Source organism: Phoca vitulina, unplaced genomic scaffold (assembly GCF_004348235.1).
Source record: "Phoca vitulina isolate PV1807 unplaced genomic scaffold, GSC_HSeal_1.0 scaffold31, whole genome shotgun sequence".
NCBI classification, from domain to species: Eukaryota; Metazoa; Chordata; class Mammalia; order Carnivora; family Phocidae; genus Phoca; species Phoca vitulina.
The window spans coordinates 4,506,012-4,577,351 of record NW_022589734.1 but is presented as its reverse complement, the minus strand read 5'-3'; the positions used below and the strand labels follow the sequence as shown (position 1 = coordinate 4,577,351).

The 71,340-nt window shown below is 48.2% G+C and overlaps 1 protein-coding gene across 3 annotated transcripts; it reads left to right on the top strand.

Moving 5' to 3' along the window:
- Positions 1 to 38,876: 38,876 nt before the first annotated feature.
- PXDC1 (PX domain containing 1) lies at positions 38,877 to 67,416 on the top strand. Of its 3 annotated transcripts, none has more exons than XM_032424881.1 (6): positions 38,877 to 39,749; positions 53,710 to 53,801; positions 54,587 to 54,704; positions 62,205 to 62,316; positions 66,419 to 66,543; positions 66,904 to 67,416. In XM_032424881.1, the coding sequence occupies exons 1-5, from the start codon at positions 39,494 to 39,496 to the stop codon at positions 66,534 to 66,536; spliced, it is 696 nt and encodes a 231-aa protein (XP_032280772.1). In that variant the 5' UTR covers positions 38,877 to 39,493; the 3' UTR covers positions 66,537 to 66,543; positions 66,904 to 67,416. The 3 variants fall into 3 exon arrangements, with proteins under 3 accessions (XP_032280772.1, XP_032280771.1, XP_032280770.1); XM_032424880.1 differs by having other exon boundaries at positions 66,901 to 67,416; XM_032424879.1 differs by having other exon boundaries at positions 66,419 to 67,416.
- The last annotated feature ends 3,924 nt before the right edge of the window (positions 67,417 to 71,340 follow it).

Genomic DNA, 71,340 nt, shown 5'->3' with positions numbered 1-71,340 from the left:
TCCACTGTGCTTTGAAAATGAAGCTCTCACTATGGTAACTGGGTCACTGTGGACATTCTGAGCAACCACAAAGGAGAGACGAGCTAAGCTCTTGTTTCCTTCCAGGAAGTAGAAAGTATTATTTCATGTGTGTTTGGGGAGGATTATTTTAACAATTAATTGAGTTTTATACCTCCCTCACCATGGAAATCCAAACATACAAAAGGAAACACGTTCTCGGTTTTTTTTTTACACACTAAGATGTAGAGATGTATCTGCTTATATGCTCAAAAGAGAGGGAACTTTCACCAGCAATGATAACACACAATGTGTCCCATTGGCCAGGATTAGGACAAATACCTATGTCCTCACCACACAGGGCGCTGGGAAACTGAGGACCTGACTTTTTTCAGCCTCCATAATGCAATGTAGACTCTGCTAAGAAAGAGAAAGAATAGGGGAATAGCTGTTAGGTAGACAACCAGCAGGGTCTGCCTTTGCCACTAGCCTCAGAAATGTTGGATGACTAGTAGGCTCATATTATAAAGTGGGATTACCATTGGATTTCACCCTGTATGAAAACCCCCGTCTTTCAGTACCATATGGGTGGGTGTGCTTTGCTGGGAGGGACTCTCAAGTTCTGCCTGGGCTCAGCAGGAAAGAATGAGACCATCAGTTAGGGAGGTCTGCCATGGGAGTGGGAGAAGAGAGTGTCAGCACATGGGCAGCAATTTGCCATACTCTTTCTGGAAAGTTGTCAGCTTGTTTGATTTCCTTGCCAAGGATTTGAACCAGCCTTTGGAGAGCTGGGCATACTGATGTGGTTCCAGTGGGCACAGCTGTGGACCTGGAGCTTCTGTAATGTCTCACACATACACCACCATGCTGGATTGTTCTCTTCTCCATGTCCAGGTTGTTCTTTGGCACATTTCTCCAGCTGAAATGATTGGATGAAATGATTGGATGAAATGTTATGGATTAGATCCAATGTCTCCTGCTTCAGTGTTCATTTCACCTGTAATGGCCACTCCAGGTGAATTGGCTCTTATCTGGTGCAGTGTAGTTTTTGCTCCTGATATCCAGAGAAACTTGGTTGACATCTCTATATTCCAAGGTAAGGAGTGGCTGACTCATTTGGTCTTTCTTAGAGCATAACTGCAAAGAAAAGTATTAATAGTAAGCACATGCCAACCACAAATATTATCACCGCTAATGATACGTAACATGACAGGGTAAACTTTACAGTTGACAAAACACCTTTGTATAATTGTTATTGCTTTTAAGTTTCAAGAGTGACAACAGTGTGTTAGTCAGTGTGGGTCATCACATTTGATTGAGCCCTTACAACCTTTTAATCACTATGCTCAGTGTTTACGTGCATATATTTATTCATCACTTTAATCCTTGCAAAAATACTCTGAGGGAGGTACTATTGTTTTTCTTTGGTGTCAGATAAGGAAATTGAAGCCCAAGGAATTTAAGTAACTTCCCCAAGGTCATACAACTTGTAAGTGGTAGACCCTGGACTCAAATACCATCTCATTCTAAAATCTAAGCTTGGACCCCTGCTGTTACTATTTCCATTTTAGTATCATTGTTATTTCCATTTGGGAGCTGAGGAAGCTGATGTCTCATGATGATTACCAGTGGTTCATCTGACAGGGTCAGGAGTTAGGATTAGGGTTTAGAGTTAGGGTTAGGTTAGGGTTTGGGTGAGGCTAGGGTCAAGGATTGGGTTAGGGTTAGAAAATTCGGGTAGGGGTAGGGGTAGGGTTGGGGTTAGGTTCAGGATAGGGTTAAGGGTTCAGGTTAGGGTTTAGTGGTTAGGGATTAAGGGCTAAGGTTATGGTTAGGGGTTACTGTTAGGGTTAGCCTTAGGGTTAGCGTCCAGTTAGGGTTTAGAGTTAGAGTTAGGTTTTGGCTTCATTTAGGGTTAATGTAGGGTTAGCATTAGGGTTAGGGTTAGGGTTAGGTTAGCGTTAGGATTAGGGGTAGTGTTTCCCATCCAGCTGGCATAGTGGTGAGCGGCCTCTCCCTCCAAGGTTCTTATTCATTACTTCCAGATGCTAAGACCAATGTCTGCTGCTACCTGGTTGCATGGTCAGTGCTTTTAGAAGTTAAAGATGGGGAAATCATTGTTTGTGTCCTTCATTAGATATGAGCAGCATATATGAGCTTCCCCCACAGAGCTCCTCAGAGCACAGAGGAAAGACAGCATTCTGCAAGGCAGATTGGCCTGGATGAAATCTTGGGGAATTATTTTCCCCCTTGAGCCTGGACTCTCCGTGTGGGAGAAGCAAACTATTTTATAGGATTTCTGGGAATTTTAAGTGTGCTATGTGTATGAATTCTGCCCGTAGGGCCTAGTCTCATAGGCAACCTTCCTTTTCTAGTTCCACCTGTCTGCCTCTGTTTATAGTTTTTTGAGGACTGTCCTTTCTGCATTTTAATCAAAGAATGCTTCAGAAAAGTGTGCCCTGTTCATGGGTTTTTCCACAGAGATTGGATCAGAAGCCCTGCTACTGGCAGTCTTTTGTACCAAATGTATCCATAAAGGCTTTGGGTTTTGTAAAACAAAGATGAATTATATTAGGTGTCCGTGTCTTCGTGTCAAGCAACAAAAGTAAGTCTCAGCCAATAGTTTCACCCGTTTAGAAGCAAAGATGGCCTTATTCGTATCAGAGGGTCTCAAACCCAGGTCTGCCCAGTGAATAAAGACAAAAAGGCTACGTGTCTACAAATGGCTAACAGTAACTCAATATTTATTCATTTTTTCTCTTGAAAGTGGATCCTGAAACTTTCAAATGACAGCTACAATTTAGTCATGCCTTATGCCAGACTGCTGGTGACCTAGTACGTTATCCCTGGTGGCAGCTTCCACACAGCTACGTGTGGGCCCTCCATTGGGTTACTTACATCCTAATGTCATTCCCTTCTGGTTGCTACGTTCTGTGAGGGCAGGTTCCTTATAGACGGGACTGGGACACAGTGGGTGTTTAGTCAATGTCGATGTTGGATGTTGCTGATGGATGGGGGGATGGATGGTCCTAACTTCTTCAAAGTGAAAATACTATAGAAAGGGGACTCCCAGGCTTTAAGACACCAGGCATATAAAAAAATAAATAAATAAATAAGTGACATTTCCCTCTGGGCTTTTTGGCAGAAACTTTCCCTCTCAAATTATTTAAGCACACATGTAAGAAGAAAAACTGGGCAAAGGAAGTGAGCTTGTTGGGTGACATCGGTCCTGGCCATAGTCAGCCCCAGCCAGAGGAGGGACCATCCCCAGGCTCCCGGGCTGGCCACAGTCACGGCGACAAGAGTACCACTTCAGCTTTCTGGGATGAATTCACGCTCATGCCCACAGTCTCCTGTCTTGGGGTTAAGAAGGAAGTGGCACCAGAATTCAAGAAATCTATTTTAGGTTTTTCTTTTTTGACTCTACAAGATGAATAAGCATGAAAAACATTTTTCCTCAATTCTGTAACAGCCTTGGGCAGTGAGTAATAGAAGCATTTCAAAACATACAGACCTCATGGAGAGCTATTGCAGTGTTTTTAGCAATAGTTTGTAGGGCAGAGGAGAGCAACCATCTACAGAGTATCTACCGTACACCAAGCACGATGCAATTATTTCCCTATCCTCAGCAGCCCTGTCAGCCAGGTTTTATCTTCCTTCATGGTAAATGAGATGTCACGTGACCCACCCAAATTTGTAAAAGGAACAGTCAAGATTCCAATCTAGATCTAAAATAACATGGTAGTCTTAAATAAGACATATTCAGGTGAGTTAATAGGAAAGGTAAAATGCTTGATGAATTGGCACATTTGCATCCCTGCCTAAACCATAAATAATAATACAGTAAGCACAAATATTTGTGTTTTGATTTATTGGCTCCGTCTATAGATCATATGTTTTGGGTTGTTTTGTTTTCTGCTCCTGGAAATAGATTTGGGCCAATGCATCTGTAGGCTTTCCTCTGGTTCCTCTTGGAATCACCTGCCATGTTTGGCACACTTTTACCACTCAGCATTTCCCAAACGGGTGCCTTGAAGAACACTTGTCAACCAGGAATTACTAAGTGGGACCCTAAAAAACCTTAGATGCACAAATTTAAATTAAATAAAATTAACAGATTTATTTAACGTAAAACTTTTCAGTTTAGGGGGCCTTTAATCTGCTACCATGTATTATGTATTGTCAAGGGACAGGTAGTATACATCTCCCAAACTTATTTGAGCCCACAATATTTTTTTTCACCACACTTATTAACATCTCCAAAATGAGTATGGAACACAGTTTGGGAAAACTGCGACTAAACGGATTTGTTTTTCATGAGGTCAGTCCTCAGAAGCCATTTCTATGTAAGTACCATGTATACAATTCCAGAAACGACCTTCAGATGAACCGTGGGCTTTTTCTCGGTGCCTAGTGCAAATGTTTTCTACTGGGACTGATAACCCGGACTAAGTCAGCTCCTAAGATTCCCAGACTGGCACTGTCTCCCAAGCTATGGTCACTCCACAAATGCTCAACAGCAATAACTATTCATACAAAGCACTGCAAAGTTTCAGAGTTCTTTTGCCCACACGCCAGAGTTAGTCACTTACCTGTTGGTTTCCATTGACAGCAGGGACCATGTCTCACTTACCTTTCTCGCTCCTTCATTAACTCCCCCAAGTCTGTTGGAATAACCCTTGGTTAGATGCCTGCCCCACTCTCCAGGTAGGCAAGGCATGTCCTTCTGTCTCCACTGACTATCAGTGAAACGAGACACACAAAGGTGGATATCCATGTCAAATTTTGGAAGCAGCACAGCCAGGAATAGAACTGACAACTCAGGATGCTGAATAATAAGATCATTCTCCTAAAGGCATACTGGCAGAGGGCTCCAAACTCTAAACTACCGAATAGTAGTTGTCTAAGGAGGAGAGAAAATTGAGCCTGAGACTTAGACACTGCCCCAATCGGTCTGTAACTCATGAACACAGACACAAAATACCCATGTAGGAGGAACACGCAGCCCTTCTCATCCCACGGGCTCTCTGAACAGACCCAGAGGGCAGTTGCTATAGGGAGGCAGATGTTAACAAGCACAAGAATGAAACAAACTCTTTCACCACTGGATACGTGAGAACAATCAAATACAGAAGAACCATCCTGCCACTGCCCATGGGAAAAGCCATGTGCTTGTCGAAATCATTCCCACTTGGGCAATTATATAGAACTTCCCTCTGCTTTCACATTTTCCAGAACTGTGCCAGGGAGTTATCAGATTGGCCAAAGTTCTACATTGATTGTTCTTATTCCTTTGTCCAAGGGGGAGTAATACAGAAGGTATGAAATATTTTATAGATTTAATTTAGGGGTAATATTCATTCCACGTGTCAGGGTACCCATGAGACCACTGCTGGGGGGAATGAGAGCCATGGGGGCTGGCGTTCTCCCAAGGTCCTTCACCAAAGCTCCCAAGCAGACCCGTATGGAGGGGCAGTGAAGGACTGTCTAATGATCCAGTTACTGTTCCAAAATCCACAATGCAGGAATGGAATTTAACACAAGACCATGGCCCTGGCCAAAACATTATCCATAGAACCAAGATGGTGAAACTCAGAAAAGACTTCCAGAGTCTAAATATTATTTTGATAAAATACTTCCATTTTTCCAAAACCTAGGCTTAGGAGCATTTCCAAGGGAATGTATTTCCCCCACAGGGTGATTTGCTAGAAGCAGGAGAAAACAATGTGATTTCTATGATGACGAGAGAAAGGTCCATCCAGAAGGAAGCATTTTAACATCCCCACTTAGGGAGATAATCCTGAGAAAATTCAGAGGAGAAACTATAGCCTATTTTCATAAATGATCAACAAAGTCCAAATTCGGAATATTTAGTAATAGAACGTATGTCTTGATATTGTCTACAGGAGTGAGGGGGTGTGAACTCATGGAGTCACGGGATACTAGACATAGCACCTTTCGAGCTCTGGGGACCTCCCCTCATACAGAGCTGGCCAGGCTAGGGGCTGCCCTCCTTGCAAAGCTGAATCACATCACCGGGAAGGAAGTGGGTCTCGAGATAATCTAATCCAGAGCTTCCCAGCCTTTTATGAGAAGCAGTAAACTACTGAAGTTAAGAGTGTGGATTCTGGATTCAGATTGTCAGGATGGAATCCTGGCTGGACCATTACCACCTGTGAGTTGAACAAGCTCCTTGACCACTCTGTGATTTGGAAGTAACAATACACAGAAATCATGGAGAACAGGATCTGGCACAGAGCATAGCTCAATAAATGGTAGCTGTTGGCAGTACACCTTGGACCTAGGCCCTTTTGTCCCAGTGCCCCAATCTAGCTCCCTAATCACTTTGGGGTGAGGATGAGCCCCCTTGGAGCCCGTGTCTCTTTCTATAGACCATATTCCAGATAACTGGGAGCCTGAATTTCCTGCCCAAACTGCTTTTCCCACTTTGAGGGCCTATGTGGATCTATTCCCCAGGGTCTGTCCTCCTGGGATCACACCCCCCAGACCCTGAGGGTAAAGTGGCACAGCTGTCGGTGGGGTATGGATGGAGCTTAGAGGCCCCTCGGGTGTTGGGGATGAGAAGAGAAGGGGGGATAGGCCACGGGCCTAGAGTGGGCTTGTCCTGCACTGCTGCATATAACCTTAAAGAGCCCAGAAATTCTGAACTTGAACCTGGTCTTCAGGTAGTTATGAAGGTATATTTGCAAAGGCAGGAGAATAAGAATGTATTTTGTTCAACAGTTAGACCTATGGTATGTGGCTTCCATTTGTATGCTTGCCTGAGGCCCCATGAATATCAGGACAGAACTGCCCTCTACAGTGATTATGGTTTCTTTCATCAACCACCCTACCAAAGATCCTGGATACTATCCTGTTGGACACTAAAGTCCACTTTTTCCCAAGAAGCACATGTATATGGCTTCTTCATTATATTTATGTTTTAAGAGAAGTTTGAACAAAACCTCAAAGGAACAACAACCTGTGGCTGGAGCAGACCACTGGACGTCAGAGTCTGTTCACAAGAAGCTTGCCCAGAGTCAGTGTAGCCTTCGGGGATGGTTACATCATCCCCTCGGAAGCAGGACTTGGCAGATCCCTGCTCGGTGCTCCTCCCTTCACGGGGCTCAGCTACTTCCTCCAAATCAGCTTCTCTCTCTCTCTCTCTTTGACAGAAGCAATTCCACTTCTAGAAACTCATGCTAAGAAAACGGTGTGAAACTGTGAGTCCTAGGACAAGAGTGATGACATCTGCTTTTTAGCTGATGACTTCCTAACCCCAGCGCGGTGCCTGGCCCGTCGTGAGTGCTCGATGCACAGTTACTGCATGTGTGAGGGAAAGACATTTCCTGAGACATTACTTGTAATAGTGAAAATATTGGAAGAAAGCTATTAAATAAAATATTGAACATCTATATGATAGAATACTAAGCAGTCATTAAAATTATGTTTTTAGATAAATTCCAGTGGCATAGGAAAATGCTCACAATAGAATTTTAAATAAAAAATCAAGATATAAAATTATATACCAAATACAAAGTAAAAATCCAATCATGTGTGAAGAAACACACACATACACACATACCAGTTACATCAAGGTGTTAGCGGACTTGTTCTGTGTAGTGGTCCGGTTCTGAGCAATTTTAATATTCCAATTCATCCTTTTTGTTATTTTCAGGTTTTTCTACAATATGTATATGTGCACATACTAACAAAAGTTATTTTTTTTTAAAGATTTTATTTATTTATTTGAGACAGAGAGAATGAGAGCGAGAGAGCACATGAGAGGGGAGAGGGTCAGAGGGAGAAGCAGGCTCCTTGCTGAGCAGGGAGCCCAATGCGGGACTCGATCCAGGGACTCCAGGATCACGACCTGAGCTGAAGGCAGTTGCTTAACCAACTGAGCCACCCAGGCGCCCCAAAAGTTATTTTTTTTAAAGATTTTATTTATTTATTTGAGAGAGAGAATGAGATAGAGAGAGAGAGCATGAGAGGCGGGAGGGTCAGAGGGCGAAGCAGGCTCCCCGCTGAGCACGGTGCCCAATGCGGGACTCGATCCCGGGACTCTAGGATCATGACCTGAGCCGAAGGCAGTGGCTTAACCAACTGAGCCACCCAGGCGCCCCCAAAAGTTATTTTAAAGAGAGAAAATTCCATAGACAAAGTGAAACATGAAAAAGGATGCCAAAGAAAAATTTTGCAATATAGGTTACTATCGTTCATTTATAAACTCTCACACATATCAAAAAGCAAAAGATGAACAGTCCCACAGAAAAATGCATAAAATATATTGTGGCAGAGATTAGCTTTCCACCAAATTCCACTCTCCACACCGCCCCCCGCGGGCCCCCCCCCACCCTCGCAGTCCTGGCTCTGTGTTGGGTTGGTCAGCCCAGCCACACTGTACTTCTCAGTATCCCGAGGAGGTGGGTGTGGTCTTATAGCCAAATTCTCTCCAGCACAGAGTGACATGGAAATGAAGGGCGCCAATTTTATGGCCCCCAAACTCTCCAGGGTAGTTTATACATCAGTAGAATCTCATTTCCAAAACTTAATGTATACTGAGCTATTAACATGAGCTCAGCTCTTTATAGACGTGATGTCATGTAATCTTACCAACAACCCCATGAGGTAAGTTTTAAGAAAAACCTGTTTTTTCCTTCCTATGTAAGGAAAACCCCGGTTCCTCCTACTGTGCCTTTCTGTTCCATGTTTCTCCTGTGTGTTCTCATTACTTTTACATGACGACCACGCTCACACTCACACTCACACCTCTGACCCTTCTGGTCACCAAACGTGTTGGGGGTGTCTTGCCCACACCAAGCCAATTCTCTGTGACACCAGCTGGGTGTCCTACAATTTAATTCCATTATGACACTATCCACTCAGAGACAGTGTCAGATCCCCACAGGTTAAGGGTTCAATCAGTCCTATGGGACTGTCCCCTCACCTTCAGCTGCCAGTCACAAGCCCAGGTAATCACCGATGCTTCTGACCAACCTGTTACAGACTGAGTTTTCATGTCTCCCTCCAACTCAGGATGCCAATAGCAAGCCCAGGCTGTTACCTGGCCATCAGTCAGAGATTCCCATGACCCCCCTCCTTGAGTTTGATTAATTTGCTACAACAGCTCAAAGAACTCAGGGAAACACACTTCCCAGTTTGTTAAACAGTATTTTAAAGGGTACAGATGAACATTCAGATGGAAGCGATGTGTAGGGCCAGGTATGTGGGGCGGGGCAGGCACCCACTCTCCCAGCACGTCTCTGTGTTCCACCTGGAAGCTCTCCAAACCCTGGACTCTTGGATTTCTATGGAAGTTTCTTTAGGTAGGCATCACTGATCATTAACTCCATTTTTAGCTCCTCTCCCTTCTCAAGACAAAATCCCAAGCTTCCTACCAGGGTTTGGTCTTTGCGGTGACCAGCCCCCATCCAAAAGCCCCCCCAGAGTAGCCTCACTAGAACAAAAGTTGTCCCTAATGCTCTTACCATTGAGGAATATTCAAGGGGTTAGGAGCCTTACGTCAGGGATGGAGTCAAAGAGTAAGTATCAGAATAAGAGATGCTCCTGGTGTTCTTATCACTCAGCAAATGACAAGGGTTTCAAGAGCCTTGCATCAGGAGCTGTGGGCAGAGAGCAGTCGATACGTTCTACTATTTCACACAGGTATTATTATTCTCCCCACTTTAGCGATGAGAAAACTGACGCTACAGCCTCAGTTTTCCCTGTGACATGTGGTATGTGTATCTATAGAAATAACCTGAGAAGTTATCTGCTAAAACATCTTAGTGGTCATTTCTTATTTTCAGATTATAAATACCATATATGTGTGTATATATATATGTATATATACACATATATATATATATATATATGTTTTCTCAACAAACATACTTGTATAATTTTTAAAAGTAAAAACCTCTTATAAATAGCATAATCCATTAGAATTTTATGGATAATAGATTGTACAGCTTAAGACATTAGCCAGACAACATTCAGAAGAGTACAAATTATCCTTCCTTTTTGGGGTACACACAGACAATTTCCACTACCAAAATTGTAAACCAAATCTGAAAGCTTCAAAAGGAGGTCTGAAGAGCTAATAATTGCTGGGACTTAAAATTCACCATGACCCTCCTGTGAGACCCTCGGATTCATATCATCTGATAATGAGCATGGCATACTGACCTGGGTCTTCCCATTCAAGACAAATATGCCAACATTAACCTGTGATAAACCAGAGGTCAGCACACTTTTTCGATAAAGAGCCAGATAGTAAATATTTTAGGCTCTTTGGGGTCCTACAGTCTGTTATAACTACCTAGCTGGGCATGACTGTCCCCCAATAAAACTCTATTTACAAAAACCATGGGAGCCATGGTTTATTGAACCCTGTTACAAACCCTTGCTACTCAAAGTGTGGTCCCTGGACTGGCAGCATCAGACCATCTGAGAGCATGTCCGAAAATCCCCAGGCACGGGGATTTTTAGAAGTTCCCAGGTGATTCTAATGTGAGATGAGAATTGCAAATCTATAGACATGGTCATTTGAGCATTTCTAATCATGACTCGATAAGAAAGAACACTGCCCATCAGAAAGGTGAATAAAACATTCAGCAACCCTGGCTCAGCTACTGCGAGGGAAATGCTCATTTGTTTCCACCTTGCCAGGGAGCAGGCTTGCACTCCTAACCCTGGGGATGACACCCGTGAGGACCCCTACCCAAAAGGGAAGCTGCCACCTGCTGATTCATGTTATCTCAAACCAGTTTCCATGTGGCCTTCACAGACCCGGTCACGGGGCATAGCGAGTGCTGGGAGCTGGGCACAGCCACACACAGAGTGAGAATCCAGGCGCCACGATGTAGTTGCAGGAAAACATGGAAATACTTAACATGCATCAATCCAGAAAGGATGGATGACTGTGGAAGTCAGGAAGAATCACGTGACCAGAAAGCCTAACCGTTAATTTCATCATAGAACATATTTATAAAAAGAACAAACATAAAGATGCTGAAAACCAGATGGAATCCTTTTGAAATTTCCTGGGAGGGCAGGGAGAGGGAAGGCATTGAAGCAATCACATCTGTGGGTGGGGGACCACCAAAGGTGAAGCATCTAATTTACTAGAAAATGGGATGCTAATTGTGCAGGAGGTCCCACTGGAGCTGAGGACCTGCTGCCATGCTACGTGGTAGCAGCATCCAGTCCTGCACCTGTGGAACCTGAGAATGGATTTCTGGGAGGCTTAGATGGGGCTGGAATCAGGAATCTCTGCTCCTTCCCTCAAACCTTGCACCCTGATCCCCAAAAAGTACCATGCAAGGTGCAAACAGAATGTGTGGGCCACCTCGGTGGGGGGGCGGGCAGGGTTTGCTGAGGGGGCGTGGGATGCGAGGTGACCGGCAGGCACACACCTGTCGTTTTTGGTGGGGCAGCTCTCATTCCTGCCTTCTCGTCCAAAGACCGTCCGAGCCCTCTGTGGGGGCTCCGGCAGCGGCCCAGCCCAGGAGAACACCCCACAGACAGGGTGGCACAGCGGGAAAACCCGGGGCTCGAATCCGGCACCCGTTGGCCTGGTGATGGCACCTCGTTTGAAGACGCTCTGATCTCTGAGGTCTTCTCCAGCACAGACATCCCTGCAATCAGATGATTGAGTCCCTACAAAGCTTCCTTGAGCACAAAGTCACATCCACAAACTGGACCCTATTTATTTTGGGGAGTTGACTTCGTTCTCTCACACGTCCACAGACTGAATACTTACAATTTGTGGCCACAGTCCCATTGTTAGCCCAAAGTGAGGGCTATGGGTGTTCTCATCTTGGGAGACTGATCTGACCCGCTATTTTCCAAGTCTGAGAAGAGGGTCGCTTGGAGGCTTTGGACAGGAAATCCGTCCCTCCTCTGAAATCAGTTAGCATGGGAAACCTAATATAGAGCAAAAAGGGAGAAAAAAATATACTGTATTTTCCAAGTTGGGACAACTGGCATAAACTGGGGCGGATCTGGACACACCAGAAGTACGGTCACTTCCTGCTGCCACATCACCCTATGTCCTTTGGCAGAATAACAAAATTAAAACATGCCTTTGTTTGGTCAGGACAACGTGTGCACAGCACCCCTGAGACCTTCATGATGTGTGCATTTCTCCTACTGGCCACTACACTCTTCTTTCGACACATCTGCTGGGCGATACAAGAGCTACCCCACCTTGCCTCTCGAGACGACACGTTTATAAAGAGTTCACAGCAGTGTCAGCTGCCACCTCCCGGGGGATGAGCCAGCACTTCTGTTCAGCTCAGGAAATGATTTACAACAGAAGTTCCCTGGGGTAGGCTTCCTGCTGTGTCTTTGTCCTGAAGAGGTTGTACCCCCGACCCATTTAGATGTGTGAAAATGCCCCTTCTCAGAATTTACAAGGTACAGTGGCCCAGATCACCTCACATTATGAAAAGGGTTGAGAAAATGCCCTCATGGATAACATTTTTTTTTAAAGACTTTATTTATTTGACAGAGAGACACAGCGAGAGAGGGAACACAAGACGGGGAGTGGGAGAGGGAGAAGCAGGCTCCCCACCAAGCAGGGAGCCCGACTTGGGGCTCGATCCCAGGACCCGGGGATCATGACCTGAGCCGAAGGCAGACGCTTAACAACTGAGCCACCCAGGTGCCCCATGGATGACTTTTTAAAAAAAGATTTATTTATTTATTTGAGAGAGAGAGCAAGCAAGCAAGGGAAAGGGCAGAGGGAGAGAGAGAATCTCAAGCAGACTCCAAGCTGAGCGTGGAGCCCAACGTGGGGCTCCATCCCACAACCCTGAGATCATGACCTGAGCCGAGATCAGGAGTCAGACGCCCAACTGACTGAGCCACCCAGGAGCCCCATGATGACTTTTTACAGACTCTCTGCTTTGCTGTAGGGAGGCTTGCTCAGCTCTCGGGATGACAGGAAATAGGAGACATTTGTGGGCAGGCGAGGAGTGATCAGCATTAAATAGTTGTCTGTACAACGAAACAGCTAGAGAATGCCCAGGTCACATTCCCGCTGTAGGAATGCTTCCTTGAAGAAACGTTTTTAAAACCGGGGAATTAAAGCCAAAGCTGTATTCGTTATTTGCTTTACGACCTTGATCTCAGTGCCAGATCTCACTAAGCCTCAGTTTTCTCTTCTGTCAAGTTAGAATAAAAATAGTACACGCATCTCTTGGAGAGAAAATCAGATAATGTGCGCACAGCTCCGCTTGCACCATGCAGAGCGCGTTGTCAGGGCTTGGTAAGTGCCAGATGTTATTGCTGCATCACTTAATTACTTCCTCTGGAGAAAGGCCCCTAATGCACGTGACCTGCCCCTGCCTCTCTGCTGTCTGTTCTCCAACCGCCCAACCCCTGCCTGCCCAGAGGAGCAAGAATCCGCAGGCATCCTATCCCATGGGCCCCTATGTCTGATCGTGTGGGACTTAGGGCTCTATGTCCCTCCTCAGTTATAGACTGGCCTCCAGCTCCCTGCATCCATACTTCCCCCAAATGTCCTCAGATACCTCAAAATCAACATATGCCAACCTGCAATCACCACTTTCCCTCCCCCAACCTGCTTCTTCTCCCTTTGGTCTCCTTCAGAGAATGGCACCCCGGCTTCCCATCACCCTGGCAGGACACCAGAATGTCACTCCTCACCCTCCACAGTAGGCACCAGGTCTCCCGGGATCTCACGGTGCAGTCCTCTGCTCTGCTTCTCCCCACAGCCCCTGCCTAGCTGAGGCCCTGGTAGCGAGCCACGTGAGGACCCTGCCCGCCCCCCAACTCCAGGGCCTTCAAGCCTGCCTGCTGTGCCAGAGTTAGATCGCCAAGCTCGCTCGTGTGGAGTTGAGACTGCGCACACCCTAAACCCAAGCCTACCCCACAACCGTGGCAGGGGGTGAGGCTTCCTTCTACAGATGCAGGCTTTGGAGTCCTGCCTCTGTCCCTGTCCCGCTTCCCCCACCCCTGGCAGGTCTCCCCGCGATTGCCCCCTCAATGGGTCTCTTGCTCATGAATCCTTGTCTCAGGGTCTGTTTCTGGGGCACCCGACCTTTGGCAGCCCCCAGCATTTCTGGTCCAACCTATTTTGGTGGCCTCTTCGTTGCTTTTCCAGCTGCAAACATCTCTCCGCTGCATTATTTTTACCCTCTGTCTGCAATAGTGAAGAACATTTGACAATTCCTCCATTATAAATGAGCCAAGGTTAGGGCGCCTGGGTGGCTCAGTTGGTTAAGCGACTGCCTTCAGCTCAGTTCATGATCCTGGAGTCCCGGGATCGAGTCCCACGTCAGGCTCCCTGCTCAGCAGGGAGTCTGCTTCTCCCTCTGACCCTCCTCCTTCTCATGCTCTCTGTCTCTCATTCTCTCTCTCGCAAATAAATAAAATCTTAAAAAAAAAAAAAAAATGAGCCAAGATTCAAATGTTCTAGAATAATGCGTGCCAAAGTGTTCAGGGGCGAGTTGGCATAGAGGCTATAGCTTACACTCAATATACCAATAATCACTGGATCTAGATACCCCCACTACTCTTTCGAGTCTCCTATATATTTGTAATTAATAGAATGGGGAGGAGTTCAAAAGTCTCTACCCTAATCATGAAGGAAATGCAGATCAGAACTGAAATGAGGCACCACCTCACACTGGTTAGGATGGCCACAACCCCAAAACCAGGAAACACATGTCGGCGAGGATGTGGGGAAATTGGAACCCTTGTGCTGCTGGTGGGAACGTGAGATGCTGCAGCCACTGGGGGACATGGTTTGATGGTTGCTCAAAAAATTAAGCGTAGAATTATCATCTGATCCAGCACCTCCACTCCTGAGTGTATATCCAAAAGAATGGGGAGCAGGGTCCGGAGCAGACATGTGTACCCCCACGTTCACAGCAGCATCATTCACAAGGCTAAAACATGGCAACGGCCCAGGTGTCCACTGACGGAAGAATGGGAAATGAAATGTGGTCTAGATACCATGGAATATTACTCCGCCTTAAAAAGGAAGGAAAGTCTGACAGAGGCTACAGCACGGATGAGCTTTGAGGACATTACGCTGCATGAAATAAGCCAGTCACAAAACGTTTGACATTGTATGAGTCCGCTTGTCTGCGGTCCCTGGAGCCATCAGATTCATAGAGATAGAAAGTAGAGGGTGGCTGCCAGGGGCTGGGGGCGGGGGACGGGGAGTCCTCATGTACCGGGGTCAGAGTTTCAGTCTGACAGGATGCAAAGCGCTCTGGAGGTGGATATGGTGAGGGCTGCACATGAAATGAATTTATGTAAGGCTACTGAACTGTACACTTAAAAATGGTTAAGATAGTATGGGGTGGGGCCTGGGGGGCTCAGTCAGTTGAGCCACCCTACTCTTGGTTTCAGCTTAGGTCATGATCTCAGGGTCATGAGATCGAGCCCTGAGTCGGGCTCCACGATCAGCAGGAAGTCTGCCTGAGATTCTCTCTCTCCCTCTCCCTCTGCCCCTTCTCCTCCCTCTGCCTTCTTTAAAAAAAAAAAAAAAGGTTAAGATCGTAAATTTTATGTTATGTATATTTTATCATGATGAAATATTGGAAAACAAAGTCTCTTATATGCTCACAACCCGTTCCTGAGTTGTCTCCAGCCCAAGTCCTCAGCGCCGTTCCCACCCTACCCACCGACCTCACCCCCGAAGTTTATGGATTTCTAAGCCCTTCTGCGAAGTGCCCCTTACTTTTTCCGCTCTGGGAAAATCCAGCTTCCCTGAAACGCTCCGCCTTCCATTTCTCACCTGCTGATCCCACCCACGCTCCAGGGCCTCTTGGGAGGATGTCCTCCAGGAAGCTTCTGCGGCCATCACCCAGCCCTAGGTTCCTGCTGCTCGGAGCTGTGCAGTCTCTTTTCCCACCGCCTGCAGTCCCTTCAGGGTCGGCCACCACCCTGATGAGCATGGCTTCTGCTCGGCACTCAGCGCCTGCTGTGGGAGTGAGGAGTGCCCTGCCCGGGCGGGGGGCAGGAAAGGGCACATTCGTTCATCTTCAATCACTGTGCGGAGCCCCTGGATTCTAATGGAATCCAATTCCATTTCTAATGGAAGTGGGTAGGGAGTAAAGGCAACTGCCTGATGTGTAGTCAGGCCTGAAGTGTCCCACCATGTTCCAGAAGGCCATAGTGATTTTGTTAAAACACTGCAGGGCTTTCAGACTTGTTGATAATCCGCTGGAGGCCATACCCTCCAGAGACCCCTTCTGCACTCTGGCCTCCCTGGTCCCTCCCCCAGCACCCCTAGATCTCCCCATCATCTAATGGGTAACCCCCAGCACAGCAGAGAGCCTCTGGAAACTCCTCAAGAAGGGCCCCATCTGATCCTCGGATGCCCATACCTTGCCTGTGATTATATATTTCGTGGTTAAAATTCCATTTGTGGGGGCGCCTGGGTGGCTCAGTTGGTTAAGCGACTGCCTTCGGCTCAGGTCATGATCCTGGAGTCACTGGATCGAGTCCCGCATCAGGCTCCCTGCTCGGCAGGGAGTCTGCTTCTCCCTCTGACCCTCCCCACTCTCATGTGCTCTCTCTCATTCTCTCTCTCTCAAATAAATAAATAAAATCTTTAAAAAAAAAAAAAATAAAAAAAAAAAATAAAATAAAATTCCATTTGTGTTGATAGCTTCAGGTAAGAATAAACAAAAGAAGAGAATATAAGGACTGCCAGGACACCCACAAGTCCAGAACACGCTGGCCTGAGCCTCTCAGGACCCCTTCACGGCAATTTGGCCCCGGGTGCTGGCAGATGAGTTTCCGGAGCTCGAGCACGCCACGAGGAGGGTATGACGGCCCTGGCAAGAAGTAAAAGTGGGAGGCAGCCTCCTGGGCACAAAAGTGCTCTTGGCTCTAAGACCACGGGGAATGAATCGCACATGGCTTTGGAAAGATTTCTGCCAAGCGCCCACCTGGGACAGCTCTGACAAGGACCGTCTGGAATCAGTGTTGGGAGGAGCTCCCCAGCCCGGCCAAAGGGCAGACTGCTGTCCTGTCTTGAGCCAACCCTGCGGAGAGTCCACCTAGAACACATGCAGCATTTTTTCAGGTAATATCCAAGTGGAAGTTTTCTTTTTTTTTTTTTCCAGCAACCCAGAAATGATGCATACTTAGCATTTTAAGAAGGAGATCATCGCTGTTTACCTTCAAATACAGACACCCTGAGTAACTTCAGGCTGGTTCGGACATGCAGGATTTGAAGCAGAGAACAGTAAAGGTTTCAGGATTAATTAGGACAAGGAATCAGTGCAATTTTTCAGGTGCCGCGATATGGCCTTTCATGTTAATTGCTACACAGCTAAGGGGGTTGGGGGGCTGGGAGCTATTGCTGGTGTGAGTGGAATGACAAGTGTGCCCAGTGATCAATGCCACAGCCCACGGGAGGATGCATTCCCAGGTCTTCTATTGCTCATCCAGACCTCAGTTTGCTCAACAGGGCAGGACTGTGGGCGTTCATAGCTGTGGAAAGTCTGAGAGAGAAAGTACCCTTGGATGAATGAGGAATAAGCCACGCACATACACACACACACACACACACCCTGCCAGACTTTGAGAGGTTCATGCCTTGGTGTCGTATAAAAATAACAAATTAATGTGAAGATGGTTTGAGAAGTAGACATGGATTTCAGCTATGAGTGAGGGAATGAAAGTTGAAATTACTTACTGTAGGCTGAACTGGGTTCCCTTAAACACATACTGCTTTTCTGGGTAAAGAAGGGGCTATATTTTCATCTCGAGCAGGCGGCTTCGGATGAGATGAGCTTACGCTTTGGCAGGCGGACAGTCTATCAGCATTTAGCCGTGCGTGTATCTACACATCCTTGCTGATTTCATCTCATTTTGTTTTCTTAGAAGGAACTTCAAGCTGCTGCATGAAAACGACATGTTAGTGGTGGGAAAGAGCAACAAACCAAAAAAAGCCGTTTTCTCGCCTAGCTTTCAGTAGTGGAGACAGGTCCTATGGGTGTCTGAAAACTGTTTCTTCCTGCTTTGCTGGCAATCGGCGCTATTGATCTATGTATTTGGAGGAGAAAAGCACTGACTTGAAAGGCTCCCTCCTGAATCCTGCTGTTGAATGGAACAGCACATGGCGAGAAGCGGAATGCGGTTGAGAGGAGGGGCCCCGGGCATTCCCTGCCCCTCACACGGGCCACCCCACAGGCCCTCGACCAGAAACTTCACCACCAGCTGCTTCACACTAAGAAGGCAGCATCACATTGAGAAGGAAAGAGCCCCTTGCAAGTACTGCTCCGTGGCCTGGATGCATCTTCCAGGTGGTTTGTATGGACCACACAGAAGGCCCTCTGACAGGGACCCTGGGGGTGGGGGGCGCTGTTTAACACGCAGCTCTGTATTGTCCTTGGTGGTTCTTGGGGACACTTGGGCAACTTTCGATTTTCTCCTTAGAGTTTCTTGGCCATTTCAAAGTCCTGACTACTATCTCCATCCACATTCAAAGGACAATGTGCTTGCCTGGGACACAGAGCTGGCCAGACGGCGGGCCCAAGAGCTCGGGGACACGCTGCTCGAACAGCTAGCCATTCCGCCCAGGTCTGTCACCTCACCTAATGCCCCTCCTGCCCCTGGCCACACATTTCCTCCTGCCATTCCTCTCTCTTCAACAATATTCTAGCTAGTATCTTGAGTTTTGTGGTCCCCTGAGCAAGAAAGTTCTGTGTCTCTAACTCAGCCAAGCCACACATGAGCTTAAAGCTTCTCTCCAGTTCCTTCCTGTGCTCCCCACCTCCTTTAGAGGCCTCATCAGGGTCGGGAGCACAGCTCAAAGCCATGTTATCCATTCCGGGGCCCCCACATCTGGTTAGTGTCAACTTCTGACACCAATCCCTTTTCCATGTTTCCTATCCCGGCCCCTTTCCCAACAGCCCCCTACCAGCTCTCTCTGCCCCCAGCCAGAGACTGCCCCTGATAATGCTGCTTACAAACGACTAAAGAATGTCCGCCAACAATGCCTCCCACATGCTAAGACCAGGTGTCCACCAGGATAAGTCTACTCCTCACATACATGTGCCTGTGTTTGCACACACATGCATACACCACTCACACCCAGCATATCCCCCCACCCAACACACATCCAACACATTCACCCAATACACACACACTCAACACGTTCACTCAAAACACACATAATTAACACATTCACACCCAACACGCTCACCTAATACACACACCCTGAACACACATACTCAACCCTCACCCAACACACTTACCCAATGTACCTACATCCAACACCCTCATACTCAAGATACACCCAACACACTCACGTAACACATATACCCTGAACACACATACCCAACACTCACCCAACACACTCACCCCACATCCTACCTAACACACACACTTCTAACACATTCATCCAACATACCTACCCAACACATACATACACCCAACACCCCACCCAACACAAATACACACATGTAACACACGCATCTAATACACACACATCCACCATGCACACACCACACATACACACACAAACACACACACTTAAAACCTCCTGTTAGCTCTTCATAATACCCAGAGTGAAATGTCCGGCCTGGCTTGCAAAGCTTCCCACAGTTAACCCCCCTACTTATCTAGCTTTTCTCCCACTGGACCCCTGCTCCAGAGATGACACATTTAGGGACAATTTGGAATAAACTCATCACTTGCAGTGGAAAAAAATTTTCAATGGAATATTTTGTGGTTGTTTACCTGTTCTGTAGACAACAACAAAAGCTACATACGTATATATACACTTCTGCACATATACACACATGTAGAAATGCGAAATATATAACATGTAATATATATGTGTATATGAAGAAGGAGAAATTGTCCAAATGCTGGTCTTTGTCGTTTTAAGTCATTTTAAGTTTTGGAGTGGAGGCAGTGGTGAGGTTCTGTAGGATTCAGATGCTGATCCACCAGCTCACTGCTGGTGCCCATCACATCTCTTACCACAACTAGCTGTAATCCCACGTTTGCTTATCTGTCCCCAGGTGGATGGGTTTTCCGCAGATGGGGCCGGGGGCGGGGTGAGGGGGGAGGACGCATCTTCTTCATCAGTGTGTTCTCAGTGCCCAGCAGGGCACAAGCCAGTGGGGATCCCCTGCGATCTCTTATAATGAAAGAGGATCTGGAGAGCACTTTCATACTGGGTTGCAGGGAGCATGGCAAGGGTGGTGCTCAGTGATGTGGGTGTGAGCCTCCATGAGACTGCATTTGCAAATTTGTTAACTTTAAAAGGTAAGTTTCCAAAATCCTTCAGGCAAAGTGGTTTTTTGGGGATGTAGGGTCTCCTTAAGCCAATCCATCCCACTGTAGACTCTTTGAAGACACTGAGGCAGGGGCAGGTCTAGTGGATATGGCTAGGATCCTATAATGGCAAATCACATCCGAGAAAGACCTACTTGCCCCAAATATTTTTCCCCTACTAAGCTTGTCATAGTGTCCGATTCATTCCTTCGCTTTGCAACTACGGTTCTCAACCCCCGCTACACATTTGAATCACCTGAGGCACTCAGTCCTGACACTGGAAGCTCCCACCAAAGGTTCTGGTTGATGGTCTGGGGTGGGCGATCAGGATGGAGAACCTCGCTAACGTACTAGGGCCACAGAGCTTTGTTTCTCAGCTCCCGACCAGTGTTATACCGTGTGGGGTTCCTACTGTTGAAGGTGCTAACGGCACCTGCTTCGACTTTCATTTTAAAAATAATTCATGAGGGCCGCCTGGGTGGCTCAGTCGGTTGAGGGACAGGCTCTTGATTTTGGCTCAGGGTCCTGAGATGGAGCCCCACGTTGGGCTCCATGCTGAGCGCAGAGTCTGCTTGAGATTCTCTCTCCCTCTGCTCCTCCACCCTGCTCAGGCTCTCTGTGTCTAAATAAATAAATCAGATCTTTAAAAAAAATAATAATAATAAATAAAGCAATTATTCAGAGATTTTTCCCTTTCCCACCTAACAACTTGCATTTTTAAGTCTTCGGGGAGTGAGCCCACCTGGTGGAGCATGGAAGCAGTATTCAGATTTTGTCACTCTGTTTGCTGAGGACAGCTAGCCATGCTGGTGCTTGTGACGGCCACCAGATTTTACATTATTCTTCATCTTAGTTTGATATTGTTAAATTCATGCCCATGATGGGCCGTTGGTTAAATAAAGCATTTGAAATACTGACTTTTAAATACAAGTATATGAAGAAAATAATATTTCATAATCATTATGACATAATCATTCCTTAAATAAGGCTCAAAAATTCTACCAGTCACATTCATTGAATCAAAATTCTTAAAGGACATCAGTCTCTGGTATCTCAAAACCATTGTCCAATAGAGAAAATACAGGAACTATTTTACCCAATTGCTTTTCCATTTATGAAAAAAAAACTTAACAAAAGAAACCCCCTTGAGGCACCTGAGTGGCTCAGTCAGTTAAGTGTCTGCCTTCGGCTCAGGTCATGATCTCAGGGTCCTGGGATCAAGTCCCACATGGGGCTCCCTGCTCAGTGGGGAGTCTTCTTCTCCCTCTGCCTCTCGTGTTCTCTTTCTCTCTCTCAAATAAATAAATAAAAATCTAAAAAAAAAAAGAAACATCCTCTCTTTTATCATTTTGAAACAAAATATGAAAATGATTTTAAAAAAAAGTTTATGTTCTACTTTTGATGTCCATAACATGACTAACTTTCAAGCTGCATTTTAATATTTGTTGTTTGCCCAAACCAAATACAATATAACAGGTCATTTTAAAAATTAAGTCTGTCAGAGTGCCTGGGTGGCTCAGTTGGTTGGGTGTCCAACTCTTGATTTCCGCTCAGGTCATGATTTCAGGGTCGTGAAATGGAGCCCTACAATGGGCTCCACGCTGAGCGTGGAATCTGCTTGAGATTCTCTCTCTCTTCCCCCTCTGCCCCACCCCCGCTTGTAAAAAAAAAAAAATTGTCAACAAATTGTGCTTTCTCATATAAAATGAAAGCATATTAAATAGCACAAGCCACTCATTAAGTGAGAAAAATAAAATGCACCTTATAAATTGTGAGCATTACTATTACATTAGAAATACTTTATGACAACCTTTGATATCAGATTGATCTAAAATAAGATAATAAATGAGAATAGCTTTTAGTCAAAGTCATGCAAAAATAATAAAATTAATTTTCTTATTTTTGAAAGAGTTCTTCAGATTATACATTATAAGAAAGAGGTGCAGGGCGCCTGGGTGGCTCAGTCAGTTAAGTGTCCTCTCCTGATTTCGGCTCAACTCATGATCTCAGGGTTGTGGGATCGGGCCCCTGAGTCTGGCTCCTGTTTAAGATTCTCTTTCTCCCTCTGCCCCTCCCTACCCCTCCCCCTCCTCCCCCCCAAAATAAAAAAAAAGAAAAGAAAAAGAAGGGGTTGCATGAGTGAAAAACTTTGGGGAAATGGCATCTTTTCTCCAACTTGATTATTAAAATCATCCTGGAGCTTGTCGAATAAAAAGACTTCTGGTCCCCATCCCCAGACCCACGAATCAACTTTCAAGAGATGCTGGGGCCCCTCTATTTTATACGCACCCCAGATGATTCTGATGATGAGCCTAGTGTAGGAAACACCCATCTTGTCAGAAAGCAGTTTCTCGAGGCAAAAAGAAGCCAGAAAAGCAAAGGCGTCAGCTGGCAGAACACAATTGGCAGAAGGCGTCCAGATCTGCACATGGTCCTGCCCTGGAAGATCTGAGAAAGCTGGAGCGAAGGCAGGAAGACATTGAAGAGATAGATCCAGGATTTGGTGAGGATTAAAGCTGCAGGTTATTGCAAAGCCAGCAGATCCAATTACTTGTCTCAGAACTGTCTCTTACCGTGGGACCTCGGGAAAGTCTCTTGCCTCATGTTCCTCGCCTGGATGATGAAGATTAAAAAAACAAAAACAAAAACAAAAAAAACCAACCTCCTAGGATTGTGGCAAGGGTTAAAAGAAATTATCCAGGCAAGGCATTTGGCCCCAAAGCAGCCCCAACCTAAGTAGAGAAGCCAAAGAGAGGCTGGGGAATGACTTTGAAGAATGATTTTGACTGTCTTTGACCTGTCTCAGCAAAATTATTATTATATTTTTTGAAACTGTAACTTGTCCATTGTCCTATTCTTTTAGGGGTGGACAGTCTATTCATAATCAGTCTGGGACCCCATGCCATTTCATTCAATAGTTGAACGCTGTCTCCAAGCCTGGAAATGATTCTTCAGGGCAATCGAGTTAGAGCATCTTGGTGAAGGAGGTTAAACAATGCTGTGTTTTGAAAGTAGTTTCTGCAAGGTTCTCCCGGTGAAGATGAAGGTTCTGGAAAGGGAGTTTTACAACGCCCACCTCCGCTGAACAAGCAAAGTAGCTAGGCTGGGAGGTGGGGGCTGCGTATGCTGAGATCTTTGATATATTTCTCACCACAAAGCATTCTTTTATTTAACATCTTTCAGAGATGAAAATGTAATTGTTAGCTAGGCTTACAAATTGGCGGTCCTATTCTAAAGCCTGCAGACTAACTCACTGGAAGCATACGGGCTGGTAATGAGATTAGAGACTCAGCTCTCAGATCCCACAGACTAAAATACATATTCAGGAAGCCGGAGATGGGGTCCCGGAGTGGACCAAAAATATGTTATGCAAATACAATGTGTCTGTATTAGTTTGGGAAGTAATGAAAAAATAGAAAGTTATCTTGAGACCTTTCTTTTCCTCAAAGAAAAGCTGTGGCGGGTTCAGAATTGCTCCCTCCCTGCCCCCCCCGACCCCCCCACCAAGAGGAAGTTTCATCTCTGGGCCCTGGCTGGCTCTGCAGAGCATGGATGGGTAGCTCTGGGAAGGCACATGCAGATGAAGCCCCACCTGGCTGCTGACAGGCACAGGACCTGAAGCAGTAAAGTGAAAAACTGAGGGTTGCTGAAAGGGAGGTGGGTGGGGGGATGGGGTAACTGGATGATGGGCATTAAGGAGGGCACATCTTTTACACAACTGAGTGTCATACACAGCTGATGAATCATTGAACACTACATCAGAAACTAGTGATGTACTATATGTTGGCTAATTGAATTTAAATAAAATAAATAAATAAATAATAAAAATCTTTAAAAAAGAAGGTGGCTGTGTAGGTATAGAATATTCTGGAAGGAAGCTCAATTCAAGTGATAATGGTTGCTTAAGGTGGGAGAAATTTGGGGATGGGGGGGTCAGGGAAGAGAGAGGGAATTACTTTCCATGTGTTCCCTTTTTCACTGCTTAATTTTCTTTTTTTTTTTTTTTTTTTAAAGATTTTATTTATTTATTTGAGACAGAGAGAATGAGAGAGAGAGAGCACATGAGATGGGGGAGGGTCAGAGGGAGAAGCAGGCTCCCTGCCGAGCAGGGAGCCCGATGCGGGACTCGATCCAGGGACTCCAGGATCATGACCTGAGCCGAAGGCAGTCGCTTAACCAACTGAGCCACCCAGGCGCCCAGCACTGCTTAATTTTCTTACCATTGCATGTATTAACTTTGTTTTACACTTTTTGCATCAACTTTTTAAAAATAATTTTTAGAAAGAATTATTAAAGATGATGAAGGATTATCCTTTGCTTGACAGGAAATCAAGCAAAGGATATCATATGGTTCCTGACAATAAAACCTAGACAGTGTCTGACTTTGGTAGTTCTTAAAAATGATTATTAGTTGAGAGGTGCCTGGGTGGCTCAATTGGTTAAGCAGCTGCCTTTGGCTCGGGTTATGATCTCAGGGTCCTGGGATCGAGCCCCGCCACCAGCGGCAGGCTCCCTCCTCAGCAGGGATTCTGCTTCTTCCTTTCCCTCTGCCCTTCCCTCCCACTGCTTGTGCTCTCTCTCGCTCTCTCTCAAATAAATAAATAAAATCTTTTTAAAAAAAAAAGCAGGGTAAAGAATGAAGTGATTATTTTCATCTTTATCCCTTGCAGCTGGGCATGGTTACTCTCGATCCATTGTTAGAATTCATTGTGTGTTCATATCTCTCCCTTCCTTTCAGACACAACGCTCTTAACTGCTACAAATTATTAGCATATTTCATCAAAAATTCTTACAGCAGAAGTATGCCACATGGTGATAATTCTTTTCATCAGAAGAATGAAATGGGAAGTTTGGGACATTGCTATTCATTAAGTTACATATCCATAGCTTCTCTCGTTGATGAGCTTTTCCCCTAGTCCATAGGCTAAGGAAATTCAGGACAAGAAATATGTATGTGAATGTGATAAAGAGAAAATGAGAACATCAGAAACTAGTGATGTACTATATGTTGGCTAATTGAATTTAAATAAAATAAATAAATAAATTTTTTTATTTATTTAAATAATAAATTTAATTTTATTTATTTAATTTATTATTAAAAATAAATTTTATTTATTTAAATAAAAAATTTAATTTGTCAATTAAATTGACAAATCTAATGTGCTGTTTTAAATTTACTAGAGAGGTCTAACCCAGGGGCCTCCTCTCAAAATGTAAACTCAATCTGTACGTGAGCTCATTACCACAGAGCATGTGTCCCTTAAAATAAGTGAGAAAATTGGTGCAGAAGTAAACGGTCTGATGGCTGGGGGAATGTAGAAAAAAAAAAAATCCCAATACTTATTTTCCAGGTAGCAGTCTATAGAAGGTAGAGAAAGCAGAGCTACCTACCTACTAAATTCAAAATAGCATCCTAAAGAGCTCACATGGACTAGAGTCAGGGAGGAGGCAGGTATTGCTCACGTTATGGCACAGATTTCTTCTTCCTGAAAATTAAACAGTGGTGGAATTAAAAATTGATATATGAACTTATCAGAGGTACCAGATGATCAGCTTCTGGAAAATCAACTTTCTTTTCTCTCAGTCCCCAAGAGCCGGTAATTCATGATCTCCTAGGCTAACAAATGTCAATTGAAAAAGTATAAATGAAAACCCTGACCACCTGGTGACTCCTCAGGGCCCAGAGGAATTGTTGATCTTTCATAAAGAAGCAGCCAAAAATACAGAAGAGTTCCACACACACATATTGGTGCTCTTCTCACTTGCTTTTCCACCTGGCAATAAAAAATCTGTGGAATGAAGGAATGAATGAGTGGTAAAAGGATGGGAATGTGGGCCAAGAGGGACTTTCACAGGGAGAGGAGAGGGTTGGGTGAATATATTTTAAGAAATTAAATTGGAAGAGTGAAAGGAGTTTATACATGTAAAAAAAAAAAAAAATAAGTGGTTAATTGGGTAAATAGTCATAGGTTTTGAACCTGGATTTATAACCAGCAAACTGAAAAACAAACAAGCAAACAAAAAAACCTCCTCTTAAGATCACCAATAAAGTGAGAGAGACACTTAGAAGTTTCATTTCCTTAGGAAGTGTGCTCCTTCATACCACATCCACATAGAAACTTATTCTTAAGGATTTTCCACCATTTTATTGTTCCACTGAAGAACCCAGGAGACCACCACGTACTGGATCAGGAGGACCCTCCCTCTTTTCCCTCTCTCCTGCTCACTACCCCCACTAAAAGAATTAGGTATTAATCCTTTCTTTGATATAAGGGTTCCGGGAAGTGCCTCCCATCTCGGAACCAGTTCAGAGGAGAAGTCCAGCTATTAAGGAATAAACCTTGCAGGCAGGAGGTGTTTGAGCTTGCAAGAAGACAGGGCAAGCTTCCTATACAATAGAATATCTAATTTTGGATAGTTTGGAATATGCATAAATATTTTTACCCACCTTATTAAAATGCTTTTAGTTCTATATTTGTATGTGACAGTTAAATGGTATAAAAAATGGCCTGAATAATACACTTAGTCCTATTTGCCTTCCTGAAGCTCCTCACTGGAACAGGGTATTACCAGATTCAGAGTCATTTTTCCCTGGACAATCACCCTTATACCTCATGAACCGAAATGAACGGCCAGAGCAAGAGGGAAGTGAAATAATTCGGATATGCTCCGCTTCTACCTAATATTCTTAGCTATTAATATCATTCTTTTATTCGTGGTGTTGGAAGCCACTTCAAACCCTTTTCGGAATGAAATAGTTATAATAAATAATGGAACAATATGTGTGTGGCTGCATTCAAGGAATAATCACATTGCTTCAACGTGGGACTTAAAATCATTGGAATTAATTTGAAAACACTCTCCTCAACTCCATTTTCCCTCAGTTCGAAAAACACTGACGACATGTCAAAACCCGTTTCCTGGAAGTGACCAAAAGCAGCCAAATTAATCACCAAGAGCTATTACCATTGAATATAAAATTATAGAAAGGCCTCTGAAGATTAGACCGTGCTTACATTTCAGGAGGGTGTGGTTCTGGGTGTGAAATGTGTGGTTAACCTGCAACCCTTGGTTGTTTGCCCCAAGCATGCCCACACAGCAACCCCCGGGGGGCCAGCTGGTGCACCAGCAAACCAGGAAAACAATCTCGCTTACTATTACGCTGTTATCTGCTGACACTGAACTTGGAGATTTAGGAGTATAATCAGAATCAAAGGAGATGCCAGTCTGCTGAACTTGAAAATAGGTTATTAACAAAAAGCAAAACCTACCAGAGTAGTCTGCAATTGCTTAGCTTCTAAACTACAGCTGTAGCCCAAAATTGGTCTTCAGAGCTAGCCTTGGTTCTTTGGAATGTATGTAATTTAGGGGGCTGGTGGCGGATAGTCCCTCCCGCATATACTTCCCACACATACATGCTCTTCTCGCTTGGAAGTTTAATATAAGTGTTATAACAACTTCACAAAAATTTAAGTAAGGAGGAAGCAAACATTCCAGAAGCTATTCTTAGCTCCTTTTCAATCATTGGCCTGAATTGGAGGTTTTTTTGGAAAGCAGTGCTCTGCCCATCTCTTTAAAAATTTATTTACTTGTTTTTTCAGTCTTATGACTTCTGCTCTGGGCGAACTGAAGCCAGGTCATTTTGAATGTTTGAGTTAAAGAGCCCTTGGGAAAAGAAACTTCCATTATTTTCCTGTCTGGGTAAGTGCCAGAACAATCCATTGTAAAACTAATACAAATGTACTTACTTCTATAAAAGTCAACTCCTTGAACCAAGACACTGGCATGTGCTGTGTTGCTCTGAGCTTTTTTCTGATTTCAGTTCACTGAGCCCTTTATGCCTGGGCAGAATTTAAGCCCCATTGGTGAGGTCTTCACAGTCATGGGATAACGTATAGGAGAAATTTGACAATTAGCTGAAATACCTGGACTGGGCAGACAATTAAGTAATTTGGACTGCTACTTGAAAGTACATATTCTGGCCAGATGGAGAGAAGGAGAGAAGGGTAAAAGTAGAGGCTTTCATCAATATGGCCATACCTGCATTGAACAAATCTGGGCATGAAAAGATGAATATGCACAAAAGCCAAAAGGAAAATCAGCATGTGATTATTTGCTTTTGAAAGGAAGGTCACCTGAGACTCTTTAAAGCTCTCTTGATTTGCACCAAGATGTCTTCAAACATTATCTTGATGTAAATTTTCCCCCATTTCTTAGACTAATCCTCAAGAAGCTAGAACTGTTGTGTCGCGAAGGCAAAGAGAAATAAACAAGGGTTTCCCACCCCAGAATGATGCTCTTGAGATTCCGAAAGGAAGGCCACAGAGGGGCAGGAAATAAGAGATTATGCCCTGGAAGGGAAGGAGAGGAGGACTCTAAGTCGCCTGGGGTGTATGGCAGGGAACATGGCGGCAGGAGTGCTCTTGGCCACGGGTGGGAAAAAAATTGGGAGTGGAGAGGACCACCTGGCAGGCAGCAACAGGCTACTGCCTGGAAGCCAAGTCACACCTGCAGAGGTGAGTGGCAAGGAGTTGTTCTACCTGTCCTCATCGGGCCAGGACCCTCATGGACCCCTGCAGGCCCACTGCCAATGGACAGAATGCCCATCTCTCCACACATCTGCTGAGCCCCAGAATTGCTTCATATTTCCTCCCTTGAATGGCATGAACCATATAATTCCCCCCAACAGAGAGTGGGTTCTTGTTACTCAGCCATGCTCTGGGGACAAATTCAAGGCCCTGTATGTGGGTGAGGCTGAGTAGAAAAATATCACCCCCATTACAAACGCCTGCTCATTCTAATCAAATTTATGGAAATTGAGTCAATCTAATCTTTTTAGAAGATCTCTTCTTCTTGAGTAGGAGCCCTTGCTCACCTCACCTACATGGCTCATGGCTGATGTGTTAGATTGAAAAGGCACTAAATGGACAAGGTGTTGGGTAGACAGATATGAGCACATATCAAATGGAGTAAACTTGACCCAACTCTTTCCCCATAATTTCCTGAATGAGCCTAAAGTGCCCCAATCTCCTTTTCATTCACTCATAGAAGAAAATGTTTACCCAGTACCAATCTAGAGTCTCTCTGTTATGTCATTCAACTAATGCAGGTGCATTCAGGGCAATATTTCTACCCTCAGAAGCTTTAATAATTGTACAATCAACATTCACTACAGTGAAATGATCATTAAAGTCCCTTTTAGCTAGCAGGTGAAATGATTCTATTAAAGTCTGTTGAATATCTAACTTGGGGAACTTGGGTATAAAATGCAATATTCTGGACTTAATTTGGGGGGAGGATTCTTGTGTCCTACGGTGATGGTGGTGTAGGACACCCAACAAGCCTGGGTGTCTCGGGACTAAGGAGCCTTGAAATATGGCTGTCCCCACTCTCTTCATCACCTCATGCATAACTGTAAGTTACACACAAGATGCCGGATTGTTTGTGCTTTTTCCTTGACTTTTAACTCAGCGAATAGGAACTACTCTGGGACTAATTTTAATGTGCTTGATAAAAATCCTTGCCCACTGATGCTTATACACAATCTGAGCCTTAATATCACTTTAAGAATATCAGCAGAAATAAATGGTTTCTCAAGGCAAGAAAACAGGACTTTCCCCTCTCTTCTTGTTAATTTATGACTTACTGATTTGAAATCACATTTAGATTATCTGGGTACTATAAAGGAGTAGAAATGAAAATATATTCTCCCTCTCCGATTTTTTCTTGTGAAAATTTTCAAATATTCAAAAAAGTTGAAAGAATAAAATAGTGTAATAAAGGACTGCAATCCTTTACTCGGATTCAATAATTATTAACATTTTGCTGTATTCACTTCATCTATCCATCCATTTATGTATTTATTGTGGAGCCAACTGAAAGCTAATTTTTAACATTATGTCACATCATTACTAAGGACTATGGCATGCAGAGCCTAAAAACAAGGATATTTTCATTACAAAATACCATTATTACACTTACGAGAATAAACAAAAATTCTGGAATACCATTTAATATCCTGTGCATAGTCTTTTTCCAATGGTCTAACACTTATTCTTTATGCTCATTATAGAGATTTGTTTTGATGTACCAGAGGTGACCTTATCAACACTCAGTTCACGCTGTTGGCAGAAAGCGTGGCTTATGAGACTGTTCTAATACCCAAATTCTCATTTGTGGTAAACATACTCCAAACTCAATTACCTGAAGGCATCTTTTATTTGACAATGAAGTCAGCCTGGTGGGATCACTGATAATCCATGTTGGTTATCTGTCTGTATGTACAGACATTAAGCAATTACTACATGCTGCTTTGAAATTCTCCCAGACCCAAGTCACCACGGCCCCGCCCGAGGGTAGACAACCCCAGGGTCTTGACCGTTCTTTTGTTCACACAGTAAAGCAGCTTCTGGGCTACAGGCAATTTTAGCGGCAGATCCTCCTTGCCCTACAACCATGTAGAGCTGGAATGCTCCGGAGACATCACAGTTATGAGGATTAACCAGATCCAGACAAGAAATCTGTCCTGTTGATTGAGAGCATATCCATGCGCTTTGAAAAAAAAAAAGTACCAACTGAGCATCAGATAGTAGGATGGACCTTCTCTCATGTACAAAATGCCCGCACTCTGTCCCTGGCCAGAGTCAGAACCTTAGCCATCCATAGCTCTCACAAGTTTTACCTGCCAGGGAGGGGACAGATCATGTGGTGTGCTCTGAAGAAAAAGAAAACACCAGAAGGGGCTAGTGATGGGCGGAAGCCTCATGGTTTTTTGGTAGGGTGGCCGGGGCGGGCCCCTCGGATAAGGGGGTAGATTTGGGTAGAGACCAGGGAGGGAGGGAGCCCTCGGGGAGGACATGGGCAGCTTCATGCCCAGGCAGCAGTAACTGAAGGACTGAAGTGGTCTGCCTGGCTTATCTGTGGGGGAGCAGACTGAGGGAGGGGGAGAATGGCAGGGGATAAGCTGCAGGGCTGGGGGGTAGGGGTCTGGGGGCATAGGGTGATGCCGCATGTCCTGTAGGGGGCTTGGAGGACAGGCTGCATTTTGGAGTTTAACTCTGAGATTGGAAGCCATTTACAATCCACATTTGGTAACCGAATAAGGTTCTGTGGCCTGTGTATCTGTGTAACAAATCTCCTTTGCTCCTTTTTCTCTTCTACCATATTTTTTTAGGCTTTCAGTTGTAATTCATGCATTTTTTATTGTATATATAATTTGGCAAGTCATCTTAAATCTTTCGTGGACTCAAACAATACATATCTATATCTCTATATTATCTACCTAAACAGTAAAGATTTTAAAATTATATTACCTGTTTGGGGCTAACATTGCTGGTTAATATGAGCAGTGATGTTGGCTCAAAACGGTAAGAACAAAGTTCAGGCACGGAAATTTTATTTCTATTCAGAATACAGAATCCTAGTAGTAACCATGATCCTTTATTTAATCTAGCCATTCAAAGAGGCCTGACATCTGTCCTAATATAATAGATAGCCCTCATATAAATATTATGGGCAGTAACTGTATCTCAGGCTACAATGTCCATCCATTAATATTCCCACTTTGATCTTGAAACTTTCCTTATGTTTCCTGTATAGTTTCCACAAACTGGCTTACTAATTCTGCTCAGGGTAGCCTATAGAAAACAGCTTGAGTGGATGTTTCAATGAGCTAATAAATGTGAAAACAGCATTTATCTTCAAACCAGAAAATCATGTTAAATCATCTCATATATTCATGCATTTGTACCATTGGGTAAAACAGAGTGGGTCGGAGGAAGAGGTACAAATATTTTGCCTGTCCACAGGCTATTTGCTGAATCACCTCACACAGGTTATCATCTAAGAATATTTACTGAATGCCAGTAACTAAAAAGTGTGAACTCCATCAGGCTTTACTAATGGGATTATTTAGTGCTGTGACTAACGCTGATAGCCCCCCCCCCTTTTTTTTTCAAGATTTTGTTTATTTATTTGAGAGAGAGACAGAGAGAGCAGGAGCCCGGGGCGGGGGTGCAGAGGGAGAAGGAGAGGGACAAGCAGACAAGCAGGCTCCCCGCTGAGCACAGAATCCAACTCAGGACTCAATCCCAGGACCCTGAGATCATGACCTGAGCCAAAAGCAGATGCTTAACCGAAACACTCAGGTGCCCTAAAAGCTGATAGTCTTAAACAGTCTTGGGTTTTCACTGATTTTTCAGTGTCCTGCTCAAAAATGGCAACTTTAGGCAAGCACCTTGGCAGTAGCGACGGAAATAAATCTCCGATGGGAGAGGTACCCTCCCTATACCAGAAGGTAAAGAGACATCCTTACCTCCAGAGAGAGGGAATTCAGGGCTGAGAAGACTGTATAAAGAACACTTATTACGTTTTACTAATTTACTGCCCAGCCCAAATTCTGTTTAGAATGTCTTGCTGATTATGGGGCGCCTGGGTGGCTCAGGCAGTTAAGCATCTGACTTCAGTTCAGGTCATGATCCCGGGGTCCTGGGATTGAGCTCGGGTTTTGTGTTCAGCAGGGAGTCTGCTTCTCCCTCTCCCTCTGCCCCGCCCCCCCACTCGTGAGCACTCTCTCTCTCTCCCTCTCTCAAATAAATAAATCTTAAAAAAAAAAAAATTCTTACTAATTAAAGCTCCCAAAGTTAAGTTTTCTTTGTCTTGTCAATTCCTCACAGATTTATTGTCTCTTTGTTTAAAAACAGAATTTTATTATTGGGCCTCCATGCACATTTAATAAAACGTCGGGGGTTTTTCTTCTGCTAATTTGCTCATGTAATTTTAATTCTTAGTCCAGCTGGAAGACCTCAAAAGAGAGAGGGAGAATTTTTTCCTTCACCACTATACTAATAAGATTAAGATCCCTTGGGGGTAACAAGGGTGAGAGGGACTATATGGATAAAAAGACAGATTCAGAGAGATTTGAGGCCTGAGCAAGCCTCCCAGTACTCATCTGCAGTCTGACCTTCCTTCGTAGTCAGGAAACGGATACACTAGGAGCACAGCTAGCTGAGTGTCTGCAGTGACAAAGAAGAGGTGACCACGTACGCAGTACAAGAAAGAATCTGCTTAGATGAACTTCAACTTTTAAATGACCTTCAATTTACTGAAGTTATGCCTGATTGCTGCATGAAATCTGGAAAACATAAAAGTGCACACAAGAAAATAAAATCCCATTCCTGAGAGATTGTCATCATGAACAATTTGGTCTGTCCCTTTTTAAAATGGTTCGATGCCCGGGGTTTGATGATACATGATGACACTTCCCAAATGTCTAATTGTCAGAAATCAAGGGATGGCATTTTGGTGGGAAGAACGGTGTTGGCTCTCTGGCTCGTTCAGTCATTCCACAGGTATTGAGTGAGCATTCCTCAGGTGCCAGGCCCTGTGCTGGGCGTTGGGTACGCAAATATGAACGAGACAGTTATACTTCGTCCCTGTCCCCAGGGAGATTACATTCTCTCCAGGAAAACATGACTAACATTTAGTTACGATTAGGAATCAAGGCAGGCATTATGAAATGGTACAACGGTGTCTCCTGACATTTCCTAGACTCACTTTGTCTGGTTTATGCTAGAATTAGGCTTGCTACCCGGAGGGGCCTGCGGACGGTGAACACTGGCGTCTCCTGGGCAGTTGTCAGAGATGCAGACTCTCAGGCCCATCCAGACCTAATGAATCAAGATCTGCTTCTCAACAAACTCCCCGGGGATTCATAGGCACATTAGGGTTTGAGAAGCACTGGTTGAAAGGGTGAGTGGGAATCAGCAGGCCAAGGCAGGTGGTGGAGGGCATGGGGAAGTCCTGTCGGGCCCGTGAGTGGGCGCTGGGTAGAGGCGCCTGGCACTTGGAGATGGTGAAGGCAGGCCAATGCGGATGGACCAAGGCCAGACAGAGGCTGGTGGGATGAGCAAGGGAGACCCTCAGTTTGGGGCTAGCTATGGGTTGGCACCACTTTAGATCCTCTTGGAGCCTTCAGTTTCCTCATCGGCCAAGGGACCCTTATCCTCCCCACCCCCTGTCGCTGGGGGCTGTTGGGAGGATCAGATCAGTTAATGTACTGCAAATGTTCAGAGCTGTAGGCCCTCCCACTGCTCTTCTTTTGAAGAAAAACAGAGAAGAGCTATGGTCTGCAGGATGCTCCCCGAATTTCCTTACCGTGTCTGGAACTGGGGAGGTGAAACTGAAAAGTAAATCCTGGTGCTGATGTGAACAGTTTATCAAAGGCATCCCAAGCAGCAGTGACGAAAAAAGACTCTTTAGCTGTGATTTTGCATACTGGTGGATGTCGAGTGTTAGGAGGGGGGGTTAGACATGGTGGAACCTGTGGGGTTAGGGCTGCCCTGGGGCCAGGACTGCCTCCCCCATCCCCATCTCACTTTCTGGCGTGAGCCCCCAGCTTCCTATGGTGTTGTTGGATGCAGAAGGAGTGTGACACAGAGGGCCACCCAGAGAAGTGGCTACCAACCTCTGCACAGTTTTTCTGTTAATGGTGAGGTCTAGAAAGGATAGAACTTAAAACAAAGCAAAACAAAACAACAACAACAACAAGCCAAAACAAAGCAAATGCAGAAGAGAAACAGAGAGGTACCTGGGTGACTCAGTCGGTTAAGCGTCTGCCTTCGGCTCAGGTCATGATCCCAAGGTTCCGGGATTGAGTCCGGAGTCCGGCTCCCTACTCAGCTGGGAGGAGCTTCTCCCTCTCCTTCTGCCCCTCCCCCCTGCTTGTGTGCGCGCTCTCTCTCTCTCTCTCTCTCAAATATATAAAATCTTAAGAAAAAAAAAGAGAAACAGAGAAACAAACATCACTTCAAAAGTAAAGGCCTTGAATTTTATTGACTCTTATTAATCGGATGGACGTATCGGGTTTCCCAGGCTCTCACCTACACCACGGCTCTCCCTCTCTTGTACCTGTGTAACTCTGCACCAGGCTGGGAAGATGCGCAGGTGAACCCAAGAGCTCCTCTTTGTTCTCTGTTTCACATTCTATCACGTCAGCACAGGCCCTGAGCGGGCTACTCAGCTTCATTTACAGCCTGAAACCGCTCCTCCTCCTCTGTGTCTGGTCCTCACATTTATAACCCACAGGCCCGCAAAGGCGTCCACGACACACTTTCTGCCATCTACCACGTTATTTGTCCTTGTGGCAGACATGGGCTTTTCAAAGTTCTTGTTTACAATTCCTAATTCACAGAAAGGAAAGTCCAGGACAAGAAAGTTCAAGTGAGCAGTTTGAGATTCAACAGCTGGAGTCCGTCAGGGGCTGGGCAGGACCAGGAGTCAGAAGTTTTGGTACTTGTTTCCGAGATTTTTTTCATCATCATCATTAGATAATATTTAAGTAACAGAGAAATACTAAGAAGGAAATCTCGGGGCGCCTGGGTGGCTCAGTCGGTTAAGCATCTACGTTTGGCTCAGGTCATGATCTCAGGGTCCTGGCATCGAGTCCTGGGTTGGGCTCCCTGCTCAGTGGGGAATCTGCTTCCCCCTCTCCCTTTGCCCACCCCCCCACCTCGCTCGTGCTCTCTCTCACTCTCAAATAAATAAATAAATAAAATCTTTTTTTTTTTTTTAAAGAAGGAAATTTTATTAGCGATTATTCCCACCACCCAGAAGTGAGCACTCGGGAGCACTCTGGCTATGGACTTCCAGCCTCCCACAGCACCCATGTCCTTTTTAAAAATTACACAGTTTGCACATTCATGTAATTCAGAAATGTATATAAGAACATTATAGATAAATGTTCTTGACACCCTCGCATCTGGACTCATTCATCACCCCAAAGGTTACCTTTATGAATTTGGCAGGTATATTTCCAAATTTAGTACTGTTTTGTTATATATATATCTTTATTCCTATGCTATACCCATCAGTCATCTTGTTTCTGAGATCTATCCATACTTTTATAACTGATCCATTTTTCACAGCTATATAGTATTCTGTTGTGTTACTAATTTATTCACCCCACTTTTGATGAACATTGAAGTTCTTTCCAATGTCTTACTGTGACAAACACTACAATGATGAGTGTCTTGGTACCTTTCTGTCGGTGCTTATGTGGAAATGCTTCTCTAGGATTGAATCCTAGCAGTTGTTGGGTGACAAGTCATTCACATTTTCAATTTTAACAACCACTGCTAAACTGCTTTCCAAAGAGCCTGCTCCAACTGATGCACCCAAAAATCTGTCCATAATCCTGCAAAAATTCTTGTTGCTGTCAGACTTGCCCAAGTATAATTTTCAAAAGTTAAATGTGACTGTCAAATGTTTCTACAAATATGGCATGAACATGTGTCAGAAATTTTATTCCCCTCATTAATTAATGTGAAAATTTGTAAGATGACAAAGCTGACTCAACGACCATTTGGAGAAAAAGGTTTATATCATCCTTAAAATATATTAAAATAAGATTGCTAGACTAGATATAAAAATGGTTAATGTCCTACAGGGCAATAAATGATAAACTGTGAAGTTATCTCTGGGGCAAAAATTATTTGCATCTCCATCAAGCACAAATCTACACGTTAATATATAACCCTACAGAGTCTTACCCTTTCATTAATAGTAAATAGCAACATCAAACAACGGTACATTCTCCTAGAAAATTAAGTAATCCTTGGGCTTTAAAATAATGCCCGGTAACTTTGAAAGGACATACATTGAGAGGGGGTGAACATCCTCTTGGCCTTCTTTTCAGATTTAGGATAATTTTTCCTAATAGATTTTTAGAAATCTGTATCAATGCAATGGATGAAAAATAGTTCATTGTGTTTTAACCTGAATTTCTGTAATTATTTGTGGCTTTGGGGCAGTTGTTATTTCTACTTGGGCATCTGGTTTTCTCTCCTTCTGGGTCTCTTCAAACAAACACCACTGATAGGAAAATACTTTCTTCTCTTTGGTGACCAGGAATGCCTGGCACAGACTGAGGGGCAGTTTCACAAAGTTAGGTCTCCTTGGCAATGGGGGACCCCAGACCTGATTGTTCCTAGGAAAGATGTTACAGAATGTGTAAAAGCACCTTAATTCTGGCCTTTAAAGTCCTAGCGATGGCTGTTGAGCCCAGTGGCCCGGAGAGCTAAAGGATGTGTGTCCTGGGAGGGTGGCTGCGAGGGAGGCCTCAATGGGGCTTTGTTGAGGAAGGTGGAACGCAGCCCTGCATGGCTCCTTGAGCCTCTGCCCTCAGGCCCCTCAGTACACAGGGCAGACTCCCACGGTCAGCCTATCAGTCGCACCACACTTACTGACTGCCACCACGATGGGGGCAGGGCATGCCAAATTGCCGAAAAGTCCTTCTTCTCCCAGTTTACACAGCAAACGGGGACCAAAACCAGCACAGGGAGATAAAGATAAACCTAGATGGTGAACGGTGAAGATAGAATACCTCAAGTCGCTGGAGCAGTCTGAATAAAACCTGGTGGCGGTGATGGGAAGCGGAGGGAGGGGGAATGGGGGGAGGTGGGAAGGGGGACATATCTCAGGCTGGATTGAGTCAAGTGACCAGCAACCTGCCCTCAACCTCTAACGTTTCTGTGCCCTAGGTGGGCTCTCTGTGCTTTCTAGAACTCTGCAAGGCGCTGAAGGGGGCCTAGCCCTGGCTCTCCCACCCCTGCCTAGGGCGATGTGAGGTCACAGGAGACACTTCTGAAACTTCCAATTCTTAAATTATCGCTTGAAATTATCTTCCAATTAGGAACAGCCTAAAAAATAGGCTGTGAATCACGGCTGCTATAAATCCCAGTTTCCAAGGTGGGCAGTTTCCCCAGTTCGACTTCCGAAATCCCAGACTCACAAAGGGCCCCAGCTCACTCCGGGGGGGCTCTTTCCCAGGAGACTCCTTTCCCACCAAGGTTTGTCCCACTTCCTGGCAGGGGGAGGAGGAGGGGAAGCCCCTCTCCTGTTGGAGGGCCACCGCTTGTTCGGCTGGCCAAGTCCTAATGGACGCCCGTTCCCTGTCTGTGTGTCCCGCCGCGTCCCGGTCTGTCTGCAGCGGGTGTCCGGGCTGTGTGTGGCACGACTGGAATGCGCGGGGGGGGGGACGCGGGGCGGGGAGTGGACACCGGGCGGAGAGGGGACGCTGAGCGCGGGGCGAACGCGGGGCGAGCGGACCTCGGTGCCCAGCCCATGCCCCCGGCCCAAGCCGGGGTGGGTGGGCGACGGTGCAGAGACTAGGGCGAGAGCAACTGTCCCGACGCCCGGCGCGTCCGGACCCCGCCGCACCGCAGCCTCCCTCGCGCTCCGCCCAGCCCCGGTCCCCGGCCCCGACCCCCGTGCAGTTTCCTTCGCTGTCGCCGGCGGGGCAGGGCGCGCAGCCCCCAGGCCGAGGGTTGCGGAGGAGCGAGAAACGGAAGAGAAGAAAGTCTGCCCCGAGAACCCCGGGAGCGCAGGCCCGCCCCGCCCTCCCTTCCCAGCTCCTCGTCCAGTCACGGGCCGGCGGCTCTGGGGCCGGGAGGGGAAGGAAGCGGCGGGGGCGGTCTGGGTCCGGGCGGGGGGCGCGGAGGCGGGGCGCGCGGAGGCGGGGCCCGGCGCTCGGGTTTCGGGCCGGCTCCCGGCGGCCGGGGGTGCCGGCGGCCCCAGCAGCGCGGGCTTCGCGTGGGCGGCGCGGGGCGCGGCGGGCCAGGCCACCCCCTCCGCTCGCAGCCCGCGGCGCGTCCGCTCACCCGGAGGAGGGAGGAAGGCGGCGGCGGTGGCGGCCTCGACGTCGACGACCGCGCCGCCCGCGATGGGAAGTGCCTTATAAAGACGCAGCTCGGCCCGGCCCGACCGACTTGTCGCCGCGCTTCCCCGCGAGTGCGCGCGGAGGCCGGAGGCGGACCCCGGACAGACCCGGGTCACGACGGACTCCGGTCCTTGACAGCCGCCAGACGGACCCCGGCTCCGGACAGACCTCGGACGGACCGCGGCTCCCGGCGGACTCCGGCCGGATCCCGGCCCCGGGCAGACCGCAGGCAGACCCCGGCCGGGGCCCGGCTCCCGGCTCCCGACAGACCTCGGACGGACCCTGACCCCGGAGAGACCCCGGTCCCGGGCAGACCGCAGGCACACGGCGGCGGCCCGATCCCGGCCCCGGAGACGTCGGACGCACCCCGGCCCGGGACAGATCCCGGCCCGATCCCGGCTCCCGGCAGACCTCAGGCAGACCCCCGGCCCGGCGAGCGGGCCGGAGAGCGGGCGGGGGCCGAAGGCGCCCCCGGAGGCGGGGGCATGCGCGGCCCGCGGCATGGCCTCGGCGGTGTTTGAGGGCACCTCGCTTGTGAACATGTTCGTGCGTGGCTGCTGGGTGAACGGCATCCGCAGGCTCATCGTCAGCCGGCGCGGCGACGAGGAGGAGTTCTTCGAGATCCGCACCGAGTGGTCGGACCGCAGCGTGCTCTACCTGCACCGCAGCTTCGCGGACCTCGGCCGCCTGTGGCAGCGCCTCCGCGACGCCTTCCCCGAGGACCGGCCGGAGCTAGCGCGCGTGCCGCTGCGGCAAGGTTCGGGGGCCGCGGGCACCGGGGGGGGGGGGGGGAGGACGGGGGGGCGCCTCGGATGGAGTCTTACGGGGAGATGTGGTTGCGAGGTCGTTTTACAGTGCAATGCAGGCTGGAGGGGCAGTTACTGAAGCCGAGATTGCGGCTTTCCCCTCCGTCCCTGGCACGAGACGGGGGACGCTTAGATCTGCGCCCCCAAATGAAGGGCGCCCAGGGCGGCAGTGGTCGGAGGACGAGGAGCCAGCTCTTGGAGCCCTGAGGCCCTCCAGGCGGAGATGGGCAAGACGGGCGCCCCGACTGTCCCCAAGGACGAGTCACTGACCAGTACAGCGACCAGTGTCGGGGTGACCCCCAGGTCTCTCAACCCAGCCCCTGCTCCGGAGTGGCGGCCTCCCTCCCTCCTCACCCTCGGGAGGGCCGGCTGTGACCCCTGCCCCGCCCCGAAAGCGACAGGAGAGGGCTGGTGAAATGTTTGGGAAGAGTTAACAACAGTGTCCGATTGGGGTCGCGTCTTGTCTGGCAGCCTCCCCCCTCGGAGTGCTCCGCTGGAAGGGGCTGCGCCTGTGGTCTCCCGCGACAGAGGAGCCCGAGTCCGAGGTGCCACGCAGCCTTCTGTCACTCGTCCGGAGGGGCCTCCCTGCTGCCGACGGCAGGGGACAGAGCCCAGGTCCCCACCCCTGGGTGGGACTGCACTGGGGTTTGATGAACTGCGGCCCGTCTCCTCCCTGGCCCTGTGACTGCGCAGGCTCATGGGGACTCGAGTTCTCAAAGAACTGCTGTGGCTTCCCATTTCCTACTCCAGGCTGACGCCCATCCCACCGGCTGCTCTTTGGAGGCCAGGAGGAGAGGCGGCTGGAAGAGGGAAGGAAGCGCGTGAGAGAGGCTGAAGTTGAGCCCAGAAGGGGGAGGGGCGGGAGAAGGCTGGGGGAGAAGGGGCCCGGGAAGTCTGTAGGGCTCTGAGCAGTCCTTCCCCCCCCCACTCGCTGTGACCACCTGCAGCTCGGAAAAAATGGTCACACTTCACCTAGAGGCCTTCCTTTCCACAATCTTCTAAACAGACCTGGTGGCACCTTTGGGGGGCATCTGCTGAAGTCCAGGGTGGTGCAAACAAGTCTCCTTAGCTGCTGGTCTGCCTGAGGTCTGAAGATAACCTCTACTTCCTCCTGCTGATCCTCCGCCCCAGTGTGTGAATTATATGGATAATTAGCTCAGTTCTCATGACACATCCTCTGGCAGACACATCATTTGGAAAGGCTCCCAAAGCCAGCGAGTTTGAAGGCCCTGAGTGAGATGGTCTGCCTTTCACGCTTCTTGTTGCTCCCCAGATTCTCACATTTATTGCCATTCCAGAGATAGTTGAGTGTCATTTCAAGCATGGCAGCAGTTTTCCTTGGCTTTGCTATTTGGGTGTGTATGTTGTAGTTTTTAAACAAATGAATGCCCAAATCAGGAAAGCTTGCATGAAGGAACAATGGTTAATTCAGTGACTTACATCGTTTCTGGAACAAGGCTGGCCATTAACAAATTAGAGCCCCTGAGGGCTGGCCGAGGCATGTGCCCTTCCCTGTCCTTGCCAGGTCTCACTCCGGTCAGGTGCCACAGCTCAGCTGGGACCCCAGGCGGGCAGATGGGCTGGAATTGGGCTCCTCCCCTGTAACAGAGTAATAGTCCTACTTTTTTTTTTTCTTTTTGGTGAGGATTAAAATGCATAGTAGAGTGTCTCGTAATAGTAAGTAAGCCCTCCATCCATACTAGTTGTTACTGTTAGCCTCAGCATCAGCGGCTCCAGGCAAGGGTTGTAGCCAGTGGGGAAGCTCTGGGATCTGGTAGTGAAATAGACTTGCCTGGAGCAGAAGGGTGGTGAGTGTGAGACGCCCGACCTGCCTTGCACACACCCTGACTCCGACCCGCCTGTGCTCATGGCTCATGCTAGTTGTGCTGGCTCAGTTCTGGGTTCCTGAAGTGTAGTCACAGAGAGTGTCTCTGAAGAGAGAGTGAAGACAGGTTTAGGAAGAGAGGGATTAGCAGGGAGAAAAGAAGATTCGGAGGGACAGGAGAGCTGCTCAAGTATCTGAAGGAGGGAGAAACTAGTTCTGGGTGTTAGCCGTGCTGCTGGTGGAGAGGGGGGGTGGGGAGGTGCTGAGGATGAGGACCAGTGATTGGGTGGAAAGGGCTTTATACTGGAACTGTTGGCCCCCTTTGCCTGGGCTGGAGTCCTGTTCAGCGGAGACCTCTGTGAGGGCTGGGCCAGCACCCCCTGGAGGGGAGGAGATGGGGGACGTGGGGCCAGAGGAAGGGATGACCTTAATTCTTTGTCCCGGTCCTTGATTCTCTGCATGGAGGCAAGCTGGTGCTGCCCCAGGGCACCCCTTGAGTTTTGTTGTGGAATCCCAGGGGAAGCCCTTTTCCTTTCTTAGATTCTTTTAAGTCCAGGGAAATTGTTCACTGAATCAAATACATAATAGTAACGTAAGAGAAGATTCTACCTGACTTCCATGCGGATTTATTATCTGAATAAAAAGATTGTCTGGATATACAAACTGTAAATATAAAAGGCAAGCGGATGCATGTGTTGTATGGGAAATGTCAGGTTTCCTCAGTGTAATTCCCCATCAGATTCCCTCGCTTGAAATTTATTGAAATCCTCCTGGGCTGGGTTAGATTTGTGCCCTCTACTTTTATTAACAAGCTTTGTGAGCAGGTCTGGGTTTCGGAGCTCGTGCTGCAACAAGCTGGTAGCTCTTATAAATGTCTGACTGAACACCCTCACGGGGCATGAAAGCCTGAGCCCCCACTGGCATTTTTGGGGTTTTTTTAAAATTTAATTTAATTTTATTATATTATGTTAATCACCAGACATTACATCATTAGTTTTTGATGCAGTGTTCCACGCTTCCTTGTTTGCATATAACACCCAGTGCTCCATGCAGAACGTGCCCTCCTTAATGCCCATCACCAGGCTAACCTGTCCCCCCAACCCCTCCTCTCTAGAACCCTCAGTTTGTTTCTTGGAGTCCATAGTCTCTCATGGTTCATCTCCCCCTCCGATTTTAAAGGGTTGCTGAGCCCTTTTTCTTAGTCCCTCAAGTCTTGCAGTGGGGGAGGGTGTTTATGTGGAGAGAATGTGCTTTTCTTTCCCTTTGGCACACACACTGTGGTGTTAGGCTCGGGGACCATCTGTGGCCTTGAATGTTTCACAGTGACGCACGTCTAAAGGTGCTTTGGGCCCTGCATGAGTGGGGGGACCTCGCTCACTCACTTACCTTCCTGGCCTTCTCTTGGGCAAGGCTGACCTCAGGACTCGCCTGCTTCTGTCCTCCTCCATCCTTTTCTCTTAGAGTCCTGGCTTCCCACCTCACCCTCTTCTTCCTCTGGATCTGAGGTACTCACCCATCCTTTCTGGTGCCCCAACCCAAAGAGATGGAGATAGCTGCTTCCTGTGGATATTATCTCTGAGTGACCAAGGGGTTCCTTTTGGTTTTTCTACACCCTACACCAGTGGGGCTAAGTCTTGAACCAGAATTCCCTCTGCATAATACTTACGTGGTCTGGGTTTCCTGACGTGGTCAGGGTCTCCTGCCTGTTCCGTCTCTTACATCTGAGAAGGTTTACACATTAAAACATAAACATGCAGACTCTCTGACTGACTGACTGGGGCACTTTGACTATTTTGATTTTTTTTTTTTTAATAGCACCAATTTCAGGCCTTGTGAAGTCTGAGCCATCCTGGTCACCACTCCAGCAAGAGATCCTATTTCCCAAGTAGTCAGGTGATCTTTGATTCTTGATTACTGTGAAATCCAACATTTTGGTTTCATATTCATTCTTGCAGTGAGTATCTGCTGGGTGCTTGCTATGTACCAGGCATCGTTCTAGGTGGTAGAGACACGGCAGTGATCAAAAGAGACCCCCAAAAATTCCTGCCCTCATGATTCTCATATTGTGGTTGAGAGAAATCCAAACATAAACAAAGATAAATAAATCATATGTTAGATAGTGATAAACATTCAGAAGGAAAAAAGGAAGCAAGGAAAGGGGCTATGACTTCTAGGGGGAGGAGTTAACTTTCAGATGAGGTTCTCCAGAAAGTCTCAAAGGAAGTGACCTTTGAGTCCAGACCTGCAGGAAGGAAGGGAACAAGCCACTTTGTCAATACCTAGGGAAGCAAGCATTCTAGGCAGCACAAGAGCAAGAGCAAAGGCCCTGAGGCCAGCATAGGACTGGTGGCTTCCAGGAGGGAGGAGGAGGAGGCCATCATGGCTGGAGCGGGGAGAAGGATGTGGAGAGTAGGTGATCAGGGAGGAGGGAGTGGGCAGATCTGAGCTGCTGTGCTGAGAAAGACTGGAGGGGGACGCGGCAGAGGCAGTGAGATGGGGGACAGGTGCTAGGCTGTGGGCCAGGTGCAGCAGAGCAGGTGCGAGAAGTGGTCAAACACTGATGTGTCTGGCAGGGAGAGGCAGGAGATTTCCTGAGGGTCCCGATGTGGGAGTAAAGGAGGGTCAGGGCCTGCTACAGCTTTCAGCCTGAGAAGTGGAACTTGCCGTTCACTGGGGGGGTGGAGGAGCCTGCAGGAGGGCTGGTGGAGGGCCCCAGCTTGAATGTGGTATTTTAGCATTTTCTCCAAGTAAGGTCGGGTCATTGAGGGCCTGGGTGTGGTGCTAGCGTCCAGGTCCATGTTCACCTTTATCACCAAGGACATTAATCTACCTGCATACACGTAAATGGTGTGGTCTTAGATTTGAGATTCTGAGGACCGGAGTTAAGGCATCCAGGAGAGAACCAGAAAGGGCTGGATGCAGATTTGCTTGCCCAGCTCCCACAGCCCAGACCATGCTCCCAGGCCCTGAGCCTGCCCACTTATTCTCACATGGACTGCAGGGGAGAAGCTCTGTTCCTGCCTGCTGGGTGTGGCTCTGCCCTTTGCCTCCGACACTGCTCCCCATCCCCCAGCCCCTGCATTGCTTCACTTTAGGGCATCCTGCCCCTTCGGACAGGGGTAGCTTTCACTTCCCACGGGGATTTGGGGATTTCTGATTCACAGATGTATTTTTGAAGCTCTTCTAGATCCGTGGTGCGTGCGCTTTTCCCAGGCCCCGGGGGCAGCATGCCGTCCCAGTCCAACAACCCCCTGTCCGCCCCCACTTAGCCTGCTCTCCTCTCTCTGCCTTCTGTTTTATCTTGCTTCCCCAATGTGCACCGGGCTTTGTTGCCATTTCCTTTCCTGGTGCTCCGGGGCCCTCTCCTTTTTCTGCAAGTGGCCATAAGGCTGAATTGGTTCTTGGTCCTGTGATCTCATCCCATCAGATCTCGGACTGTGCCGGGGGACCCCAGGTGACCCGACCTCACCTCTCAGCTAGAGAAGGAGCCAGCCAGAAACTGACACAGGTGGTTAGGTGGCTTGCTTCTAGGTCACGGTTACTTTCCACCAAATTCCGGGGGAGAAACTTGGCCTGCTTCTCGAGCCTCCTGGTGGCCTCCTGGCTGCCCTCGGGCTGGCCTGCAGGGACACGGGTCCCCTTCCCTTCTAAAACAAGTCTGGGCCTCATGTGTCTCTGCTGTTTCTACAAACACTTTTCCAAAAGGCGAAGGATGTTCCTGTGTGGTGAAGAGTCAAGGAGAGGGTAGATCTGAATGCCAGTGGAAGGTGACAGCACCTCGCAAGTGAAATAATGGGGATTTGATCAGTTTGCCACTTCTCAGCGAAGCTCAGCATGGAGTGCGGTGGGATTCGGGACAGGGAGGACAGGCTGGTAGTGAGTATGAGCCCCACATGCATTTGCCCCGTGTGGCCTCACGGTAGACTCCGCTGCCCTGGGCCCCCTCGTGCCGTCCTGGGGAGGGAGTGCGGAAATAGTAAACTGAGGAGCGCGTCTGGACCGGTGGTTGGTGTTGCTGGTCCCCTGAAGTCCCTTTTTATTGGTATTTGTGTTCACTTTTACTTTCTTGGGTGACACTAGGTATCCACTGGACACTTTTGGTTGTCATCACTACAAAATAGTCCCCATGTCCTGGAACAGGCTGAGAAGCTCCCAGGATGACCTGATCTGCATCCTCTCCTTGAGGGGCGGGGGTGGGGGGGCGACGCAGGGCAGAGGGGCTGTACACCATTCTCTGCTGGCCGGACTGTGGCCTCTCTTCAGTGATAACAGCACAGACCCACGTGCTGGATGATGTGATTCTCCGGACAGACACCTCCAGGCTGCCCTCCTCACCCGCCCCCCCAAATCGAGTCATGACCGTGAACGGAGCCACCTAGCTCTGTGGCTAATTTATACTGGCAAGCTTTCGTATTTGTTGTAAGAACAAAACATCTTAATCACGCTTTGCCGATACGTAACTTAGAATCAGCAGGAAAAATCTGATGAGCAGTAATTGGACAGAGGGTAGAGAGGGAGGAGGGAAGGAATAACATGTGATTAAAACTTTTACATAGAGTATCTTAATCCCAGCAGAAGCCCATCCTGCTTCCTGCGGGAGAAAATCCTCCAGGCCCTGCAAGACTGGGGACTCACCTGGGGACACCGGGGCCAGGTGGGAGGGGTCAGGGTCGTAGTGACTCCCCTGGGGATATCTCACGGTCCCCGTGTGGGAGGCTCAGGCTGAGTGGTGGAAGGCTCTGGAAGCACACAGAGGCCTGCTCTGTCCTCTGCTACTGTGCAGTGACTTCAGGCCGTCGCTTAGCTCCCCAAGTCCCGGGTGCCTGATTGATGAAATCGCATGATGATATCCCAGCAGGGCTGCTGGAGGGCCCAAGCGCTGACAGCCACAGAACCGGGCTGGACACCTGAGACCTGAGAGCTGCGGGCTTTGGACTCAGCACGGGTCCCTAGAGCTTCTGCGCTTTGCTCTCGGACACACAGCATCCTCACCAAGAGTCGTCCAGATGGGCGAGTGTGGGTCTAGCGCCCCACCTGCTGCTCCTGACCGCATCCTCTCCCCGGGGAACCCCCCCACCCCATCCTCGGGTCCCTAGGAGGCAGGAATGGTGACAGCCCCTGCCCAGGTTAAAAGAGGGAGCCCACAAAGGGGGCCACTACCGTTACATACCTCAGTGGGACCCCTGCAGACGAGGCCTGTGGCTTTGCCGATCCAGAAACTAGAATTTGGTGCTTGGCAGGGGTCAGGTTTGGGGACTGTGCTCCAGGGGGCAATTTCACAAGGCAGAGATTACTGTGGAAGCTTAGGGTGACTATATATATATTACTCGAAGAAATACAACTGCCATGTGGGTAGAGTTCCTGTGAGCAGAGCCTACATGGGAAGCCAAGACTCCCCAGTGCCCACTGTGGGTAAACCCCTTAATGTAGTTTGTCAGGCCTCCTTAGGGCCTCCACACTTCCTGACGCCACTCCCTGCTCCTCTCCTCCCTCCCTGGGCCCCTGTATCTGCTCACCCTTCAGACCTCTGACCCTGGCGAGGGTGGTCCCCCTGCTGTGAGTCTTCCTGGCCCCCCAGGTGACACCCTGCTCTTTGTGGTCAGTGTTTGCCCTGGCTAGCAGGAAAGCTCTTGGGGAGCCCGGGGTCCATCTGTCTTTCCAGCCCCGTCCCCCCCACCACGCGATAGGGTGCCCAGCACCGAGTGGGAGCCACTGGGTAGTTTAGGATGAGTGGGTGAATGCGTGCTTCCTGTTTTGCAAGCCTAGCAGGCGATGGTGTGCCCTAAATACCTTTGATGTTCCAGGACAACTAGCTGCGGGAGTGGCTTCTGAAATGCATTAAGTGGGAAGTTCAGTAAGGGAATTGTGCTTTTATTGGGAGAGGATAATGAAGAGGCGCAGGAAAGGAGGGAGTGGGGAAGGGCAGTATGTTGGAGTCTGGCACTCTTTCTCTCCTGCTGATTAAAGAACACATCATTCAAGGGGGCACCTCCTAGGTGCAGGAAGAAGCAGAGAAAGGAGGATCTTCTCCTCTGAGCCCCTTCTTGGATCCTCTGGGAAGTGCTGTTTCTTCTCTGCCTCTTCTATGTCTTCCTGCTCTTTTCTCTGCCCTGCTTTTCATTCTCGGAAAGATGCAGAGGAGAAATTAATACCCAGCAGCTCCCACCTGTTACAGCTGGGTGTGAGCATCGCCAAAGTGGGCAACCTAATGCAGGGAGGGTAGGAGGGTGAACCTCGCCGGGAGCGAGGGGGAAACGGGCTTTCTGTCCTTCCAGAAATGCTACGTGACACCCCACACATGGAACGGGGAGACCTGCCTAGAGTAGAGGAACCACGGGCTCCCTGGGAGTTAGGACTCCCACTGGGACACTTAAGTGTGCACTGAAGAACCAGCTCCCTTATGCTCTCAAGAACATCATTTCTTACTTTCCACTTCTTGAATGTCGGCTACCTATTTAGAAAACAGTACTTAGGAAATCAGCATTGATAATTTCCCTAGAAGATTTAAAATATTTTGCTTCTAAAATTCTTATTACGGGCCACCTTTAAAGAATACCTATTTCTTATGCATGCAAGATGACCCTGCATTCCTCGCCTCACTGGAGCCATCTGCCTTGCTGTACGGTGTGCTGATGGACACATTTATTAAATGGAGAAGGAAATCTTTAAACCTAATTTATTATTTGACTCAATTTGAAAGTTCGCTTTACAGAAAATTTCCCTAGGGCACTATTGTGTGAGTCTCCTCTAAGAGATGTGTTCTTGGGGGTAATGGGCACTTCTTAATGTGCTTTGAAAAGGACATTCTTCCTTACCAATTGATCCAAGAGGCACCTTGTCTTTATTTCAGGAATGATGGCAGAAGGCACTCAGGTTAGATTCCGACCTCCAGAGTCCAGCCGTGGAGGAAGCCTGGCACAGTTACCAGAGGTGTTCATCCCAAAGCCTCCACTTACTGAAAATGTGGGACTTTGGACCCAGGGTTTCTGAGGTTAGGAAACTGGTTTATTTAAGTTTGTTCTCACTGATAAGTCTTTGTGCTGACTCTAGCATGTTCAGTTTCGGTTCCAAGAATAAGTCAGGTGTTTGTGTTTGCATAAAGAAGCTAATCCTGGGGGCACCTGGGTGGCTCAGTAAGTTAAGCATCTGCCTTCAGCTCAGGTCATGATCCCAGGGTCCTGGGATTGAGTCCCATGTCTGGCTCCCTGCTCAGCAGGGAGTCTGCTTCTCCCTCTCCTTCTGCCGCTCCCCCTGCTTGAGCTCCCTCTCTCTGTCAAATAAATAAATAATCTTTAAAAAGAAAATAAAAAAGCTAATTCTGAAAATGACAGAATCACATTTTAGTTTCTCAATTTTCAATGCTAAAGGTAGTTTAGAAAGAAAGGGCGGGCACCCTGGCTGCTCTAGGCTGATTTTTGGCCCCCAAATATATTTAAATCAGCACACCGTAATTGGTATGTAATCATGTGTTATCTGTCTTTCGGATTCAAATCTTTACTTGTTTGAGGCTAATCTGGTTAAAATTTCCACATCACAAACTGGGTAGAGTGAAATTTTACAAATGGAGGTTATATTAGTGATTATGCTTTATCAGAAATTAGAAAAATTTCCAGGGGCTGTGAAGTCTTCTGAGTCTACGTCTACGCTAAACCCAGTTGGTTCCACAGAGTGCTAGCACTCCCTGCTGGCTACTTCTGGAATGACAGCCTCATAACCAATAGATGCGCTAGTTTTTCTGTTCAACTGTGCAGCATCACAACCATTTGCCAGCCTACAGTTTTTGTTATTACCATCACAGATAGGAAAACGGAGTCAGACAAGATCCCCACACAATTCTCATTCCATCCGCAATATTTGGAACATAAAAGCCGAAAGTATTTCGATTATTGTATTTAAGCCTATTTTTGAAAATAAGTTTTAAAAGTATTATTTACTGTAAACAGTTCCTATTTGGAGAAGCTTTACCAGCCATTAAAAACCAAAGTTGTTGGGTCACAAAGGAAAAAGACAGCAGGTAGGGTAGAAGGAAACCCCAGTACGTATAATCTGTTTGGGGTAGCAGTCCTTCGTGAGCTCGGTTCTTGCCACCTGCCCCTGAAAAGTAATACAATGTCCCACGTGCATGTTCTGTTCGCAACTTCACCTTTCAGCGCTGTCACGTTTTGAGAATTTATAATCATTTCGGGTCTTGCCGTAGGTGTCTAAATTTTCCACCCATTATGAAACCGAGAAGTCTGAAGGAAGGAACCCCTGTGCGTATGAAATTTTAAAATGAAGATTTAGTTCATATTTGCACTGTGGCCGTTGTGGGTTTGTCTTTCTTAAAAATATTTTCCTAACACATGTAAGGTAGCCATCTTTTGATGGGAGGCACTTTTAAAACCATTGAGAAGGGTGATGTCCGGGGCCCCAGAGTGAAGGGAAAGCCTAGGCTGCGGGGAGCCACTTGGAGGGTAGTGATTCTTTCATGCCCGTGTGTGGGGTGTTGGGGGGCTAGCTGCGCTCTGAGCTCTGGTTGGTGGTGGGCTGAGGTATCTGTTGCTGTTAGGCGGGTTTCACAGCGTTCAGCTGGATCCATCATTTCCTGAATCCCTCTGCCTTTGATTAGCTGAGGCCCCTGCTGGGGAAGAGGCCAGTGCTGGTTGTCGCCCGGTGGATGCCTTTCCTTAGAGAAAGGAGGACAGCATCATAAGGAAGCTGATCCACATTGTCAGCTTGATTGTCACCCGGGAAGCCAGGATGGAGAAGCAAATGATAAAGTATGACCCAGCTAAAAAGCAGTCACCTGTCATTTCTGTTCTTGCAGCGAGGGATTCCGGCATCTTCCTTTGCCTGGTTAAATTTCCAGAGCCTCCTTTTGTTTGGGGGCATGTTTACATTTCCAAGGAGTACCATCTGGCTGGCATTCAGGAACATAAAGACAGGTCAAAGGAAGCGGTATGGTTCTGCACACTTCCACAAATAAAATCAAGCCGGCATGGCTGATGACTGACACACGATGCCACTTGGCTGTCAGGCCTGTGACCTCGAGCTGGTTGGAGCAGGTTCTGGTGGGGGGCTGGCTGAGCATGGTGCTGAGAAGCACGAGTTAGGGTTACTGTCCTACGGGGCAAGATGGAGCACACCCGCGGAAATCACTAATGCTCGACTTCCGTGCCCTCTTCTGCAACTTTAATCAATCAACAAACAGCCAGTAAACATCAAAACCCCTGCATGAGTCGGGCCCTGTGCTGGCTGCCAATAACAGTGAGAGGAACAGAGGCACCTGCTCCCCTCAGGTTTGCACACGGTGGGCTTGGGGAGACCCGCGGGCCCAGGAGCAGTCACAATGCTGAGCAGTGAATACTGCAGAGGTCAGGAAAGTTCTCTGGGAGACCAGAGGCAGCTCGAGTTCCCTCTTCGGATGTGCGGAAGGCTTCACAGAACAGATAGCATGCGCCCAGCCCTTAAGGGATGGGTGCGACGCTCCCACCCGTGAGCCTGGAGGGGTGGGGAGGGCAGGGGGTTGTTTGGGTACTGTGGACCTTTGAGGCTGGCAGAAGGGTATGGGGAGTCTCAGGGCACAGAGCTGGTTATAAGGTGGGCTGGGGTCGATCAGGGAGGGTACTTCTAGCCTTTTTATACTTCGTTCTGGAAAATAGAATACCCTACCAGGAAGATAGGGCTGCCAGATAAAATACAGAACACCAAGTTAAGTTTGCATTTCAGATAAACGGTGAATAATTTTTTAGTAGAAGTCTATCTGTACTATTGCATTATTCACTGCTTATCTGAAATTCATATTTAACTTGGTGTCCTGTTTTATTTGCTAAATCAAGCCATCCTAAAAAAAAAAAGATCAATATAGAGCAGAATGTATTTATCTGACTATATATATTGAGGTTATAAACCCAACTGTGGGCTGAACATTAGTTAAATCAAAGATGTACCCAAAAATATGTCACTAAGGCAAAAATGCAAGAATTATAAATCTACTAACTTAAGATTGTTCAATTATGATTTATATCCTATAAAATGGGTATACATATGCTGCATGCATTGATCATCTAAGAGGCTAATCTTCCTCCAGATGTACCTACAGAATATAAAAGTACAACCACCGTGTCATCAACTTGATTCATTTAAAACTTGTATTCTAGAGGTAATGAAAGTTGAACTTGAATAATAGTTTTGTTCATCCTAGAATAAAGAAGCGTTCGGTGGGGACGATTTATTTAATTGTCCTCTCTTTAAAAACAATTTTCCAGAGGGTTTTGCATTGGGCATCTTTCCTGTGTAGACTCCCTTGTAGCAAGCAGAAGATGAAAGCATTTTTGTGCAAAGCATGCACGCACGCGTGTGTGTGTGTGTGTGTGTGTGTGTGTGTGTGTGTGTGTGTGTATTTCCAAGCAAGGAATTCAGGGCCTGGGGAAGAAGCATCCTGAGCATCTGGCACTCTTTCCTTTCTTTTCTCTGCTCTCCAGTATGTGCAGGGGGGTGTGGTGGGGCCTGGTAACCCAAGGAAGAGGGGAGAAGGTAGAGAAGGCCCGGTCCCTTTCTCCGGTGACTGCTGGGGTGTGTGCCTGGGCCATGTGGACAGAGGCCCCAGGTTGCTCAGCAGGTGAGCCACGGCCCAGCCAGCCGCCTTGGGCTCCTGCCCCCTGACCAGCTGCTGGCTGGCCACCTGGCCCGCGGACAGGCCCAGACAAGCCCCTCTGACACCCGAGGCGGTCTGTGCTTTTAGGAAGTTGGGAGACCATTCCTGGCCTTGGCCGGGACTCAGGCTGCTTGAAGGATCCCCCCGCGACAACGCGGGCGTTCAGACGTGTCCTCGCCCTGTGTTTGGGGCTGCCCCTGGTTCCAGGGACTGTGTTCAATCATGTAGTTTAGGAAATTAACTCGATGACTTCTGTAGGCTCAGTCGATGAATTGCCTAAAAACCAAGCCTTTCTCCTGCAAAACCAAACCAAGCCAGAACTGAGAACCTTAGACTCAGCAACTGATCATAGTTCTGGGATGACCCCAGCGCCTGGTTTGGTCGTGGCTCGTGGGGACCGTCATGCTGGGTGGCATGAAGTATGGACAAGAGGCCAGTGTCCTGGGGAATGTCATTCCCGCATCCCTAGGACGCTGATGTGTAGAAACCGAAACGAGGAGACCCGGGTTCTTTCCTGCTCACGGGAGACGGAAGCACACCCAGGGCTCCAGGCCACCAGCTGTCGTAGTTTGCAAACAAAAGTCTCTCCTTCCCAACAGCCACTCGGGGCCCCTGTTATGTGTAACGAGGGTAGATGTTCAGATTCCTGAAATACTGTGAGTCATACCCACTTTGGTTCTTTTTCTGGGTGAAGATCTGACTTTCCCCCTTCCAAACCCAAGCATTTAAATGACTTGTCTAAAAATGGGCTCCATTTACATATGCTCTGTGGTGAGGTGAGCTGAGGCTAGCTGAGCAAGCCCTTCCACCGTGTGGGTGTGGGCCACCTCCCCAGCTTGTCCAGGCTGTTCACGGGGCTGGCCCAGACTGTTCCATTCAGAGGGGACTTTGATCCCTGGCTTACACCTGCCTTCCCCACTCATTCCACTGTCCCCAGCCTGCCAGACTTCTCCTTTTGTGTGTGGGGGGGCATCATCCACCCTAGCACACATGTAAATCATTCACTGGGTCACTGAAACTTAAAATGAGGTTGAGAGGGGCGCCTGGGTGGCTCAGTCGTTAAGCGTCTGCCTTCGGCTCAGGTCATGGTCCCAGGGTCCTGGGATCGAGCCCCGCATCGGGCTCTCTGCTCAGCGGGAAGTCTGCTTCTCCCTCTCCCACTCCCCCTGCTTGTGTTCCCTCTCTCGCTGTGTCTCTCTCTGTCACATAAATAAATAAAATCTTTAAAAAATAAAAAAAAATTTAAAAAAATGAGGTTGAGAGCAGGGCTTTCAGAGTAGGGCTGAATAAATACTCCCAGACATCTTAGGTGGAGGGGGAACACTGGGCCGTGGCCTCCTTGTCATGGGGATATCTGTTGTTCTATATTTAGTTTAGGAGCACATTTCCTGGTCTGGGTTTTGTTTTTGTTTTTGTTTTTTTGACTTTAGGCTTTCTGTCTCAATTCTAGGACTGGTGGCCATAAAGGATGCCCACGATATAGAGACCAGGCTTAATGAGGTGGAGAAGTTGCTAAAGACCATCATAAGCATGCCGTGCAAAGTAAGTACGATCTGCTCAGGGCTGGGGGTGGGAGCTCGGAACACATCCTGCCAGCTTCCAGATAACCAATGCACTTGCTCACTTACTTGCTTGCTCCCTCCCTGGACGTATCAGGCCACGGGGAGGGGCAGATACAACCAGGGGAAAGGAAGACTTTTGTGGGCTCTTTCAGCTCCATTGTTTTCTCCTTGGTAAGAAGTGGAAGTAAGGGGCCAAGGAGGTGCTGAGTAGGAAGAGACATGGTCCATTCACTGCCATGGTCTTTGCTTTCTTGCCTCCGCTTTGAAAGCCCACCGGTCTTGCAGAGGGTGTTTTGGAAGAGGGTGTATGGGAGCCAAGGAGAGTGTTAGCATCCACATTGGCAGATGGCCTTTAAATGAAGTTGGCAAGCTTTGTGTGGAGTGGTGGTTAAGACCCTGGGTGGACTTGGGGCCCACTTCACTCCCGTGGGGTCCATTTCCTCCTCTGCAAATGGGGAAAGTCAGTACACTCACAGTTTATCAAATGGTGAAGGGACAAGTGTGGAAAACCCTGGCATATACCAAGGGCTCAGAAAATCTCACCGTTGCTTCCGTTCACCCCATCCTGTCCGTCCCTGGGGCCTTGCATTTTTGCCACGTGGCAACATTAGTAAGTGAAACGTGGGCCATGACTGCAGCCTCATCAGTGTGGCCCCCCGAGCCACACTGTCCTGCCGAGCATCTGAACAGTGCAGGGGCGTTCGTCTCACACGAGGTCACCTCCAGGGAGGATTCAAGTTTAGTCATTAACGCACTTATTCTCAGTATTCCAGGTCAGAAGTTGTGCTCACCTTCTTTGAAAGATCTCCTTTGGATCAGGTGTTAAAAAATGACAACGTACATAAAATTCAACCCAGCTTTCAGAGTCCGGTGAAAATATCAGGTAAGAGCTACAGGGAAGGCATGGGGAGCGCAGGTCCTGCCGTGGATGGCCGTGGTTTTCCGGAAGCCCACCCAGTTCACTGGGCACACCTTCTACCCTTGGGATCCAGAAAGAGGATCCAAAAGAATGATAAGAGTGGATGGAGGCTGTTACCTGATTTTCATGAAACAGTGTTTTCCACCCACCGACCTACAGTTTACACTTCTCCAATAGCCAAAGGGAGTAACTCGGTATATCAATTGGAACTTTCTTAAGAAACAGTGTCATGATGAACACATTAATGAGGCATTGGGAAGTGAACGACTGCAATCAGGAGTCTAGCCTGCTGAAATAAGATCGTTCACATAATGTGGCAGTGAATTTGGTTTTAGGGCACCCAGGACAGAAAGGGGAGCACACAGTTTAGATGTCAATAGCGTTGACACCCGACCACGCCTTCGAGCACCAAAGAGGCAAATGTCAGCAGCAGTAAGAGCGAATGTCAGCTGAGAGGAGCTGCCAGCCGGCTCACCTATGGGGTGAATGGAAGGGGGGGGTGCGGAATGCTGGGACTTCTCCCTGTTTGGTAGCTTTCTGGATCTGGGTTGCACGTGTTGTTAGAGCACTAGACTTTTATTTTTGCATTACTGTTTTGGTGAAGGCTACTGTGCATTTGTGGGGAAGAGAGCTCCATCCCAGAGTCTTAGACACGGGGCTCCCCCAGGCAATGGACAGTCAGCTTGGTTGGGCCAAAGAGGTGGCATGTGAGTGGGGTCATGCAGGAGTGTGGCCGGTGGAAAGGGAGGAAAGGCAGCTGTAAGAGGAGATAGAGCTTGGCGCAAGGGGAGATCCTGCAGAAGATATTGATCTGAAGGAAGGAGAGGAAGAGGGATTCTGCGTCCAGCATTCTGTTTCCAAATGGAGGAGGGAGGAGAGCAGAAGGAGCAACGCAGGAGGAAGGCCCCAGAAGTTGATGAAGAACAGTCAGGAGATGAGAGTGCATCTGAGCCCAGAGCTGTCTCCCAAGAAGGCATTGGGGGTTCACAGTGATGGGGAGACAGAGGACAAATTGGGATGGTGGTGGCGGATGTCTTTGGTAGAAAAGTGTCCTTCCTGAGCTGTGTGCCACAGCAGGGATGAGATTCCTAATTGTGTGTGGGGGATGGGTGGAGAGGGTGGGCAAGTTCGGGGACCTGAATGGAAATTGCATTAGGACATGGCTGTGTGTGTGCAGGATGGCTGGCAGGCCTAGGTTTGTTGGGATCTGCTACTTTTGATGTCTATCCAGCATAGCTTCCTGTGTGTTCTTAGGAAGAAGAGCAGGGGTGTTTGGGCATCCCTCCTTAACTGGTATCCAGAACCTTCTTCATAGGAGAAATGGCAGTCATTTATCCTGCTTGGGTGTCTATGGACCCCAGTCTTAAAGGGCACAGCGAGGGCTCTGGGACACCAATTGTCACTCCTGGTGGGTTTTATGTGCTGTCACCTAGAGCCTGGGCAAGTCTCTCTTCTTTTGTCTCGAGCAGAAGAGTCCCAGCACTGTGTCTCCGTTTTGCTTTCTTTCTTTCTGTTTTGAGCCAATAGGAGAGCAAAGAGCACCAGAACTCTTTCAGGGCCAGGAGCTGGACACTTGCTTCCTGTTGACCCCGAAGGCCCCAAGCACGAGAGGGACAGACTCGGGCTGCGTGGAGTTGCTTCTCATTAATTCCTGGAGGGCAGCAACCTGGGAACACTCCCAGCCCTCTGTCTGCTGTCCTATTTTTACCTGTGACAGAGATAAACGCATGACCCACGTTTATCCTAAAGGGCTGAAAATAATGAGGTGAAATTTAACAGGGATAATTGTAGTCTCCCATGTGAGGCTTTACCCCCATTCTCTGGGTCTTTTTGTGAGGACTGAGGACAGGTTTTAGCTTGCAGGGACACTGCTGTGGGGGGGGGGGGGTAACTGCAGTGATTGGCTCAGTACAGACCACTTTCAAACAACCAGAGCTCCGCCCAACAATGGAGTCTGGAAATATCTATTGCAAGTCTGTTTCGGAAAGCCTCATGCCTCCCTGCAAAGGCCAGGGGGCCTGTCAGAGGCATCCCTCGCAGGGTTGGCAGGCTGGGAGAAGCCTCTCCCACCCTTCCAGAGCTAAGATTCTGTCTCCTGGGGCCTTCATCCTGTTCATCTGCTCCGATCGATTGGGCACCAAGTCTGGGGCTTCTCCCGTGGAAGCGTCCCAACCTCCCCATCTCTGCTCCAGGACTAGCCAGCCCTCAGTCTGTCTGAGCAAGTGTTTCTCACCGTAAATTAGTGTGTAGATATGCAGACGATAACCGGGTGTCCCCCCGGGATGTGAGATATGCTTTCGTTATTCCCTGAGTGAGGAAAGAAATATATTAAGACAATGAACTACGGTAAATTCAAAAATACTTTTCAATGACACCTTTATTTACAGTAGCACTAACATCCCTTTGAAGAACTAGTCTACACATGGGCGAGCCGTGTTCTTCAGTCTTGTTCTCCTATGTGGGTGTTTGTGGCTTCGGGGCCCCCCAGGCTCGAAGCTTCAGGCTCTGGGCAGCATGACCACACCTGGGAATATCCACAGGTCTCTCTCTCTCTCTCTCTCTCTCTCAGCCTCCCCTGCCCCAGGACAGACCCTGAATACTGAGGTCAGTCATCCTGGAACTCTGACTTCCTGGGCTCGTTCATTTTCTCAAAACCTTACACTTACGATGAAGGCCAAGTGCCTAGTCCTTCCAGCATGCCGGAGTCTGGCTCACTCTAGCTTTTTGGTGCTGTCACCATAGAACCCTTTGGTCCAGACCCTCAGCCTCCCCTCGGTGGGGCTTTGCTCTGCTGTGGGCTCCCATCTTCCCTCTGTTCGCACAAACCCCACCCATCCATCCTGTCCTGCTAAATTCCACTCATTCCTGACTGTCTCTGCCCTGTGGCTCACCCCACCCTTCCTCCTCCTTTCCTCTCCAATTTCTTAATGCCTTGTATACTGTTGATGTGGCACGTAGGGAGGTGGCACCATGGGGGACAGGCGCTGACCTAGGCTGTCTGGGGCTTTTCTTTACGGCCAGGCGTGCACAGAGGCTCGAGCACACAGCCGTGGAGATGGCTTAGGGGCTGGGGCTCCGCTAGATGGCGCCAGGCGCTAGCCACGTCCCGGGGCCGCAGCAGGGCAGTGGGAGACACGGTGGCCTCCTCGGGGATGCTTTGGGCCAGTACAGCTTTAAACAGTCTTCCTCCCACGTGAATCTAAATGTTTTTGGAATCAGAAAAGCTTAAATAGAGTTTTCTACATGGTGGTTGTGTGTGTGCTTAAAAGGAAGCATAAACCCCACCCGTGATCTGGCTACTTGGACTAATCTCCATAAGCCGCAAAAATCTAATTATTCAGGTTTGGGGGGCGGGGGCCTGGAAATGAATTCTAATTTTGTATTTCATTAACCAAGCATCTGTACAATCTCAACCTTAATTTTCGCCGTACAAGGTTAGTCCAGTTCGCCAGTTAATAAAAAGACGGTGCTTTGGGTTTTGTTTGATTGCTGGACTCCACTGAAAATATAATGGGAGAGAGGATTTGGATGGAGAGAAGCTACACCGTGAATGCTTTCAGGACTGAGCTAATGTCCGCAGAAAAAGAAGAACATAGGAATTACCGAACTGGAGGAATGATGGCCTATGGGGCAGATGAGAACATGGCTACAGCCAAAAAAATAAGACAAATCATCACCGGGTACACACCACAGTCATACTGTTGACCCTTGAACAGCGCAGGGGTTAAGGGCTCTGACCCCCTGCACAGTTGAAAATCCATGTATAACTTTGACACCCCCAAAACTGTTGACGTCAAGCCTTACTGATAACATTATCAGTTGATTAACATATACTTTGCATGTTATATGTATTAAATATTCTTACACAAGTAAGCTAGAGAAAAGAAAATGTTATTAAGAAAACCTAAGGAAGAGAAAATACATTTATAGTACTGTACTGTATTTTTCCAACAAAACAAAATAAACCACATGTTAAGTGGACCCATGCATTTCAAACCTGTGTTGTTCAAGGTCAACGGTAATTGTTGCAAGAAATATCCATTGGTGGATGCTAAGATGAGTGGGAAAAATTTGAGGAGAAACAGAATTTGCACAGTCTCAACGCATCTCCCCCAAGATATTTATTCACTGCAAAGAAAGAGTGAACCTGGCAGAAACTTCTTATGCAAGTGATCCTGATGGACAGCCCAGGAACAAGGCCTGTTGCCATCACACCCCCTGACAGGATGCAGGGAGGGGAGGCGGGGTCACTCTGCAGGATTCCTGCCTGGAAAGCTCCACATCAGTCAGAGCATGAAAGCATCAGACAAACTGAGGGACCATCGATAAAATAACTCACCAGCCCCTCCCAAAGTGTTACTTTCATGGGAGATGAGGAGAGACGGAGGTAATGTGAGAGGCTGCACAAAACTAGGACACAGCAACACAAGGATCCCCAGCAGAGGATCCTGGGCTGGGTCTGGAACAGAAGAAAGGGACATTGGTGGAAAAGCCGGGGACACTCCAGTAAGGGAGGTGTCTAGTTAAGTCCAGCTCTCATCATTGCACCATAGTTACGCGAAATGTTAACATCAGGAGAAGCTGGTGAAGGATACGTGAGAACTCTATACTGTTTTTGTAACTTTTCTGTAACTTAAAATTAGCTCAAAATAGAAAATTAAGAAATGGCAAAGCAGAACTCTTCATGTGAAAAAAATACGAACGCAGAAAAGTCGCTTGAAAGTGAACTGTTTCATGGAATCAGTCACGTATGGGATTAAAGTAATTACACTGGCCAGTGCTTTTTGCTATTGGGACTAAGCCGACTTCTAAGATGTTCACATTTTATGCATGTTTGGAGATGGGCTTCAGATGTGAGCACTGTTCTGTAATCATAACACTTTCTTTGGTTCTGTTTATTTGCATGACACAACAGATATGAAGACATTAGCAGTAATGATAGTCACCACTACCACTTACCCAGGCCCCCACATTTATTAGATTCTTTATAAACATCGTCTCATTTCTTCTACACCTGTGCTTTAAGGATGGGTACCAGTATGCCCATTTTACAGATGAAGAAAGTGAGCAGGCAGTGACCTGCTCCCCAGGCATGAGTAGCAGAACTGGAGTTTACAGCTTGCTTTGCAAACCATTAAACCACATGACTGTGTACAGAGATTTCTTTGCAGGGGGAGTTAAGGAGTGATTTGTTACAAATCTGTTTTGTGGGGGCTGGTAAGGACTTCATTTCTTTAGAGCTCCAAATTTCACATTTAAGAAAGATTAGGAAGTTCGAAAGTTCCTCTGCAAGGTCACTCTTCGTCACAGTCAGAAATGTTTTGTTGCACTGACATGTTTTGTTGCTTTCACTTTAGGATTTCCCCCTCTAAACTCCCTTAGCAGAGGGGTGGCAGAAAGGGCTGGGGGCTGTCAGCTGGCTGAGGTTGGATGTGCTTCTGAGACAGACACATTTGAGTCAGAGTTAGTGAAAAGCAATAAAGAAAGTGGATCTGTGCTGCGTACATTTTGATTTGAGAGGCGAGGGAATCTTAATCTTTCTTGTTACAATGTAGTCCTCTTCAGAGTCTCACTCAGACTTGGGTAAACATCTTCTGGCAGGTAGAAATGTCGATCCCGGAGGTTCCAAGCACTAACTTTTCACAGGATCTTGGTGCTCCTTCTCATGACTTCAGGCTCTCCATGCTTGTCCTTGCACAGGGAGGGCATGTGGGCTTCAACCCAGAGGGGCGGGGTGGGCAGGGAACGGCAGGGAAGGGCAATGTGCTGATGTCACGCAGAGTGTGACTAAGGGGGCTGGTGTTTCAAAAGACCAAAGAACCATGAGCTGTCACTTCTGCAGAAAGTCAAGGGGAGATGGTAGCAATTACTTGGCAAATCTGATTGATGAAGTGTCGTTTTATTCCTGTGGGGCTGAGGAGGAAATCTTCTCTTTTTCTTTGTTCGTTTTTGTGTTGTTTCCCTAATTCTCTTCGCATGGAGAGAAATTCAAAGAACTGAGAACCAGGTATCTGGAAAGATTAAAAAGAAATAGGAAGTTACAGTTATGAGAAAAGCAAATCCATGCATGGGAATAAAAAAAATTCTAAATTATGATGAGATGTAAGAAAGAACATAAAAGAAAACAATCCCCCAAACGACTGTGGCAGATGCCCAGGGAGACCGCGGACAGTGAGGAATGTTTTTGTTACCTGTGCTGGGCCAGTAGGAGAGGAAAGCTATTTCGAGCTGTGTGTTTCTGTGTGTGAGGCTCTGAATGGGAAGATGATAAACCTTTGGATTTGAGAATGCCCCAGAAATTCAGTCGATTTTAAGCATGTTTTTTTCAGATGAGGTAAGGAGAGGACCTGAGTTGAGGACAGACAAGGGCCGTGAACTTGGCGCTTAGCTGACTAAGAGCTGAGGTTAGGGGCTCAGGCAGCCTCCCAGAGGGCTGGAGAACTCCAACACCAAGGAGAACTGGCAGTGGCCACCAGATCAGTTCTTGGAGCGTATGTAATCTACCGAAGTGACAGAAACACATTCCCCGGGGAAATGTAAATAAAAGCTACACCAGATATGAGAAGTCAGTCAAGCCACATTGACTCTCTATACTTAAATGGACCAGATGGCCTGATGGAACCCAGTCGTTCCTGGGAGTTTAGAGTTGAAGGGATCCTTGGAGATCATCCAGTACTATTCTGAAATTCTCCAGCTGTGGATACTGAGTCCCAAGACCCTGGAGCTCATGGCTGGGCTGAGCTTCGGTGTCCAGGCGCCCAGCCTGGGCTGTGTCAGCTGATGCACATCCAGGCATGCCTGTCCTCTCCTCTCCCAGTGCTGGGTAAGCACCAGGCCTCCAACCTCGGAGGCTCACCCCATAAGGCCAACGTAGACTACTTTGTTGGCCTTTTTAAATTACCAAAATTTGTGTGTAGAGGTAAAAAAAATCAATTTGTGTAGAGAACTAACATAAAGGAAAAAAATGAAGTTGCCCATTTGGTTTAAAATGCATACTGATCTCAGCTGACCCTCACAGCGACCCAGGGCAATAGACAGCATCATCCCCATCTCAGGCACAGGGAAGATGGGGTACCTGTGCAAAGCCTCATGGCGGTGTGATGGACCCAGACCCAAACCCAGACCGATAGACGTGAGCTCAGTACTCTCTCTACCCCAGCTTTAAACCAATGGGGAAGGCTTTTGGGGAGGGTGCTGGTACAATTCAGAGCATCTTTCTGGAAGGAGGGATGTGCCCCTTGGCTTGCACAGGGTCCTCAGGTGTGGTTTCTGTGGAGGTTGGCATCGGCTCCTGTCTGTGTGGCAGAGTTCCAGGATGGGTCTCTGGGGCGTAGAGCATTCTCTTGGAGTGTGGGGGAGAATTTGGGGCAGTAGATGGAGAGGAAAGTAGGGAGATTGATATAAGCCCAAAACTTCAAAATCTGGCCCCTCCTGCATATTTATTTCATTGCTTTCATTTTTCAGAAATCATGAGATCCAATGGATTTTGCTTAGCAAATACGGAAACCATCGTTATTGACCACAGTATACCAAACGGAAAAGACCAACACCTGGGTGTGGATCCGACAGAGCATTTGTAAGTAGACTGATTTGAATATAGTTTTATAGAAGGGATCCCTGAACCGTCAGCTGGTGCCAGAGGCTGGGGTTCACGGCCCATAGAGGAAGCAGATGTGGCCAGAGACGTTGAGCCATCCTACCTGTATTTGGATACTTATTTAAAGTGTTTGCCTTTTCTAGAGGCAGTGAGAGCTTGTTTCATAAACCTTGTGGGGACAAAGTTCCTTTGACCAAGGTGCTGGCTGTGAGGGGGCATCGAGGGCCAGCCTTCAGGGTCCGGTCTGTGCTGGGCCCTGAGGAGGTATGGTGGCCATAAGCCTCCTCGCCCCAAGGGCCTGGTCTCCTGGGATGGGGAGACGTGTCACCTGTATGGTGTCACATCACAGGTCTGGAGGTTCTCCGGACTCTGAGGTGACCTCTCTAGGGCTCATGGGCTGGAGCCTAGCCCTGCTGGGCCGCTGAGGGGAGGGAGGATGTGTCTGATGAGTGAAGATGGGACAGCCAAAGACACCACCGCCTTCCGTGTCCCTCCTTCTCTAATAGCAGAACTTTTAAGCATGGTAAGTGGTAAGTGCTCTAGGAAAGCCCGACACCTGGGGTCCCCTCGAGGCACAGCCTCCTTCATCCCTGGTGCATTTCTGGGTCATGTCCTTGGGACTTACTGGGAGGCAGCTTGAGGGGACATCTCAACTTGGCTTCTGTTGACTGTCAAGGTCAACCCTACGGCTCCCCCTGGTTATGTGAGCTTCAGGCAGTCATTTCACCTCTCCTGGCTTCTCTTCTCTTCAGAGTGGGGCCCCTGAGGCCCTCCCAGGGTCACTGTCAAGGTCTCAGATGGTAAATGGGAGCCCCCCTGGCCCAGGAGTCCTCACAGGCAGTGCTGGGTGCTCAGAGTCTCCCTGTGGGCCCGTGAGCAGTGTGCTCCGGGATCCAGGGGCCTTGGGGTCCCACATCCTACCCCACCCACTGAGCTGCAAATAAACACGCACTAGGACAGACTCCTGTGCGGAGACACACCCAGGCCCAGGATGTCCCTGAGCTCCTGCAGGCGGCTGGAGCCACCTCCGCTGGACCCTTGCTCTTTGATCAAGCACAGTGGGAGCCCCGACAGGCCCATGGAACCGGCCCTGGCCAGCACCTCCCACTTTCTCAGTTTCTCAGATGTCTCTTGGGTGGATGGCACAAGGATCCCTCACCATGGAGATGTCATGAAATGCTTGTGTAAGAGGACATGCTGGTGAAGCTGCCGGGGGTGGCCCTTCTCTGAAAGGCCCTTGTCCCTTTGCATGCCTTGCTGTGACACCACATGACATCCTACCCACGGTGTGTGTCTATAGATAGCTCAATCGTTCACGAGCCGGGGGTCCTCCATGACAGCACAGGGCTGGCACCGAGGGGCTATGAGATTGCTATGTATTAAGTGTGTGACCAGAAGGAGAGGTCCTTTAGCTTCATGGGAGGAGCTTCTGGTGAGGGGTTGTCTTGGTGGACGAGGGACAGACGGAGACCCTCCCTCATCACCAGCTCTGGCTCCACAGTATCCCCTGGGGGGGGGCCTTTTCTGTCATTAGGAGGCCTCAGAGGCCTTCCTGCACCAGGCCAGATTTGACAAGTAAGTTGAACTGTGAGAAGCACACGGAGAGGAAACAAGGGTAGTAACGTGACCCCTCGGCTTGGCACGGGCAGGGATGACACACCCTTAACATGGGGCCCCCTGGCTCCAGGACGCCTGGCTGGCAGGAAACCGAGCAAGAAAAGCCTCTGTGATCCCAGAAAGGCTTAACAAAGAAACGGCGGCTTCCGAACGGCTCAGGGGAGCGTTGAGAGGGAATTCCTGACGCGGGCTTGCCAGGGTTTTCTCTGGGTGGCTGACGTAGGGCAGCGCGGCTGAGCTGATGGTCGACCACTGGCTGTCTCTCGGGAGCAGTCTGTTTTAACACTCCACGGGGCTGTCAGGCAGGTGATGGGGGTTGACGATGGGGACGGGAGGTCACAGAGAGATGACATTTGAGACACAAGGCTTTGCCTCCCTGCCGCAGCCGTCCTCGGTGGTACCTGAGGGTGACCGTTTGGCCCCAACACTGTGAATTCAGCGCTGTCAAACCTGCCATTAGGACCTGTGTCGTGCATCCAAGCAGGCGGTGTCCACGTTTCTGGGGCAGGGAGGTCCCAGAACCCAGGCGCAGACCCCACTGCACTAGGAGCGGGGTGTGAGTCAGCGGGCCTGCAGGGGCCTCCGCCTGGTGATGATCCTGGTTGGCTGGCGTGGTTGCCGGGCTCCCAGGAAATCCACCCAGGGCTGAGGCGAGTCCCCAACTCTGTCCTCACAGGTTCGGAGCAGAGCTATTTGCCAGGCCTGCTGAGGGCCACTGGGGACTGACGAGGCCACTGGACTCGGCCTGGTGACTCACTTTCCCCAGTGTCCCAGCTTCCCCTCCCTCCCTGGGTTCTCAGGGTCATCTGATCTGAGGGCAGGAGGTGGAGGAAGGGTAGGAAACTGGGCAGGCCTGCATCTTGGCCCTGTCCCTCCTCTTTGTCTACGTCTAAGAGTCCTCTTTTAATTCTTCCCAATGCTGGTTTCCGGGAAGGGAGAGGTGGTCTTATCTCCGTGAGACCTGCTGCCTGGAAGGCTGCGCACACTTGTGTCGGTGCGCAGCTAGATCTCTTCCTTGGCAGCCTCGGCTACCAGGGCCGGCAAGCGTGGGGGGGAGGAGGCGGCCCTGCCCCTGCCCCTGCGGCCGATGAGGGGAGGCCCCGCGCATCCCCCCACACACCTTTCACTGTGGAGATAGAGGACAACCTGCCTCCTCGGCCTTTTCGAGCTGATTTCAAACCTCCTCCTCGTTTAACTTCCAGCTTAGACTGAGAGGAAGTGAGCCCCATGGTCAGAATCAGTGGGACACTGCAAGGGGCGCTCTGCGTGGGGGGGGCTGGGCCTTTTCTTTGCCCCCCTTGCGGCTCCCGTCTCAGTTATGTGCTTCCTGGTCACACCCAACCCTTCCAGGTAGAGTGGAGCTCCTCCAACTAACTGTCCTAGTTAGTGAGGCCCTCAAGTGCCAGGAATCAGTGCAGGGACACACGGTATGCTGTGGGCTCCACGGGCCCCTTCCTCCAGGGAGAGCCCCGGAGAGCAGCGAGCGAGCCTCTGCCCGCCTCCACCCTGCCCCCGCTTTGTGGGGACTGATCCTTAGTTGAGGAAAATGGAGAAAGCACAAGCAGCATCTCTTGTCCCTTCCTGGGGAGAATGTCCTTCAGGCACTTGTTTCTCCGTTTTAAAAATCTGGAGCCTTGTTTTCTAGCTTAGGAGGCCATGTCTGGGTTAGACGGGGGAGTGGAAATGGTTTCAATTCTTGGGGGAATCCCTATCAGGAAGGCATTAGTCGCCTTATGTTTGGAGTACATACTCTTCCTCAGCACTTCCTGCCTGCCCTCCCCCGTGGAAGCCCCCACATTGAATATACCACCCCCTCTAGAAGGAACCCTCCCTCCACGACTTCCCCCAGCCCTCCACCCAGATCCTCTCTGGATGGCTGCTCTAGGTCCCGAAGTCACCGGCTCACATGTCCCCCGGATGTGGTTGGGTTGTGAGCTTGTGACCACCGTGGCTTTTCCCACTCATCTGTGCTGTTGTCTGTGGGGGCCCCACACGGGGTGGGCTCCGGTCCCCATGGACTGGCTCCCTGCCTTGCTTCCTGCCATGTCTCCAGAGCTCGACACAGAGTGATCCCTGGACAGAGAAAAAGAATCGCTCTGTGAACAAGTGAATGAATGAATGCCTCAATAAATGTTGGTTCCCGAATAGGGATAGCAGTGTCTAAGGCAGTAACAACCAGAGCTGTCACGCTCTTTAGAGAAGGGTCCATTTTGCCTCATTGATTTGTAACCATGATTCTTCCCACTCTTCCTAAACCGCATTGAGAAGGCCGTGCCCGTTGGTCCGATGAGCCCGTGCCTCATGAGGAGCCTTGTGGAAAGCCCTTCCATAGTGTTTGGCACTGACCACTAAGCGCCCTCTTGCCAATGACCTTCTGCCCTTTCTTTCTCCACTTCAGTGGGCCTGGTGGGGGGCGGTGGTCAGTGAGCCAACCTCAGCCTCACCTCTGAACTTTCCTTTTCAGGTTTGAGAATGGCGGTGAATTTACCTCAGAGCTGGAGGATGGTGATGACCCAGCAGCTTATGTCACCAACCTATCCTATTACCACCTGGTCCCCTTCGAGACGGACATTTTGGACTGAGTCTCTGGTGGGCCCCCACCTTCCCCGGGCCCTTGACTGCTGGTTCTGCCCCGGCTGCAGGGGCCCCCCTGCTGCCCCAAGCCTGGGTCAGGGGGTATCTCCTCAGTGACAGTGCCCAGGAGGCCCGGGTGTCCTGCCCCTGGAGCAGCGGGGCTTTCCCCTGGTGCAGGGGCTCCCCACGGCCGCCCGGCCACCCCTAGCTCCCCACCATTCCCTCACACGACAAGCGTGCACAACATGGCCTGGGAGGTGGTGCGGAGTTGCCTCGGTCTGGACGACACGGGCAGGGAATGTGAGGTAATCCAGGATTTCCCTGGGAACCCGGATGTGTGGCTTTCATTTCTCTTTTTCATCTTCTCTCCAGAAGCTGTGGGTCTGGTGTCAGCCAAAGGGGCTCTTTACAGAAGTTTCCTTGTGGACGGCGAGGGTTGGCTACAGAGACAGGGCAAATCATTGCCGATCAGGTGCCCGTGAGCGGGGACTGAGCAGTACAGATTCTCCTCCAGAGAAAAGAGTTCCTGCCTGGCCTGCCAGCATCTCTAAAGCCCTTCAGTGGGGTAGCCATGCTGTAACCACCCCGGGCTGTGGGAGGTTCACCTCTCCTGCTGTTTACCAAGCTCTCAGTGACGTCATTGCCATATGCACCTGCGGGGGGGGGGGGGGCAGGGAGACCAGCAGGAAAGCACTGGCCAAGTCCCCCTTTGCCCCTTGGTGGGGGGGGTGCGCAGGCAGGTCTGGGTTCTGTGTGCTTATCTCCTCATGGGGTCTACTAACGACCAACATTTGCTAATGTAAATAATAGTAAATTATTGAGAATCCTAATTCTTTTACACAGTCTGTTTTTTAATCTATTTTAATTAAATAAAGTGTATTACCCTACTCCTGGATTTAGGATGTGTGGTGTCTAAAGGTATGGCTCCTTTTTATTCCCCGCCGCCTCAGGGCTGGCCCCGAGCACTCTGGTCTCATTGTTACTTAGGAAATGTGTTCTGTTCTCACCCTAGGGAATAATCTGTCCAAACTGAAAAGTGAACAAACAGCTTATGTTTTTTGATTTTTGTTTTTCTGACTTAGGGTTGTCCCCCTTCTCCATGTTCCTCTTGGCAGCCCCAGGAACCCTCCTCTGACCCGACTGCCTAGCATATGGCATTTCCATGGGATCTGCCCTTCCCTTCTGCCTTCCGGTTGTGCTCCGTTGAACGCATCCTGCTTTCAAACAGGCTATTGGCTGGCTGATGGGGATGGCCAGTTGCCTTTCTTCTCTTGCGGGGTAAATTCAGTTCTTTACAAGGATAGGGCTGCTTGCTTAGCAGTTAAGATTAGAATCAATCACCGCGTTTAGTTAATCACCATCTATGTTTCAGTTGGTGATCCTCAGGATCCCTGTTCCCCAGAGGTGCTTCTCCCACGCTACCCAGCAGCTGGCCGAGCTCCTCTGCTTACTTGGACCGCATTTCCCCATCGGGGCCCAAGGTTGGCGCCACAAGCCTCTTCACTGGTTCCAGTCAGTGCACCATGAGCTTCCTCGACTGGGAGGGGTCAGGTGTTTAGATATTTGTTCTTCCATGAAGCACATCAAAGCATTCTCTGGCTTCCTTTTTTTTTTTTTTTCCTGGAAAAACACAGGTAGGCTCATTCTTCTCATTCTAACATTTGAAAGAATCCAAAGTACAGGTAAATATTTCTTTAAGTGCAGTGGTCATTGGTCACTGGCACTCAGAGTCCCTGTGGGAAGGCAGTGTGGAGTGGTGGGGACTGGAGCCAACACAGGGCTCGTGCACTGTGTAAAGGAACAGTCAGCACCGCTCTGTTTAGCGGACTGTTCCAGCTGGGAGTGTGGGCCCAAGGTGGCCAGTCCTCCCAGGTTTTCAATAGGAGCTGGAAATCTGACTTTTTATGTGAAATATCCCAATTTTGAAGTGTTACAAAAAAAAACACCAGGGACAAGAAGCTTTTCCAAGTAAAAGAATGAGGAAGTTTCACCTTCTAAACCGTCAGTTCAGAGAATCAATACCAGACGAGTTCAAGTTCACGTAGGAAGTTTGCACTCTTGCCCACACATTTCTCCAGAGACTGCTTTAGAACAACCTGCCTCTCTTCTTCCTCTGTGATGTGTCCCTCGTGCTGCCCTGGGAACCAGGAGGCCCTTAGCAGCGGTGGCCTGGACACTCCCCTTTGTTACTGAATCATGTCAGAAAGCTCACTAGATAGGCCCCTGCATAGGGGTTTGCAGTTAAAACAATTTTTTGGCAAATCAAATGAAAGTCACCTACATTTCCTATTTGAAAGGAACCTTCAGCAAATGCTATTTATAGGCAGGGGGATCATCTGCTCTTTGTGTTGTAAATAGATGCTGTCTTTCACGGATGAGGTTTGCTTGAAGTGAAGATGCACAATGAGGACACGATCTAGGTCTGCCCTCTGATGAGCCTGCAGAATTGACATGCTGGGCGGTCCGCGTCCTTGCTGTGGAACAGCAGACGGGCACAAGCTACCTGGTAATTGAGCAGACTGGGGGCTCATTAATAAGCACACAGTTCTCACAGATAGAACATTCATTAATAGAAATATATGCAGGGTGCTGGCAGCCAAACTGCCCTGAGCAATGTGTCCTAACCTTAGCCACTTTCTCCTCCCGGGGATCGAATGCATTCTTGGTCTTCATTTAAGAGGGCATTCTGTCAAATTACAAGCATTTTTATTGCAGGTGAAATTTCTGACCCACGTCGGGGGTGCTAAAGTACTTCCTGCAGACGAGTTTCCTACTCCAGGTGCATACTGCTTTCAAATATAGATTTTATGATTATATGGGCATGGCAAGGCCAACAGATCAGATGACAGCCATTGAAAAGATAGTTTGGTACTCAGACCCCAAGAGGAGGGAGACACAACACCAGCAGGGCCACATGGGGAAACACCAGGGCTGATCAAGAGGCAGAGAAGGTGGGGGGGGGGGGATGCTGTGGGCAAGAGCCTTTATTGTGATTTCTACAGAGAGGAACAGGCAAGGCAGGGTAAGCAGGTTTTGGATTAGCCAGGTTGAATAAATTCAGTGGGCTCTGGGGCACAGGGCTGCCCCTACGTGTCTGATACCTGTCTTAGGGGTGATTAGGGCAGGTGGACAATGGCCCAGAGTATGAGAGCCCATAAAGGAGATGGTGGGTTGTGGGCTCTGCACTGGTTGGTTTGCATTTAAAGGTGGGCTCAAAGGCAAGTTGTTCACTATTTCTAGGAATTGGCTAATCCTGGGAGGTGCAGTCCCTCCAACATGAGCAAGGCCCCAAGATGTCTAAGCATCAAATACAGAAACTAGAAGATGTAGTTATTATACAAATTAATCCCTATGAGTCCTTGGTCTACAAAGGGATCTGATTTTATCCCCTGCTGAGGACACAGAGGAAACTAAAAATGTGACATAACTTTATGCCTCATGCAAAAATCTTCCAACAGGTACAAGGCTCCACATAGATATAGATGTTGCTTTTTCTTAATTTGAATGGGTGACATATCCCTGTGGTGCAGAACTCAAAATGATTTAAAGGGTTTTGGACAGAAAGTATTGTTCCTATTCCTGTCCCCATCCTATCCTCCCTAACACTGATTGGTTTCTAGCACAGACTTGTAATACTTCTTTATGAAAATACCAAATAAATATGAATATACATATTTTTTTAGAAGTCTGTATAACTTAGCATTCACGGTCATCAACAATGTGTCTTGAAGCACTTCAGAACTCGGTGGTCTGCTCAAATGTGATAAGTTTTACTTCTAATCAGAGTCTGAATGACTCTGCAGGTATGCAGTGTATGCAGTGTATCATATCTTAGACACGCTTAACTTTATTAGATTGCTGGGCAGAGTGTTAGAATTTCTATTATCTGTTCCTGTCTGTTTTGGGGCTGGGGTGAAGATAGGGGTGGTAGGAGTTGGCAGAGGGTTGTGAATTTGCCATAAACTAAGGGCTGCTCTTGGTCTTAAGATAGTAAATCCTGAGAGCAAATTTTTCTTCTGTGGCATATTCACATTAAACAATCTTGAGACAGATGTCTAAACACCAAAATGCCTGGCCACTTATTTATTTACAATAGAAACAACTGATCCAGAAATCAGAATCCTAAGAAGTTATGGCTGGCCAGCGTATTCACTCCTGGCAAGTGGGAAAAGTAGAATAATGATCTAAAGCTTGTTCATGAATATGGAAATTAGAAGAGAGGAGATTAATTAGATTAAATACTACTGGAAATATCATTGGTACCAAGGCTTTAGAATTTTGACACCACACAAAGTCAACAGATTAAGTTTTTAAAAGTGACTGTTCTGTGTTTTTTCTCATTTCTCTGTGGACAAGTGAAAATTTGTCATGGACAAGCTATGAGATTATTGGAAACCCCAGCGTTGAATGAAGAGACAATAGAGATGAACTCACCAATGGAAAAACCAAGCAGTAACATCCCCAAAGTCAGGATGGCCTTGCCTATAGGCAGATGTGACTCAAATATTCAGATGAGGGTTATGGGAGGGCAGACCCTCTTCTTGGTCCTGCAGCATCCTTGCTCAGTAGGGAAACTTCTCCAGGAAGAGTTTGTTGGTGGGAGGATGGGGCACATAAGGTTTCATCCTTTATGTTCTTTTGGATAAAACAATTATGGCTCCCCACTGAACCAAACTCTCAGAGTTGGTTGGGTTGGTCAAAATTTCTCCACCGGATGGTGACTGGTGGGCACTGAACAAGTTTACTTCTGCAGTAATTCAGACAGGTCTTACAGTCAAGTCTTGGGATCCATTCTTCTAAGGAGAATTTGCA

What these genes read in the sequence shown, in the direction of transcription:
- PXDC1 (XM_032424881.1), top strand. Translation starts at nt 39,494, where the DNA reads ATGGCCTCGGCGGTGTTTGAGGGCACCTCGCTTGTGAACATGTTCGTG. An exon ending in TCATAAGCATGCCGTGCAAA is followed by an intron (nt 53,802 to 54,586) that starts GTAAGTACGATC and finishes ACTTATTCTCAG; the next exon opens with TATTCCAGGTCAGAAGTTGT. An exon ending in GTGGATCCGACAGAGCATTT is followed by an intron (nt 62,317 to 66,418) that starts GTAAGTAGACTG and finishes TTTCCTTTTCAG; the next exon opens with GTTTGAGAATGGCGGTGAAT.